Here is a 72,089-nt window from a genome sequence, read left to right on the forward strand (position 1 = left end):
ATTTTTAAATAAGCTGTTGTCATTACACCATTTTAAAGAGTGTATGATCAATGTTCTCCTGGTATGGATTTCTTGGGGACAACCTCAATCTGTTTCAGTGGGAGACCTTTAATTAGAGTATTTAATTAAGAGTTTCTTTCAGGAACTTTTCAAAGGACAACTTAATATTTGAGTAACTTCACCTTATTTATATCTCTAGAATTGAACAGTGAAGAAATCTTGACAGTTGTCACAAAGACTCAAAGAGACCAAACATTACAAAAATTATTTTCATTTATTCAAGACTTTCAAATAAAATATTCATTTAATATGATACTCACAGAGGCAATAAAATACATAATTTATTTGGCGTTTCAAAGTCATTTAAAAATAGAGAGCTGTCATTTTAAAAAGCTCCGCTATTTTTCTTCCCTCTAGCACATTAGGAAAAAAAAACACAACTCACAAGATACCACATCATGTAAGAAAGCCAAGTTCTGTCTCACTCACATATCTTGATCAACAGGGAGGAAAAACCTGCTTGCTGCAGCTGCTGGCATCCAGTCCCTTGAATTTGGGTGTGCTGAAATTATGATATGAATTCACGGTGTGTCTTTAGTGCACCTGCCTGTTGTCTATTTGACGAGGAAACTGTGGGAAGTACTTCACAGATAGACTGAAAGTCTTCCTTTTGCACTGTTGGAAGCGTATTCTCTGACACTCCCTAATAAGAAAATCTGTACCACCTGTCACCTATTATTTTTTAATAAAAGTCCCCAGTCCCTTTTAATATATCTGTTTCATGATAGAAAAGTATAGGGGCCTTATTCAATTGTAAATGTGAGCCTTGTATAAAAAGGTATAAATATTACAACATTGAAAGGCAGAATCTCCCAGCCCTCCACTGAAAGTGAAGAGTGGTGTTCATATTCCTGTAACACTGAGGTGTACCAGCAGGATCTGAACTCACATCATCCAAAGGCAGAGGGCCCTGTGGAGTCAAAACAAGTGAAGGAGAGCCTCTGAGGCAGCGAAAATGTCCAAATGGAAAGGTAACTAAACCACTATGAACTGAGTTAAGATTGCGCCTGCATCTTGCTGCAGAATGAGGGAAAGGAAATTAAATTAGACACTATAACTGAGAAGCCAACACTCAGCCAGTTATTTGTCTCTTGCCATAAAACCCTGCTGTCACTGATCAAATCCCCTTTGCTTCCTCTTGTTACACATACTAACAGCATTCAAGGAACTCACTCAGCAATGCCCTTCCTGCTTCCAGCCCTGAGCATGTTCTCCTCTTTCTCAAGTAATGTTTAATACTCACTCCCCCATGGCTGCCCAACTTCACTCTTCTTACTGCTACTTACTTCTGCACATCTCCTGGATGCCAGTCATGCATGTCAAGTAGGCTTCTGCTATTTGTGCTTTTCCATTTATTTCCTACTATGTCCCATTGAAGTGAATTCACCCAGTAGAGCAGTGGTCTTTCTTCCCATACTTGTACTGTCTTTGTGCCTCTTGCCACCTCCCCACTCCATGCTGTCTACTGTGGTGCTTTGTGTGACCCAAATGGCTGTCATATTAGCTGGTGTGGGCCTGACTTATGCAGGCAAACCTTGAAGAAGTCCCTCTCCAGGGCGTAAAGAGTGCTTTGCTAAATTCAAGCCATTTACTAAAACGTCTAGTGGGTGTCATTGGACTCCTGAGGCAGAGCGAACGGTGTACAATATTACTGATGAGTTATGGGCATGATTCTAATTTGGTTATTCTATTTAGTAACTCTTTTCTCTTAATTTTTCTTTTGGATTCTCACTTAGAGAAGGCTAATGTTTTTAAATACAGGAAGTCAGATATTTGCCCATGTTACACTGCAAAGTTATATAAATAAGTTGCAACATTTTCAAAATAATAATATGTCAGCAAAAGACATTCATTTCAATCTTTTTACAATCATAAATACTGGAAAAAATCTTGATCACTTTATAATAATAATTCATTGGATCTATTTTAACATACAAAAAGTCAGGTGCTCTTCTCTGGGTTATGAGATTCTGGGTAAGAATTCAGTTCAGGAGTTACGAGGTTCTCGGTGTTACATATGTCAGGTTTAGTTTGAGGTCTGAGGATATTTTGGGGGGGATATTTCAAAGACATAAAAATATTTATATACATATAAATATTTGTCACATTAAATATTTGGACCATCAGTCACTTGGTACCAAAACCAATATATGGATTCAATTGGAATTTAAGTTTTCACTTTAACTTTTTCCTGCCAAATATCCCATCAAAACAAACAATTAAATATTGTTACAGCTGAAGCTTGATCTTTAGAATTCTTCTTTTTTGTCCACTTGGTGTCTACTTTTCCTGTGGTTGAAATCCTTCATTCACCTTATAGAGTGATTACTCGGAGACTGTTTCATTGTCTTTGATCTGGAAATTCCTCGTTGTTTTTTCCATAACATTTCTTATATGCCACATACACTAGAAAACAACACATGGAAGGTTAAGCAAATTTTGTAACAATTAGCTGCAAACTTACTTTGGACAGTGACTATAAGCTATGGCTCAAAAAGCAGCCTGCACATCCTGCAGGCAGGAGACTACTTAGAACAATCACCAGTCCTAATTGCATGAGCACTCCTGGTAAGAGGAATGACTGCATTTCAGGAAGACCTACCATACAGCTGCACAGAAGACTTGCTCCCATGATTTCTGCAGGTGGTACTCGCCAACAGCCACAGCAGCAAGCATTTATTCTGTACCTGTCTCCCAGTGAATGTGTTAGTCCTCAATAAATATGGTGCCTGTGAAGGGTCAATGTTTAGGACCTTGGTCTAATGGCCTATGTGGGAGGACTTGAGCTGGAATAATACTCCATTTCTCCCAGGCCTCATTCATTCCTTCCCACCAGGAGGGGGGCCTGGTTAGTGATCAGCCTTCCTCTCTTCCAGGGAGCTGCTAGTCTCTGGTAGCAGCCATTTCTCAGTATGTTTTTGAGGTTAGATGGCCCTGCAAGGGGAGACTTGCAGTTCATGTGTATATATGTGAATTATGTGCACATGTGTGAGGCATTGGAAGGGAGCAGTATTAACCAGCCCGTTTGGTTGCAGTTTCGAGCTATATTTTCTTTTTATCTGTAATAAAAGTGCTTTTTTGTTATCTATATATTTGATTTTTTTTTCTTCTACCGCTTAATTCCAAAGTCCACAGGGAAAGAGAAGGTATTATTTACCCTCAAATTGCAATAACTCACACTTAAAATTGGTATAATAATGTTGACTACCTCATAGGGCAATTCTAATCATTAAATGGCATAAAATAGTAAAGTGCCTACTATGGGAAAATAGTAAGTGCTCAGTAAATGTTAACTATCATTATGATACACAGCTGAGAGAAGTAATCTCCTGCTTCCAAGATCTTACTATGTCAACATCAATATCTCCTTGGATTGGTCCCTGCACTTTTTGAAGCCACTGAGCTATTGAATTGCACTTATGATTAATTAAAATATCCCAACACTTTTATTATAAGCTCTTTTCAGCTGGGATTACCTCAATTTATACTTAGATCACTGATTTTGTTTAATCAAACTGTTTATTCCTTTTCTTTCTCCCCATCCTCCCTCCCTTCTTTCCTTCCTTCCTTTCTTCCTTTTTTCCTTCTTTCTTCCCTCCCCACTTTTTCTTGTTCCAAAAAATAGATTTCTAATCCTTTTACCAAAATATATTTCCAAGCATTGCATATACTTAGTAAAAATCCTTTCCTTGTTTTCAAAACCAATACATGGATTCAATTGGAATTTAAATTTTACTGCTAAAACTGCGGGAAAGTATAAGATAATACTAGTGCTCACTTTTCCATCATTCCTTCAGCTTATCTATTAATTCCTTTTGAGTTATTCAACTAGTAAAGGTATTTAATTGCTCTATCAACCAGAGTACTTTCTCTGGCTTGTCTACTGGACATCACTAGCTAATTATTTGGAAAAATCTCAAGGTGCACTAAATTGGGTATATCTGTATCATATAGGAAAACAGGGAATTAGGCCATGAGTGCCTGTCACCTGCATTAGTGATAAATCAGTGGAAGGTTTCCAATGGTTTCAGAGAGTCCTATAATAGAAAGCAAAACTCTGCTCCGAGAATGACATTCAAAACAGTAATACAGAAAATGATTCACACCCACAGGCAAGTTGAATACCTAATGAAGCTAAGTAAAAAAGGAAAACCAAACCCAAACAAAACTGTACCTTCAGGCATTCTATAACTTAATATTCACATCATTTGCATCATTCACCTTCACTATACAGTCCCTGCTAAATGTCATTAAGCTTAAAACAGCAGTTCATTTATTAAAAAAAAAGAGAGAATTTAAAAATAGAGGTTAAAATTCCAGTCAAAATGGCAGAGTAGGTAAATGCTGTGTTTGCTTCCTCCAAAGACCACATCAAAATTACACCTAAACTATAAAACAACCATCATTGAGAATAGCCTAAAGTCTAGTAGAGCAGAAGTCCTATAACTAAGGATATACAGAAAAAGCCATGTCAAGACTGGTAGGAGGGGCAGAGATGCGGAATGGGCTGGCACATGTGGTGCTTAAAAATTGGAAGGGGTATCTCAACTGCAGAGGAACCCTCGAGGAGTGAGGGCTCCCAGCCCCACACCAGGCTTCCCAACCCAAGCTTCCTGTGCTATGGAGAGAAGTCCCTACAACTTCTATGTATGAAACCAGTGAAGATTATGGATGGAGGATGGCTGGAGTCCAAGGCATTCCTCTTAAAGGGCCCACACATGGGACTCACTGATGGACTCACTCACTCTGAGTTCCAGTGCTGGGGCAGAAGCTTGAAAGGTGCTGGAAACATACAGGGAGGAACTGAATTTCTGGCTTTAGAGTGAAAGCTGGAGAAGCAGCTTTCTCCCAAACAGAGGAGCTAGCAGTTAGCAGAAGCCATTGTTCTTTTGTTGGGCCCTTCCCCCACCCAGCCTGCATGTGTAAGTGGGCACAGTTGCTGAGTCTGCATCAATCTGACTACCACCCTTAGCCTACCCTGATGATTCCCTGATACCTCACCCCACCCAACTTGTGGGCCACCCAAGCTGCTTCTAGTGGCATTTCCATACACTGTCTTGGCTCATGCTGTAAATTTTTTAAAAATCTCCCAAACAAACATCTAGTCTCAGTGTGCCCTGTAGCACTTGCTAAGCAGCCCTAAGTCTGGAAGTAGGTGCAGCCAGCCTCAGATTGCTGCTTAGCCTCTCGCAGGCACCTCCAAGCCTAGCACAGGTAGCAACTGTCTGCAGAACACTTTATAGCTTATACCAAGGGGCCCTGGGCAAGGAACAGGCAATGGCTGATCTTGGCCTGCACCAGAGTCCCTCCCAATAAGCTCCAGAGCCAACACACCTGGTGGCCAGCTTCAGAACACACTTAAGTACTGCCCAACTGTCTCCACAAATGACACACCAAAGGGCAGGCTCAGCAGGTACCAGGACCCTTTTAAAGCGAATCCTACTTCATAGGATCATCCCCTGCACAACAGCTCCTCCACTGTAGTCATGGTCAGTCCTCACAACTAATCAGACTGAGAGTCAATAGCTCCCATCAATGTGCCAACAGTAATCGAGGTTCAACTACAATAGGAGGGCACATATGACCCACAGAATGGACATACCTCGTGCACCCAGCTCCAAGGAGACTATGCCACTGGGCCCAACAGGACACCTATGGGCTACTGGGCCCATAAGGACACTCTACCAAGACTGGGAGACATAGTTGATCTACCTAATACATAGAAACAAACACAGTGGGGCAGCCAAAATGAGGAGACAAAGAAGCACGTTCCAAATAAAAAAACAGAAAAAAGCTCCAGAGAAAGAACTAACCAAAGTGGAGACAAGGGATCTACCTGATGCAGAGTTCAAAACACTGGTTATAAAGGATGCTCAATGATCTCAGAGAGAACTTCAAAAAACAGATAGGAAAATAAAAATGTAGATAGAAAACATAAAAAAGAACCAGTCAGTAATAAAGAATACAATAACTGAAATGAAGAATACATTAGAGAGAATCAACAGTAGATTAGACAAAGCAGAGAATCGAATGAGCAATTTAGAAGATAAGGTTGCAGAACATTCAATCAGAACAGCAAAAAGAGAAAAGAATAAAAAAAAATGAGGATAATTTAAGGGGCCTCTGGGACAACATCAAGTGTACCAACATTCACACTATAAGGGACCCAGAAGAAGAGAGAGAACAAGGAATTGAAAACCTACTTGAAGAAATAATGACAGAAAATTTCCCTAACTTGGTGAAGGAAATAAACATACAAACCAAGGAAGTGCAGAGTCCCAAACAAAATGAACCCAAAGAGGCCCACACCAAGACACATCTTAATTAAACTGCCAAAGGTTAAAGACAAAGAGAAAGTCTTAAAAGCAGCAAGAGGCAAGTCGTTAGTTACCTACAAGGGAGCTCCCATAACACTGTCATCTGATTTCTCAATAGAAACTTTTTGGACCGGAAGGGATTGGCATGGAATATTCAAAGTGATGAAAAGCAAGCATCTATAACCAAGATTATTTTACCCAACAAAGGTAGCATTTAGAATGGAAGGACATTCTAGATAAAAAGCTTCCCAGACAAGAAAAAGCTAAAGGAGTTGATCACCACTAAACCAGAATTACAAGAAAGGTTAGAGGGACTTCTTGAGGAAGAAGGAAAAGGAGGAGAAAAAAGAGGAGGAGGAAGAGGAGGAGGAGGAGGAGGAGGAGGAGGAGGAGAAGAAGGAGGAGAAGAAGGAGGAGGAGAAGAAGAAAAGATAAAAAATATGGATAATAAAATGACAATAGCTACATATCTATCAACAATCACTTTAAATGTAAATGAATTAAATGCTCCAATCAAAAGACATAGGGTGACTGAATGGATAAGAAAACAAAACCCTTACATATGCTGCGTACAAGAGACTCACTTCAGATGGAAAGACATACACAGGCTAAAAGTAAAGAGATGGAAAAAGATATTCATGAAAATGGAAATGAAAAATAAAAAACTTGGGTAGCAATACTTATACCAGACAAAATAGACTTTAAAACAAAGGCTGTAACAAGAGACAAAGAAGGACTCACTAATTTTGCTTCTGGGTATTTATCCACAGAAACCCAGAAACACTAATTCAGAAAGACATATGCATCCAGAAGCTGATTGCAGCATTATTTACAATAGCCAAGATATGGAAGCAACTTTAGTGTCCATCAATAAATCAATGGATAAAGAAGTGGTATATATATACAATGGAATATTATTCAGCCATAAAAAAGAATGAAATGTTGCCATCTCCAACAAGAATGGACCTAGAGGGTATTGTGGTGAGTGGAGTAAGTCGGATAGAGAAACACAAACACCATATGATTTCACTTATATGTAGAATCTAAAAAACAAAATAAATTAACAAACAAAAAAGAACAAACTCACAGATATAGAAAACACTTTGATAGCTGCCAGATGGGAGGGATGTTGGGGGACAGGGTGAAAGGGGAAGGAATTAAGAAGCACAAATTGGTAGTTACAAAATAGTTATGGGAATGTAAAGTACAGCATAGGGAATGTAGTCAATAATATTGTAATAACTATGTATGGTGTCAGATGGGTACTAGATTTATCAGGGTGATCACTTTGTAAATTATATAAATGTGTAATCACTGTTGTACACCTGAAATTAATATAATATTGTACGTCAACTGTAATTGAAAAATAAAAAATATATATATTAAAAACATAGCGGTCAACTATCATTAGTCCTTGGAAAACAAAATTTAGAGAAAAGTTTCAACTAATTGAAGGCCAGCAGATGGCAGGAGCTAATGGATCAAAGATACATGATACATCAGAGTAAAATTAAAGATCAGCTTAACTACCCCTAGTACTTGATATAAAGAACCTGTTTGCATCAACTGTTTCAAGTATATGGGTATTAAAATATATATGCATACACACACACACACACATATCTGTCTTCCAATATAACTTAGCTTGATAAATAGTCTTAGTATACATTTTTTTCTGATAAATTTCCTATATTTACAAAGCATATCAAAACGATGTTTTGAAAAAAAAATAATGACCAGTTCCTGGAAGCCGGTAGGAAGGCATACAAATAAAATGGTTCTAGCAGGTTAATGTGCTTCCCTAATTACTGAGGAAAAGAAAGTCAGTGGAATGAATCGATCTCCATTACTTTTCACTTAAAAGTAATCTTTACTAGAATGTTTTGGTAAAATTACAATCTTTTCATCAGTAGTTGGGAAGTCATGATAATATTATGGGTGACTTTTTCCACCCAGTTATTTCACTTTTAGAAAAAGGGCACTTAACCTAATTTATATAATTAATTGCCAGAAAAATGTATTTTAAAAAGCACCATATTAGCAACTCCAGTATTTCTCAAAGAAGAACATTATAATGAAATGTGATTAGCATTATTGCTTACTTCCTAAGAATATTGCTGCGAAGGCGAGCTGGAAAATGCTGTAGATGAGTGGGAAGGTAAACACCTGATTAAGTTGCTCTTGGGTGAAGGAGAGCTGGACTACGGTGGAACACAGTTGTGTGTTCTGCATCCCTGTTTCCAAAGCAACTGTTCGGCACCTAAAAGAAATGTTAAGAGAATATACATTTTTATTGTTTGTTTTGCTTTGCGATTGTATAAAATTCAAAGCTGATATGAGAACAAGTACATAAAAAGTGAATATATAAGTATATATTATATATATATACTATATAGTTTGCTTTTAATATATATATATTCAATATATAATTTTATTTATATTGAATAAGTATATAACGTATTTATATGTTATAATATAATATAAATAAATATTATCTCTCCATATATACACATAAATAAAATCTTACCCTTGTCATCTTTTATGATTGTTATGATAATGAGAAAATGAATATAAAACCCTATGAAAGTTGAAAAGACATATGCAAACAAATGACACTGTTATTGTTTTTTTTCTTTTCACATCAAAAAAATAGATTAGAACATCTTTTTATCCAGAGAAACAAAGAACACCAATTAGCTCATTTTGCCCCTGAACAGTGGGATATATCTACATCTACATGTGTAAATATATATACATAAAATATTTATATTTAATATATTATATAATAATGTTTATTAATAAGTTATGTATTTATTAAATATAAATAAAAGTATTAGGTTGGTGCAAAAGTAATTGTGGTTTAAAAGTTAAAAACAATTGCAAAAACTGCAATTACTTTTGCATCAACCTAATACATATTGAATAAATATATATACATAAAAACAGATATAGATATATATAAATAAAAATATGTATGTATCAAAGGAGGAAGCTCATTTATGTTAGTGGTCCATAAATGGCAAAGGGGGTTCATTTCAGAAACTCTTTTCAATTCTGTCCATGGGAACTATACAGAGCACAGAGGAAAGGCTGAGAAAACACTCAAGATAGAGTATTTGTTATAGTTGTTTTATTATTAAATTGGTTCTGTTTTACTGATTAAATCTCGATCAAAAATCTGCAAGGTAGGTGTTACCGCCTCCAATCTACAGATAAGAAATGTCAGAGCAAAAGTACCTGGTCCCACAGCTGGTGAGGGGCAGGTCAGAGTGCAAGTCCAGGTCAGCCTGACTCACACGTCCAACTCGTTCCACTGTCTAGGGCTGGTTATCTCTTTCCCAACTTCATACATGCAGGAGCTCCTACACCTGCTTTTCCCACTGTCTATTGATTCAGTTGGGTTAGTAGGAGAGGAAATGCTTTTACTCAGTGCCAAACCCATAAATGCTAACCCTGGTTCTAATATTTAGCAACCTTGAATGATAAGTTCCTCCTGTTGCTGCCTGGAGGAATCCTTGTGTATTACAAGGCCAGCGTAACTTCTCTTTTCTTTTTTTCTCAACCTAAGTGCTTTTGTTAAGTTACTTTGTTTGGAGACTAAGGATGCAAGACAATGGAAGAGCTCACTCTGCATTGTATAGAGAATGGTCCGGAAGAATTTGAGTAAAAGAGGGGCTGTCAGTATTTTCTTTCTGGGGAACTTGCATAATTTAGGAATGAATAAGTCTATTTAGAATTACATATTCAGAAATAGTTATCACAGCTGAAATAGTTTGAATTTATTACTGGTATCTACAGCTGTTATGGGATTGATTGTATCCTCCCAATAGCATATGCTGATGTCCTAATCCCCAGTACCTCAGAATGTGACCTTATTTGGAAGTAGGGTCATTGCAGATGTAATTAGTTAAGGTGATTAGGGTGTGTCCTAAACTACTATAACTGGTGTCCTTACAACAAAGGGAAATTTGGACAGAGAGAAACATAAGAGGAAGAGAACATGAAGAGAAATAGGGAGAAGACGGCCATCTACAAGCCAAGAGGAGAGGCCTTGGACAGATTCCCCTTCACATCCCTCAGAAGGAACCAATCCAGCCACACACTGATTTTGGACTTCCAGCCTCTAGAACTGTAAGACAATACATGTCCGTTGTTTAAGCCATCCCGTTTGTGAAAGCAGCCCTAGTAAACGAATACAACAGCTATTACAGGAGAAAATTCCCAGTCTGATTTACCAAAACACCATACCTGTGCCAGGGTTGACCAGCTATTCTAGCCAGAAAAAAACCTAGAGAGTAACCGGCCACAGGAAATATTGTTCCTACAATCCACAGTTTAGGAGCGATGATCCAGGCACTCTGGTACAGAATTCCTCCAACCACAGCTATGAGCACGATAAGGATTGCACCTGTGACGGACCCAATCTGGAAAAAGACACAAGCAGACCCAATCGTTGTCATAATGATGTTACACCTCTGTATTCCTTGTCTGATGGCTGTGGTCAGACTACCAGAAATGCTGTTGCTTGTCCCATGTTTTAATTTTTAAGAAAATAACAGAACAAACAGTATGCACACTCAATTAGCCTGAAGAATGTTCTAGCTTGCAAAGTATCCTTGACAGAGAGAAAGAAAATCCATTCAATAAAAACTAGAAGACCTGGCCTCCAGATTCCACTCCTGCTGCTCTCCTTCCTTTTGTAAATCACTTCTCTGTCTTAGTTTCTTCATCTGTAATTAAAAATAAAATCTTGCCCTAGTCACCTTTTATGATTGTTACGTTAAGGTGAAAATGGATAAAACTCTACAAAAGTCAAAAAAGACATATATATACAAATACCACTGTTCTTGTTTTCTCCCTTTCACATTAAAAAAAAAAAGTTTGGATTTTATAACTTATTTTTTTCATTCAGAGAAACAAAGAATACCACCTAGCTTATTTTGCTCCCTGATCAGTGGATTGTCTGTATCTCTATCTCATCATCTATCTTTATATCTATGTCTATATACCTGTATGATCCATATCTATATATCTATATCATCTTTATCCATATCATCTAGTTGGAATATAGTTGGTGAAAGGGAATGAATGGTTTCTAATTTTAAATAAATATATCATATATATTATACATCTAAATATATTTTCTACCAATTGCCAGGCACTGAATTGGCCATATGGATACAGAGATAAGAAAGATCTGATCTATTTTCTAAGGCAGCTGAGTAGATACACTATATAATACAAACCCACATAACAGAGGTAAGAGCAAAGTGCTGTGGGAGTAAAGAGTAGAGCAAAACCAAGAGGCGATTGAATTGGATATCCCAAAGGGTGGACAGAAATTTGCCCTGTGGATGGACAACGAAAAGCATTCTAGAAGAGTGAACTGCATGCATGTCTAATAACTATAGACCTTCTAGAACGAGGTTTATACTATAATGAGAAAATCAGTGTAGCAGCTAGAAAGATCTATCATTTTAACTCTCACTGTGGAGCATTTGTCTGTAGCCTATAAATTGGGACACTTACCTTAAGTATGATCTTGGCTTTCTGGGGCCATTTGTGATTAACAAACATTCCAATGGAAACAGGAACAACAAGAGCAACCAAAGATGTACCTAAAGATGACAGAAGAGTAGTTTGATCAACTGAACACATAGTACAAGGAAAAGAGACTTAAGTAATACATCAGTCTCCCTTCTTGAATACACAAAACAATAACAAAAAACAAACAAACAAACAAACAAACAAAAAACCTGTCCTTCTTTATCCACTTCAGTAAGTAATTTAATATTACTAGTGATAATTCATAATATTGAAGATATAAATCCTTTCCCTAAATTCTGGGTAAATTTTTTAGAGCTCCTTATACTGCTAACCCGTATCTTTTAGTTTTAATTTGTCAGAATCTTGCCTTATTTGGTGTTTGGACTTCTATGTCCTAGGAAAAATTCTTTTCAAAGTGTGTGTGTATGTGTGCGTGTGTTCTTAGGGAGTACATAGATAATATTTTATATCTGTCTGTTACTGCCTGGTAGTAGAAATAAAAGAAAAAGTTCAAACTTCTCCAGATTTTCTGTGGACTAATGACTTCTGGTTAGGACTGATTTTGGTTATTCAAATCTACAGCAGAGAGGTGAGAGAATAGGTTGAAAGGCACGCTTTACATTTTCCATGAGATAATATATTATCTCAAGTAATTATAATTCGTTGCAGGAACGTGCTCACACAGTCAGATAAAAAAGTCATACTTCGATTTCACTGTGTTAAATTCACTGCTGTTCTTGTGACATGTGGTTTGTTTCTCCGAATTGTTTAACACTAATTTTTCCAATAGCTGCTCTTATGTAATATAGCACCCACGACTTCTTGATATGAATTGATTGTACTCTGGTAGCTTAAATCTAGGAGCAAATACTGTGCTTGGAATGTATGTGGTTAGGTTTTGGTAATATATTTTTAATGTGTTGGATTTGTGAGAAGGCAGCTCACTCCCATGTTTGACCCCTCTTGCCTTATAAGAGGCTTTATGTTTGGGGGAGCAGCCCAAGGCTACTGAATATACAAGCAAGAAAGACCACCTGCCAAAATACATGGCAGATTTACATTTCCTCTCCTGACAAGATGTGGCCAGATAAAGATTTTCCAGGACTTGAAATTGACTGGAAAAGACACACCTTTGACCTTCTTCACACTCAGAGTATGTGGTTCCCACCTGGAGAGGTGGGTTATGCTAACTCTTTACTCCGCAGTGGGCCAGAGTTCCCGCTCTTCCCTTCTCCCAGGCTCTGCTTGTTTTCCTTATTTCCCATATTGCTGGGCTTTCTGTCCAACGCTTGACTATTTAGATGAGGCAGCATCTGCTTATAGTTACACCATTGGAACCATAACTTGGTCTTTAATCAAGTTTACACAGCAGGTGTAGGAGGAAAGAAAGGGAGAAAGAAAAAAAGAGAACGGAAGAGAATGGTGAATGGAGTCACGTGTTGGAAGTAGGAGCCAGATAGTCTCTGAGCTGAACCTTATTTGCAAACTGGGAACTGTGCAAGTCATTGAACCCCTCTCAGTCTCGATTTCTGTTTGTGAAATGAGAAAAATTGTGTCTATTTCACAGTGCTGTTGTGAGAATTCAGCGGTGAAGTAGGTGTACAGTTCGTGGTGCTGGATGCTTCCCAGTGTAGGGTAGAGAGGAGTAGGAATAACAACTTGCTGCACTGTGTTCCTGGTGGTACCAGCTGCACGAGCTGCCCCCTCCTCCATCCAGATGCCATCGTCTGAAGGGGCTCAGCGGGTGTTTATGGAGTGAGCACCATGCGGAACCTGTGCCTAACAGCCCTGTGCACAGAGCAGAGTGGGGAGCAGACCAGGTCATGCCGACAGATGCAACAGTGACCCTGGCCCTTAATCTCCTCATCTAAATAGCAGCAAAAACACTTTCTGAAGTAATTAAGTTGAAGTAGCAATAACATTTTCTGAAGCATTAGGAAAACCAGTAGCAAGAAGGTTAAGTTGGAAATAAGCCTGGGCTGAATGGTGAGTAAGCATAATTAATGTCTTTGTTTTTCAAACTCTTATTTAAAAAATTTTAAATCTTTCCCTTTTCTTTCTCTTCTATTTTCTTTCTTTCTTTCTTTTTTTTTTTTTTTGGTCTTTTACTTCTTCTTTGATGACCCTTACCTCCATTCTTAATTACTCTTTCTCACTTTCTCTTCCTTTCTAAATTTACTCACATTGAAGGATGTGATATAAGTCATTCACACCATAGTTAGAATTATTCATATAGCTATAGGGCATTTTCCAGAAGGGAATGTGAATCAAGAGACTATTTTAAGGCTTAAATTATTTTCTTAAATAGTGAGTAATACATAATTAAGTCTCCTTATTCCACAGACATTCCTTGAGAGGCCTACAATGTATACCACTCAAGCAAACTGCATTTTTTAACTCTAAGGAGGGTGTTCTCCGAGAGAACAGACTGAGAGCTCAGCAGCATGAGCATGGGCAGATGGTTGTGCAGGGTCATCCTAAAACCTGTTTGCAGCAGGAGACTATGTCTGATTTGGAGGAGTTCCTCAGGGGTCAGTAGAAGAGCAGGTGTGTCAAGGGAGACCACTTTGTTTATTATTATTTTGTCTCATGGTCATGGTAGGAGTGGTGAGAGAGAAAAGACTATCTGAAAATATTGCAGTACAGATCATCCCTACTTAGGGTTCCCAAATTTTGTTCTGAACAAGTTGTGTAGACCGTGAACCATGTTTTATCACAGAAACAATCTTTCTTAGAAATGGAGGGACTTTAGGTGCTGTCCAGTCCAGCTTCCCATGCCAGCAGGAATCCCTTCAACAGACATTCTGCTGAGTGACCATTTAGCCTTTGGTTGCATGCTTACTTCAATGGGACACCCACACCTCTTTGAGGGAGTCCATTGGGGAGATGTTTGTCTCCAAGATCAGCTGAAAATGGACTATTTAGCATGTAATGTACCTGGTGACTGGTAATGATGTGCTATCCTACATCTTGTCTCTCATGGCGATAGTTCTGTGGAAAATGCGTGACTTGGGTAGACCAGCAGCCGTCTTATCCTTCCCTTGAGACCACGCTACACCAACAACTTAGTCTTCCACCATTGCTTACTTTCCCAGAAACAGGAAAAAAGCTCCGTTGTGATGGTGGTGACTATCTGGGAGTTGAAATGAGTGAAGATAGACCATAACTAGCAAATTTGACCTCTGGGCCATGACACACAGACCATGTCCGTAAAGCAGCTTCTGAAACAAAATGTGGCTGCCTGTCGAGTGTTATCGTGTAGTTTCCTATTGCCACACTCTGCATTGCCTCCTGGGTGCCCTATTTTTAAATCATTAGGGGAATGTTTTTGTATTTCTTCAAGTTGAGTGTCTGGGAGCAAAGTTGTGTTGCCATGAACTAGTTGCCCTGTGGGTTAAGGAAAGGCTGGAGCCTCTGGTGCCGCAGACACTTCAGCCTCTGCAGGTCCAGATGGCTGTGCAGGGGAACCCCTTAAGCTGGGTCCACTCCCTGGTGATTTCAGTGGAGGAAAGAACAGGTTCTCCCATAGTTTCAAGGTTTGGAATTTAAATTCTGCCAACTCTAATTCAGATGCAGGGGTGACTTGTAATGAAAACCTAATTAGGCACAAACTGCTGCTGGTGCAAGAGGCAAATACTAGCTAGGTCTGAGCCTGGCCGGAGAACCTAGCTGGGGATAAGCAGAGAGTAGGAGAATAATATTCAGAAATCTTGCAGAGGAATGACTTACCTATGTTATCATAGGGAATTATGATCGTCCCAGAGTCGACCCACGCTTTGGTATAGATTAAGAGGCACAGCGGCATCATTCCCAGGGCCATCAGCGTGGAGCATGTGGTCATGCTGACGCTGAAAGGAAACAGGCAGGTTGATACGTCCACCTGAGTTTTCTAGGGGAGAGGTTGTTTCATTTTTCAATTCATTAGACAGTCCTACAAAAGACTGTCTCAACCAGCAGCACCCATCCGGTCTGATGGACAGAAATATATGTGTACCCCAATTTGTGCAGGGTCCAACCTCGGGTAAAACGGTGAGATATGTGTTTGGTGTCTTCCTACTTTGTTTTGTGCCATCCCTCCCTCCCCATTGGTTCTCAAGAATCAAAGAAGATATTTGGTGACCATTTACACTCATTACTAAACAAGGTTCGAGGTGTTTAGACATGCTAGCCTTTGAACCTCCAATCAAAGAACAAGAAACACATTTATATCAGAAAAGACATCGAGGGCTTCACCATGTCTGTCTGTGCTGGGACGAGATGGGCCTCCCTGGGCCCTTGAAAGAGAATGCATGACCAAAAGAGGAAACTTCAGTGTTTTTCCTTAAAGCATTTGCCCAAATGCTCACAGCTTGAGAAAAGAAGAAGAAGCTGACTTAAAAAACAAACAAACAAATAAACAAAAGATGCAAGCAGGCAGGGTAGGCCCCGGTTCTATTTCTGCTGAAATTTACCAAATGTGTATTCAGAAGAACAAGGTCTGGTACATTCCTCCTGAGAGTATCTGAGTTTTAGCAGTGGATCTGGGTAAGGAAGTGGACTTTGGCTTTTGACATGGAGACATTAATATGGAATGATACTATTTTCAGCACTGTCACAGTAGATGGAAAAGAGGTTTTGGGTAGTGGGTCTTCCTGTTCCTATTAAGTGTCCTGTATACAGGAGCACATTCTCTGCCCAGGGAGCAGAGCCTTAAATGGCTGGGCCAGACAATAAAGCCAGACACTGCCTGGATGGAAATCAAGCATGTCCACTTACTATGTGACTTTGGGTCATTTACTTGTCTTTTCTTTGCCCATTTCCTTATCTGTAATATGAAATCATAACCATTACTACCTTACAGGCTGTGAGAACAGACTGAGCCAGTGAGTCCAGGACTTAGAACAATGCAAGGTGCTCATTAAAAGGTAGTTACTGTTATTATATATTCAGCCATAGTGTGTGCTGTATTCCAGCATAATTCCAAATTAGGAAACTAGAAAAATTTTTCTGAAAGACTTTTTCTCCAATAGCTGTTGCACTGAGATTATCAGAGTAGTAATTTCTTAAAGGTATTATATGGCGACTGCGAGGAAGATACTAAATTATTTATATCACCTGTCTCTCCCCCTCCCTCCCCAGCCTCCCCCCAAGAACAACAGATGCAACCATTCTATATAATGCTAAGGAAAACAGCTGCATGTGAGGAATTTCATTTCAATGTATCTAACTTAGCACAGTTTTGGCAAAGTGAAGAGTGGGGACAATGTTTATCAGGGGACTTAACTTCCCTAAAAATCATTTTAAAACAAAACAAAACAGGAATGACCTCACTTTAAAAGTATTTAAAGGATTTAGAAAAAAATACTTGTCTTTGTAGAGCTAAAATACTGTAACAATCATCAATGCTAGAGTTGTATGTAAACCATTTTCAAGAAGTTCAATCGATTATGGTGACAGGCTAACTTAATTTAGGTACAAAATAGGATGCAAAGGCAGAGTCCTACAGCACAATAAGTTAATTTGTTATAAATTGTGCTTTGTCCTACTTAAAATTGAAGTACTCCGGAGTATCCATGATTCCCCCCTCCCTACCTACCTCCTGTTCTATGCCATTCTCTTTTTTATATTTTATTTTAAAAAATAAATTAGAATGGATTTAAAGTTATCCCATCATTAAATTACTTTTATTCCAGTGCATTCTATATGCTTCCTAGAGTGGAGAGGGCGAAAAGGTGGTGGTGGAGAGGGCCAGTACTCATTACCTGGATCATAGTGAAGAGAAGCCTGGGATTTTTGTCTTTAAAAGGATGAGAACAACTTTTAGAAGGAAGTCTGTTTCTCTCCGTGTTTTTCTTTCAAATTTTCTTGTGAAAGGAAATTCTGAGCTATTGCTAAGACAATTTCTGAAGTTGCAGCATGGTAGTGAGATTCTCAAGAGCAATTTCTTAAGGGCCGCAGGAGGGAAAAGATAGAGATTGGAGAAGGAAAAGGTTTAGCTTTAGTGGGACATCGTGAGAGTGAAGTGCTGCCAAAAGACGAGAGGAGAGGTGGTTGGAAGTCAATGCCATTTGAACTAATACGAGAACAACAACAAACCACTCAAAATGAGGTGAAAAACAGCTCACAGATAAATTATTTTAAGAAGCAATGTACAGCAATAAATTAGTAAAAGAAACAATCGTTTTGCATGAAAGAAATTTGAAGATCTATAAAAAGCACAGTTGTCAACAGTAGGAACACTACCATAAATGAATATTGGAGTGAGAGAAAATGTAAGAAAAGAAAGAAATCTCTTGTCTTTAATTCTTGGCTTTGGCTCTCTTCACCACCTGGGAGAATTATTTTTCTTTCTGGAAATAAAAGCAATAACTGAGAATTCAGTGACTGTGGATGAATTTGGTAAAGTCAGTGGTAAGAAATGCAAAAGATTGTAATCATATTAGAAGTGAAACACCAAGTTTGAAAGACCAAAGAGAATGTATATAGGTGATGCTAGAAAGTGGAGATGTGATCAATCATAGAAATAATGTTGAGCAAAGGGTAAGTCTGGACAGGGATAAGGGGCTAGGTCTGGATTGAAATGCCAGCTCTGTGACCTTGCTCAAGGTTGTGAGCCTGAATTTTATCACCTGTCACATGCAGAAGATACTAGTACTGACCTCAGAGGACTATTGGCTATCCAATACACCAGTGTGTGTAGAGTACTTACATTGTGCATGACTCATAAGAGTGCCTAACAAATATGAGCTAGAAAAATAAAAATAAATGCTACATGAGACAAACAAAGCTTGGTCACTCTGAGGAAAAATAAAGGAAAAGTCAAATAGTGTTGGGTTAGTTCTTAGGAGCTTGACATTTATGTGGTTGAAACGGGAGGGATTGCTTTGGATTTATGACACACCTGAGGGCCAGGGATCTCAAACAACTTAAAACAGTGAACACTGAGCTAGAAGATGAACAATATAATACTATTTGGCTACAGAACAAAGAATGTGGTAGGAAAATCTAGAAACGATTAAATTTAGAAAATAATAAAAGGGAGTATAGAAAGTGCATGGCAGTGCATAAATTGGGGGAAACTGAGAAAAGGATGTGAAAGGAAAGTGAGAAAATCCTGAGTAGTATGGCTGAGGCCATTGCTACGAAAGGAGAGATTTGAAAATGAGGAATCTCTGGGGATAGAGCACACACAAGAAGGTAGGATGTCTCTGTCCCCTGAACTACAAGCCTGGGCCCCAGCAGATATACCGGAAAATGTCACCTTCATTTCTCCCTGAAACCTTTTGTGCATATTGTGCCCACAGCACAACTAGCACACGTGAAAATGCCTGTGCAATGATCAGATCCCCACGACAGCTTTATAGGCTGGAGTGGTCAGAGGAGAAAGTGAAATATCATTGTGTTTTAATGAGCAAGGATTCAATGAGCAAGATCTGTTGTTTTGTGTGTGTGAATTATTTTGTTGTGTTTTTTTTCGGTTTTGTTTTTGTCAGTAGGGATTTCAAAATGCAATGGTTTCCCAGGTTGGGAAGAGATAACAGAGTGAAAGGAAGATGTTTTGGTTTCTTCTCCCAGGAACCAATGAAGTTAAAGCCAGGTGGGGTTGTTTTTCTGGCATTGTGTGGTATCCATTCAACCAGTATGGATACCTGTTGGTGTAAACAATTATATCTTCACTGCCATTGCTAAAGTTCAAGTAGAAATGGAGAAAGCAAAGTTCCAAGAGGACAGAATTGGAAATATAAATGGTAGATTAGATAGGATCGTATCTCAACAAATTATCAGGATACTTTAGCTATTCAGTGCTCACTTCAGAAGAATGGAAAGTGTTGGAAAACTGTTTCCCAAAGCTGAGGTATTACTCTCTTAATTTGCTCTAAAGAAATATTTGAACAATTTTTCTCCTAACATATGCAATGCATGTCATCATCTTTATGCAGTGACATAGTTTAACCTCCTTGCAATGATTTTGGATATCTGTGATAAACATTATTATTTGCTCTGCTGAAATATAGCAGGGGCTTCTGGGTGATTGTGTTTGTCCCTCAGATAAGCAATGCAGAGGTTGCTGTGCTTCGTGAGCGTTCTCTTTGCTCTGGAGGCATTTTGGTCTTCTCTTCTGAGGTCAGGCTTTTGGGGCCACTTGCTGCTATGGGACTCAGGCATGCCTCTCTAGCATCCCTGTCCACTTCTTATTTCTCATCCTCTGGGCCGGGAAATAGCACAACAGAGCTTTAGAATTAGGAGAGTAAGTAGGTCCTATGAAATTAAGTGGGATTTATTTTGGGTGTGCAAAGTCTTTTATTGGGTCTTGTTTGAGTTCTGAATAGGTGAAATTGATAGAGAGGTGACTATTACACTGGAGAGGTGTTGGTGTTATTTTTAAGACAAGGGGGATCTTTGGAATGCACACTTGCTAGAATGAAAATTAAACTTTTCAATGCCACTCCTTCCATTATAAGACTTATTCTGACTCGCTAAAGGATTCTTATAGACTGATTCAGCTGGATTTTTCCACCAAGGTTTCAAATTTTGACTTTGGTTCTTAATAGTATTATTTCCTACAGGAATTGTTAAAAATGTAGACAAGATTACATAATCATCTCCTGTTTCAAGAGAAATAAGATTTCCCTAAAACCACAGAAAAGTGTAACTTGGAGCTTTAAAATTAGGGTTTTTACAGTTTTAGTCCATAGAAAGGAATCTGTTTCAACAGCCAAACAAATCAACATCACACATACTTTTCTCTCTTACAAAATGATTCACGTGTGTGGCATTACATTGACGTACAAGACTCTTCCATTTTGTTAAAAAGTTACAAATACAGTTTACACTTGAAAAACTCTTAGGGTTAGGGGCACTGACCCTCCGGCACCGCAGAAAATCCACAAATAACTTTTGACTCCCACAAAACTTTACTGACAGACTATTATGGACCAGAAACCTTACTGATAACATAAACAGTCGATTAACACATATTTTTATGTTATATATATATATTATATACTGTTTTCTTATAATAAATTAAGTTAATGAAAAGAAAGTATTAAGAAAATCATAAAGAAGAGAAAATATATTTGCAGTATTTATTGAAAAAAATCCACGTATAAGTGAACCTGCACAGTTCAAACCGGTGTTGCTCAAGGGTCAACTGTATTATGTAAAAGCTGTTTAGCCAAAGCCCCATACGCCATTTAGTTCACGCTCATCAACTAGCTTTTAGAATTCTCACCTTTGTGTGCCTATGTCCAGATCAAACTAAGTTGAAGTCTAAAAAGACTTTATTGCTACATGGTGGTTCACAGATTAACTAAACCTGAACAGCGTTTGTCATCCTTTCTTCTTTACAGGACTTTCCTTAGGGGGGAAAAATCTATTGCAAGTAAGATATAGTATTTCCTTCTGTGAAAAATATGTACTTGGAAGGTATATAGTTTGTATGGTTTTTCTAAAGCTCCTGGAGAAATCAGCACCAGCTGAGACATGGTGGCTGCCCCCCAGTTGCTCACTAAGCACTGGGTCAGCCTGGAATAGTTTTACATTTTACAGTGGTTACATTTCTATACTTTGAGCTTCTCTCTTCTGAGTATAGTAGCTGGTGATTAACAGAGCTGATTGCCTAGTGTACAGTGTTTAATAAGCACACATTACATTAACACCTGGCTGGTTTGCAGAAATGCATACCTTTCACAGGAAATGAGGAATTGTGAGGTAAGGAAAAAGACATTTGTCTATTTGACTTGTAGCATTAAAATTCTCGGTCTTGTCATTTAATGCTTTGTCTTATTTCTATTGGTTTTTTTTTTTTCTGTTTTCTGGTGCTAGTTCAGACTGGCACAGGATGAACTGGGAAAACATTGCAATTTAGATTATTCTGTGGGAAGCAGAAAAACTATGTTCTGTTTATTTTATAGTAAGGTAAGCATAATTTTAAAAAAAGAAACTGCTGTAGTGTTTATTTTCTTTTACCTTGAAACAAATGTACAAATTCTTTCTTAGACATTATACCAAGAAAAAGCTTGTCCAAAGAACTAGCTGTGTTTGGTGGAGTTGACTATTGTTTCATTGATAGTTCTAATGTTTAATGAGCAATTTGATGTCATGATTGCAGACAGAGCTCCACATCACCACAAAGAAAGCTTTTTGTTTTTGTTTTTCTGATACCAACAAGGAAAACTTTCTCAACTGCAGCCTGTGGGACTTGGAAAAGATTTCTTTTTTTGAAAAACTTTGAATCTCTTCCCAAAGATAAACTGCAATTATCCAATGCCCCATTAACTGTGTTATATTAAAAAATACTAACACAAAATATACCCCCCAAATTCCAGTAGCTAAGCAGCTGTGCAGGAAGGCCGGTGCATGTGTTTATTCTCTTCTGTTTACTTCCTCCGTCGTACCCTCCTTTAGGGGCAGAACGGGTTGGTACTCACAATGCCACAGGCTTCTGAGACTAATTTAATGTGACAGCAGAATGTGCAGGTTTAGATATCTTACCTCAGGTCCATGTCGCCATCGACCCAGTAGGCCAGGATATTGGAGGCAGTTCCTCCAGGACAGCAGCCCATGATCAGCACCACTACGGCCTGGATGGGGAGGATGTTAAAGGCCACTGACAGGATGTATCCCACGAGAGGCATGATTCCAAACTGACAGAGGAAGCCAATGCATATGCCCCACGGCCGCTTTATGTGTCCCAGGAATTTCTCGATTTCCACATTGCATCCCATGGAGAACATCACTAAGGCCAACAGGATGGTCAAGACAGTACTCAGGACCACGCTTAAAATGTCATTGAAATTGCTGGCAGTTACCACACAGGAATCACCCTCGCAAATGGTCGCATTGGCCAAACAGACCGTTGAATTATTCATTGCTGGGGTTCAGGCTCGAATGGTCACAGAAATCCACAGAAGCACCAATCCTCTACTCCTCGCTAGGTAGATGATACCTGCTCCAACCGCGTCAAACTTTTAAACCCTTCTTAAACATGTGTCACTTGGTGTCTCTTTCAAAAGCCACCTCAGAGGCAATAAAAAACAATAAATGCTAGTATGTCAGTTTCGAGAGGTAACATTCCAACACAGCACAAATTATGAATCATAAAAATCCTGCCAAATTATTGGCCCAGACGGAGGAATTATAATTAATCATTTATTGGCATGGTAATGAACCGTGCCATATAAAAAGAGCTGTGTTAATGTTTAATGCTGGGAAGGTTTGTTAATTTCAGTTAAGTGACACTCAGAATATTACAGAACACTGGAGGGGTTAAGTTGTAGGAAAGCATGTTGTTCACTTATCTCCTTTAAATAAGGAGGGTTGGCTCCTGAAAAGTCGAGAACCCTGTCCCAAATTAAGTGGCAAAATGGTGTCAGACTCTGCATTGAAACCAAGACCTCTAATTTCCTCCCCCAGTAGTTTTCCTACTGTATCAATCTGCTCCTATCAGTCTGCAGTGTTCATAAAGTATATGTAAGTTTGAGAAACTTGTAGGGTCTTGATGCAAACCAACGGGAAGGTAAAATGCAGCCGCATAGAATGTTTTCTGTATTGTCTGGGGGGACGGGCGGCTGACCATGAGAGCCACCCTCAATTACTCACACGCCCAATTATGTAGGCGTCGTCATAGTAACAAAGTGCTTTATAGATAGTGACAATACAATTATTTAGAGGGATGAATCTCAGAGGATTAGGTCAAAGTGACAGGGGCAATTTGTGCTCGGAGTCAGAAATTGAAATTAGAATTTTTTGGAGTGGGGGAGGCAGTCAGAGGTTCCAAAGAAGCTTCATTTTTGTAAATGTCAAATAGGCGACCTCATTATGGGCAGAACACTGCACTCAGTGTATAGGGAAGATAAACAAGAGGGAGAGAAGAAATTGTTCCTGTTTTCAGGAGTTTATGATATAATCATTTAGTCAGGATGCAACATAAGGATAAAATTGGATATTTTGATCATAATTCACAGTTTATAAAAAACAATTGTATTATTCAATTTTATCATCTTCAATTAAGTAGGATTAACATCCGCATTTTACAGAAGAGGGCCGAGGAAATGAAGTGCTTTATTCAAGGTTACCCAGCTGATAACTAGAGATACTGAAACTCAGTTTGGCTTGGCAGAGATTTAGAGAAAAGCTTTAGAAAAGAGTTTCTCAAAACTCAGTGTGCCCTTGAATCCCCTGGGGCTCTTGTTAAAATGCAGATTCTGATTCTGGAAGTCTGGAGTGGGACCCAGATGTCTGCATTTCTGACAGACTCAGAGTTGAGGTTGATAATGCTAACCCAGGGGCTACACTTTGAGTATCAAGGCCTTAGAGTCCGTGCCAGGGTGACGACAACTACCCAAGCTGGTAAATATTGAATTTACTGGTCACAAGTGAAAGCATTTACAGAACAATTCAATACGGAAAATTAACCTTTGGCATAACATGAGCAAACACGAGCTGTGGGTAGGGGAGTGGGCCACCAAACTGAGGTGTGAATGGAGTCAAACATCCCAGTTGCTGGGGGCCTAGGGATGATGTCCCTTTAAGGAGGGATTGAGCCGCTGAGATAGTAGATGTGACAGTGAGTTCCACTCTCTGTTGGTGAACTCCGGTCCCAGGAGCGCTCCTCCCCAGCTGTCAGGCTCCACTGCCACCTTACCTTGTGAGGGTGGGCGCCCATTAGCTCTGCCTGGTTGCCGGCAGTTTCTGGAACATCCTCCTGTCTTTCCCATCATGCTTTCCACTCCCACAGCTATATGATTAGCTAGGTAATAATTCCCAGAAGGGCTCCCCTCCCACTCCTGGGGGTGGAATGACTTGGCCCTGCCCTGCTGGCCCCCTCTGAGCATCTCCTGGGACTGACCTCTGGCCTACTTCTTGGCACAGGTGCCAGCCTGCATTGGGCTGATGAGCTGAATGCGCCCCCTGCTGCTGCACCTTGGCACCTGTCAGTTCTGGCTCTTCTCCCAGAAGCCCAGGTGAGGCCCAGTGCAGAGCTGTAGAATGCTGAGCCTGACACATCTGCAGGGTTGATCAGCTTTCAAAGCAGCTGCCCTACTTTAATCTCAGACATGACTGAGAGTCTGAAAGTTAGTCCAGGACCTACTCACAAACAGACCAGGTCCTGTCTGCAAAGGGAAATAGGAGTGCTGTTGGTAGGAGGGAGTGATTTGGAATTTTCCCAGGGTGGGCGTCAGGTTCTGGCCAGGCTTGGGGTTGCCAGGTGAAATCTGTACTTAGCCTTTTGTCCACACTGCTGGAAGCAGAGAGGAGAAAGTGAAGAGAGTGGAAAACATGTTGAGAACAAAGCTCTTCTCAAATTTCAGACGACTTGCTAAGGAGATTTGAGGCTCCCAAGGGCAGAATGCTTTGCATATAGACAACTTGCAAATGAGCAGTCTGTTTGACTAGACAGAGTGCTACAGTTCTGGTTAAAAAAATGTGCCAATGCATTTCTAATTTTCACATTGTTTTTACATAAATTTGCACATTAGGCTCGAGAGGCCTTATATTCAAGTATTGGAGTGATTCACAATTAATTAGTACTCTTAACTTGAACTGCATTTAAATTCAGGCATCAGACCAGGATAAATGGAAAATATCTCAATATGTAAAAAAAAAAAAAATCCTCTTTAATTACAACACAGAATCGGGGAACAGATGCACACCTGAGTGGGCCATCAGGAGGTTAGGGCTTGATTTCCACTGTAATCTTTCTCAATTTTTTCTGCTCAGTTTCTTCATGCACTCGGCTCAGGTACACGGCGTCTTCAAGCAAATTCCAGCTCTTGATATCCTGGGTGGAGATACGGCTGGTTGTGGGTCAATTTGACCTCTCTGCTCGACCTCTCAGGCTTCCCTTTTCTTCCTATTTTATCACTTTGGTGAATAAGGATTTAATAGCTTTCCAAAGTGTTTGCCCTGAAGGTACCTGATAAAAGTGGAGCTTTCTATTTCCTATTGTGTTTCCTTGGGGATGGTTCTATTCAGATCAATAGTCATTTGGGATTTGAGTGATTCTGTTGAACAATTCTCTGAAAATCTCCCTCTCTCTTCTTCCCTATTCCTTCCTATGTACTGAACTTTTATGGAACCTGAAAGCCTCATAATTAGAGTTATTATTTGAAGTCTCAATTGGTCCTCTTTGAGGCAAAAATACTCTGGGGAGAATAGCCGAGGAACGGCTAGCTGTCCATTCATTTGAGTGGCATTAAAGGAAGAAGGAAGCTAAGTATTGGGGAGAGGAAAGTAGTGTGGAAAGGTTTAAAATGTATTGAATGTTAGAAGCATTGGACTAGGAATCACAAGACATGAGATCTAGGTCTGCCCATTTTGGAAATACTGTGCAATAGTTCTTGGAAATACTTAAGGCTCTTATGCATGAATGTGAAGCCTGGAAATCTGGAGGATGGTACAACCACTTTCATAAACTATTAAAGCTAAGTATATACATGCCTTCTGAACCAGTCATTCTAGTCATGAAACTGGAGGGCAACTGAGACTGGGGCTCAGGCTGCCTGCGCCACTCAGCCAATAGACCGACACAGGAGTTGAGCTATAGGATAAGCATTTATCGTCAGAGCACCAGTGATCTGGGAAGGCAGCAGGTTAACACCTTCAAAGGCAGACTTAACATTCTCAGACCGGCTCAGGGCATTTAAGGGAAAATCTGGACTTTCCTCCAGATGCTACGTGATGGTTATGGGGGTCTGCATGGAGCCTTCCCTCTGGCAACATAGTTCTCTGATGGCATCAGCGACCCAGGAACAATGATGAGAATAACTCGGAAACAGTGCTAGACCACAGAGATTGTGCTCAATAAGCCTACGGGTATTAATCATAAGTTTCAGGGAAATTTTCTAAAACAGGGAACTGGGATAGGGGACATCTCAAGCTCAAGTCACAGGGGGATGATCTATTGTTAAGCTATAGGAAGGTCAAGGAAAGGTGAGGCCTGAGGGCGATGCGAGACCTCAACTCTGAGGTCCCAACCAGGCCCTGCTTCAGTCATAGGTAAAGGTCCAAACAAATCCATAGATTGAGTTTCCCCAAAGACATGAGCTAGAACATTCATAGTAGCCCTACTCATAGCAGCGCTAAACTGGAAACTATCCAAATGTCCTTCAAGAGAAGAATGGGTAAATATATTGTGATCTATTCACACAATATAATTCTATCCATCAGTTAGGATAATGATCTACCATTGACAAAGCTAATGCTGAGTGAAAGAAGCCAGACACACAAGAGTACATACAAAAGGCCAAGCTAATCAATCTGTGGTATTGGAAGTCAGGATGGTCTCTATCCTTGGAGTGCGGGAGAGCAGAGACTGAAAGGGTCACAAGTATGCCATACTTCAACATAAAGCTGAAACAAACAAACAAACAAACAAAAAAATCCCCCCCACTTCTGTTCTAGTAAGAACAGGCTGGGAGAAGATATATGTCCTGGCCTAGAGAAGGCAAGAGACAGAAAGATAACACTAGACTTGAGAAGACATCATGGGGGAATAAAGCAGCGAGTAGAACTGGGGTGTGTGGAGGACAAGCTCCAGAAAGGAGGGTGGGAGATGGATATTTCACCTTTATTGTTTTAACAGGGGTTGGCTCCGTTAATCATCCTGTGATTTAGTAATTGACATTCTGTGGTTTAGTGATACTTTTTAAATGTCTAAAAATGTTAATCTCTGTGAACCTTTGTGGGGACAGAGTCCCAGGGAGCAGTTTCCAGACTCTGGGCCTCCCATACAAAGGTGCTGGTTTGGTTATTAGATGGCCATCAGTTGTAATCAGATGGCCATCCACTGTAGCTGGGTGGCCATAAGCTGTAACCAGTTAGCCATTAGTCACTAATATAACTTCTGTGGCTACGCTGGCGGGTTGGTTGATTGGCAAAGAAGCAGACGGCAGATTGCGGATTGTATAGCTCCTGCTTCCTGTGTCTCCAACCCAGCCGCCAGCAAGGGAACCCCCTATCCATGGCTCCGTGGGTGTTCCTTTTTGGCCTCACCGTATCCTGCATTCTGGTGGGGGAGTGGGACCAGAGACCCTGCATTACAACCTTTAATAAGGTACTCTTTTGTTAATTGATTCTAGATAAACCTTCAAGAAAATCCTCCTAATTTAGAAGGCAATGTTTGTGTCCGTTTGGTTCCATAGTTACCCATAAATTTAAAATGGAAAATTGATTCATGTATTTTACTACCGTCTCTGGCTGTCTGTTGTGAACTTGATAAAATTTTTGCTGTTTTTGAGTTTACACATAGAATCTTGATGAATAATAAATTTCTAGGAATCCTTTTTAACAATTCAACTATTTTTTTTTTGTATGTGATTGACTTAAATGCAAGCTATCATTCCAAGAGTTCTTGGGTGACCAATTGCAATGCAATTTGTGGTGGGAAGTTGTGCTATTTCAAATAGCCTATGTAATCCTTTACTGTGGTTAAATGCTTATTCCTGATCTAGGTAACTAAATCTATTTAAAAAAAAAAATCTATCTGAAAAAAAAAAAAAAAAAAAAAAAAAAATTTCTAGGAATCCTTGACATACCTTGTGGTAGATTGTATTATTGTTCTCAATTGAATTGCTTCCTAATCCCCTGTGAAGGGATTGTATAGCCACAGCTGTTGAAATTGCCCTGCAGTATTTCCTGTTGAAGAAGCATGCCTTCAGCTTGGGTGTCAAAGCCATGTGGATTGCTTTGGCCAAATAAATGTTAATGATGGTGATGATATGATACTTCTAAGCAGAAAGCTTTAGGAATCATTGTGTGTTTGCAGCACATTTCCCCCATTTTCCCTTTGCTATGGGAATGGCTAGTCCTAGGTAAGAACTCACCATTCGTCTTTTCTTGGAATGAGAAGACACATTGAGCTGAGTGACAGCTGACCACAGCCAGTATGAGCAAGAAATGAACCTTTGTGTCGTAAGCCACTGATATCTGGGGTGGTGGTGGTGGAGGGGCTTTTGTTACATAATACAACCTTGCAAAACCTGTAACTTATCTGCCATAGTTTTCAAGCCCATCAGATAAGTGTTTCTTATGAATTTATAGGAATTATCCCTGTTATGGGCTGAATCATGTCCCCTTCCAATTAATATGTTGGAATCTTAACCCCCATTACCTCAGAATGTAACCATATTTGAAGAGAAGGTCTTTAAAGAGGTGATTAAATTAACATGAAGTCATTTGGGTGGGTGTAAATCCAATTTCACTGATGCCCTTACAAGAAGGGGAAATTTAGACACAATGAGAGATACCAGGGGTTTCTCTGAGGACACAGAAAGAGAAAAGCCATCTGAGGACACAGAAGGAGGACAACCATCTACAGAACAAGGAGAGAAGCCTCAGAAGAAACCAAACCTACCAACACCTTGGACTTACAACCTCTAGAACTGTGAGAAAATAAGTTTCTGCTTTCTAAGTCACTCAGTCTGTGATACTTTGTTATGGCAGTTCTAGCAAACTAATACAACCCTTAATGAATCAAATGTTCTCAATATGGTACTAAATTTGAACAAGGCATTTCCTTTAAAAAAATTGGAGAACTTGGATTCCCACCTGAGTCTTTTCACTGTTCCTCAAATTCTCACTTTGAATCTTTAACCATGTGCTCACATCATCAAGAACTGGCTGAAACACAGATAAATCATTTCAAAGAATGGATCAAGACTTCAGCTCTTTATTTATTTACATAGAGCTTTATTCCATCAATAGATTAAGAAAAATTTGGCTGAAAGAGAGTGTCACTGGGATCTTAAATTATTAAACTATCATCTGCCAAGCTTTAGTAAGTAAAATTAGTAGAATAGTAAGATTATGACATTGTAAGATAGAATAATAGTCTATGACATTGTGAGAAAGGTATATCACCCCCATTTTACAGGTGAAGTAACTGAGGCTTGGAGGAATTGAAGTATATGCCCCAGATCACACAAGCCGTATGTGGAAGACCTGGGGATATTATCTCCATTTGGGGGGTGGTTTTTCTTTAGAGCCTTGGATCAATTTGGACACAGTGTTGGTATTAAATAAACACTAAGCGACTCATATCACATTGCGTTGTCATTTCCTATTGTCAGTGAGAGGAGGGGTGGTGCAGACATTTATTCTCATTCAGTGTGTGGACTGTCCCCACTCTGGTGCCCATACATACACAGACCATGTCCCCTTACAAAATTCTCATGACTTGGCAGCAAAAAAATACCTGAGACTTTGATAGCTGTATCACAGAAAACCTAGTATTGCCCTATGGCTTCAGGCTGATTGTATGTTAGTTCAGTAGCACCTCTACCATTCACCCTGACCAGCCCATTTAGCAGGAACTTTCTAAGAAACTCAACTCCCCTTCCTCACATCTGAAGTTTTGGCCAACATCTCAGCCAGATTGAGCACATGTTACTGCTAACTCTTCCCTCCTGTTGATTACTTCTCAAGGCACCCTACTACATGCCTTCACCTATTCCATCACCATGCATCCCAAATGCATCCTATAACTGCCTCATGACTCCCCCACTCCAGCCACCATTAGTACATATCACCTGAAGCCCATCCTCCTGACTTCCAGCCTTCCTCCCCATAGTCTGTCTTTAAAAGCTATCTTTAAAATAAAACAAAAGAAACAAAACAACCCAAACTAAAATCGTTAGATTATCCCAATCCCAACTTAAGTTCTCCAATATGTTTCCATTGATATTAGGGGTGTGAATTTCCTCACTTCATTTAAGTCTTCCTCAAATATAATTCTTCAGAGAAGCTTTTCCTGATGACTTTGTTTAAAAAAGTACCCCATGCCCCTGTATTGAATCCTATTAGTCTGCTGTTTTTTTAAAGCCCTTACTATTACTGGGAATCTATTGTATATTTATTTGTTTACTTTTTTATTATAAGTTTCCACCTATAGCATTTTGCACCTGCTACTATAGCCGAGTACCACAAACTGTTCCACACAGTTCTGGAGGTTGGAAGTCCAAGATCAAGGTGTCAGCAGGGCTGCTTCCTTCCAAAGGCTGTGAAGAAGAATCTGTTCCAAGCCTTTCCCGTCGCTTTTGGTGGTTTTCTGGGAATCTTTGGCCTTTGTTGGCTTGTAGAAGCATCACTCTAATCTCTCCCTTTAAGCTTACAAAACATTCTCCCTGTGTGCATGTCTGTCTCTGGGTCCATTTCCTCTTTTTATGAGGACACAGCCTCATTGGATTAGAGCTCACCCTAAAGACCTCACGTTAATTTGATCATCTGCAAAGATCTGTAAGGCCACATTCTGAGGTGCTAGGGGTTATAACCTCAACATATAAATTGGAGGGGGGGATACAATTCAGTTTATAGCACCACCCCTGTGAGTTTCTTCTGGGCAGCGTTCTCCCTTACTCATTACTAGAAAAGTGTCAGGTAAGGAGAACATTCTTTTTCTACACACATTCAATTAGACTTTTGCTTAGTCTTCTGTATCAAGGTGTGAAAACCCGTCATGGAGGTTTCCATGGTTGACACCCATAGGCAGTTTTCCTCCATCCTGATTGTATAAATCATCCTCGTCTGCCCTTCCTGCCAGTCTATCAGTGTTACTGTGAGATTGGGATTTACTGTCCTTGATTAGCACCTTTCCCCCACTGCTCTTTGGCCTCAACTTTATTGCCAGCCCCAACCTCATAAGTGCTTGAGTGTGGTTTCACTTTGGCTCCTCTCTACAACTGCCTGGATTCTTCTTGTCTCTCGTGGCCCTCAAGGAACTGGTTATGCCCACTATAGCCTGACATCTCACACATGGAGAGATGCCCCAAAAGGTGGTTTTATGGCTGACTGGACCTTTGGGGAGATCAAGGGCATGGCCATTGCACCAATTGTATGTCAATCATGTTACAACGCACATGGTCACAGTACTATGGAAAACAAAGTTCAGCGTAACAACCTCTTTAATAAAACACATACCCTCCAACACTGAAACAGTCGGGTTCTGGTAATAGACCTTTTCAAGTGGCAGGGACAGCTGATTAAGTGGATGAAGACTACACTGGAATGTGCCCTTTGGTTGTGTCTTCTTTTTCATATTTTCTTCCTTTGGTTCCCTTCCAAATACCATCATCTCTTTACCATCTCCATGTACTCTAGCCCCTTTCAAACTTCCAGTTTGGGGAAAAGCTAAGACAAAAAACGTGGATAGACCATCTTTCCTTGTTTTCCTCTGCACTTCTGAGATAGGTTTGGCTTTTCAAAAGGAACTTTATTAACTACAAGGAGAGAAAAAAACAAATGAAATACAGGAGACCCTAAAAATAGGCAAGTTGTCCAGGCTTTTAAGGATGTAAAAGGGGTGCCAAGGATGGGGAGAGATAGTGCCTGAGATAGGAAGGGAGGATGAGGACAGATTCTCAGATATTTGAGTGATGTGTGAAAGAATTTAGACTTCTTCCTACAGAGGGTTCTGATCACGGCAATGGAATTGAGGAGCATAAATGGATTTGAGACACTACTTAAGATTAGAAACAAAGAACAATTGATAACTAGTTGCCTTGTTAAGGCAGAAGGACTTTGATAAGCATCAAGTTGCAGTTTGATAAGCATGACTCATCTTTGATGAAGCACAAGAAAACAAAAGTTATTGGAATAAAAAGTAATTTTTTTTCTTTTTTGGAGGGTGCATGTTGAATATGACTTTTGGAACATTTAAGCAAAGATAACTTATTAAGCAGTAATTTATATTTTAAATTTAACTTCATAATTTTTACAACTGATAAATATTTATTATAAAGGGTTCAATTAATGTAAGCAGGTTAAAAGGAAGTAAAAAAAAAATGTCCAAATACCAGACCCCAGAAATAACCTTTGTTAATATTGAGTGTCCCTCTGCATGTGTTTCTATGCAGATAAACAGAGGGAAGGATAAGGTCTTTCTGTCTGCGTAGAAAAAGATAAGCTTACAAAAATGGCATCTTGTATGCATGCTCTTGTAAAAATTAGATGTATTAAAATTATTTCATATGAGTTCAATAGAAAAATATCAAATAAAGGAATTATAGAACTTCATATGAATATTGAGGGAGTATTTTGAAAGCATGGGATGTTGAATGCATTTAAAAACACATTAAATTTTATGCATTGTTGACTCCCTAGTATGAAAGATAGGAAAACCAGTATTCTCACATTTCTTCCCTGCCTGACTTCCAGCTTCCTAATTATATTAATTCATATATACTGAGTACCAACTATGAGCCAGGAACGATTGTAGATGTTTGGGATACCTCAGTGAATAAAATGACCACTAAACTGGATTTTTGCCCCCGTGGAACTTATAGTATATTCAGGGGGAGATAGAAAATAAATAATGAAGGTAAACATGATAATAATTTAGTAAATAAAAAATAAAATAGAGAAACAAAGGATAAGAAACAGTAGGAGTGCCATGTGTGGGATGAGAAAAGAAGGTTGTATTCTTAAATGATTCGTTGAGAAGGCAAGACTGCAGAAAAGAGGTGAGTGGAGTGAGATAACTATTTTAGGTGCTGGAAAACTAGATTAACTCCCTAAGGGCAAGCCTGGCAGTTCTAGGACCAGTGAGGAAGGCAACACTGCTACAAGGGAGTGAGTGAAGAGGAGAGTAATAGAAGAGGACAGAAGTTTACAGGATGGAAGAGTTGATCAAGGAGAGCTCTATAAGCCATTTTAAGGACTTTGCCTTATACTTTTTCTGACTATATGGGTCACATATTCTTTTTCTCATTTCAGTCATTGTAATATTTACATTCTGTTTCATAATTATAATTTTCACAGATGTTTATCTTTTAAAATGGATTTAGTGCCTATTATCAATCATTCTATATTAGTGTTTTACTTTCTAATGCTGTGTAACAAAATACCTCAAAGCTTAGTGATTTAAAACAATAACCATGCCATTATCTCTCATGATTCCATGGGTTGACCAGAACATCTAAGATGGCGCATTCACATGCTGGCAGTTGATGCTGGCTGTTGGCTGGAAGCTCAGCTGGGGCTACCAACTGGAGCAACTACACATTTCCTCTCCATGTGGCTAGCACCCCTTACAGAATGGCATTTAGAGCATCCCAAAAGTTGCCAGTCCCCTTAAAGTCTAGGTCTAGAACTGGCACAGTGCCATTTCTACTGTATATACTAGGAGGAGGGGAAGGATTGGTGAAAATGACAAAAAAATTGTAGCCAATTTTAATTCACCACAGGTAACTTGTCTCTTTTTGAGTTTTCCTTTCATTTAAAAAAAATTTTTGATTTTCTTTTTAATTGTATGTATTCCATTGACTAGTTTTATCTAGAAGGGCTCATGATGCTTACATTATCTCCTCTTTCCTGTTTGAGAATGTATATCTTTATTGCCTTTCTATTGGAATAACAGCTTGTCTATGTGAAATATTTTTGTTTTGCATTATTTCCTCAGACTTTTCTGGACATTATGTATTCTCTTCTGGCACTGATTATTGCTGTGGAGAAGACTGAGACTGGCTTATTTTTTTCCTACTTATAAATAATATATAATTTTTTCTGCCTGAATACTTTAAGAATTTCTTCTTTGCCTTTGAAGTTCAGAAATCTAATCAGAACATCTGGGTTGGTCATACTGTATCAATATATCTTAGAACATTATATAATGTTCATGTGTAGATTCAAATATTCCTTTTTCATCACTTTCTCTGTTTCATATTTTAGCTTTTATATTTAAGGAAAAACAAATTATTTAATTTGGATTAACTATGTTAGTACTCCATTTCTGTTATCTATTCTCTAATTAAACAAATATTTCCCCCTTCCTTTTAATTTATAGTGATTATTGCAACATCTGTTTGATTCCTTGTCCTTTCCAAATTATTTTTTACTGTGAAAATGATATATTTTTGTCCTCAAGTTATTTACTTAATTCTCCAATATCCACTTTCATCCAATTCTTTATTTTTAACATTTAATCTGTTAAATTTTGTTTTACTGAATTTATTTTTAGTTATTCTAAAGTAGGAAGTACTTACAAGCAATTTTTTTCTGTTCCTTGAGTTAGATTTTCTTCCAGAGTTGGTTCTTTATTATGTCTTACTTGCATTGTTCTTTTCCTTTCCTTCCCTTTCTTTTTTCCCTATACTTGCCTTTCTGTTCTTTCTTCCTTCCTTCAACCCTCTCACATTTTTCTATTTAATATGCAATTCTGTATTATTTTACTCATGTTTGAGTATGAATCTTTAGGAGTCTATATCTTGTATTTCCTCTTACATAATTTGATGATTTTTCTTTTATCTTTTGATACTTTATGTGGCATATTTTTCTTTAATTCTCTGATAGACAGTTTTAGAGTCAATATTGCATTCTGTTAATTTTTGTGTATGTGTGTTTGTGACCCTTAATGTGCATGAGAGCTTGGCTAAAGTTGTGTCTTAAAATATTTGGGTTCTGTTTACTTTTTAGATGTTGCTAATTATCCTTGGCAGACTTCATTCTACCTAAAGGAGAAGGTGTATTCTATCCTAGAACTTTGGATTATTTTCCAGTTCAGTATATACTGTAAAATATACACAGTGACACAGCCCCAAGTAATTCACATCCTCATTTACCTTTTTCCTTAATTAAAAAAAAAAGAAGATAAAAAATGTAAGGAAATCATTTCACCTTGCTTGGTTCCATATTTTGGAATATTAGTGACCAATTTTAGGGTATTTCTTCCTTGTTATGGGAGAATGGATGGTGTTTGCAGAATAGTTCTAGAAGCTCTGCTATAATAGAATCTAGAATCTTCTTTTCCTTACCTTAGATACTACCTATTGAAATTCTTAGCTTTATGCTGTGTATCTCAACTTGTTTGTTTCTAAATGATTTTTTTTTTTTTTGGGAGTAAGTGTGCTGGACTTGATTATTTTTTTTTGAGGCAAAATATTACACCTTGAAATCTGTTTCCAGACCTCATTACTTTTTCTCTTGACTATGGGTCACATTTTTTTGTTTCTTCACATGTCTAGATTTTGTTTTCTTAAGAGTGTACTGAGCATTGTGCATTATGTGTTCCAGAGACACTAGTTATGGAATCTTCCTCTGAAGAGTGTTGTTTACTGACCCAGTGGGCAGTTAAACTACAGGTTTATTGCATTGAATTTGTATGGGCTTTTCACTTTGCAAGGATGAGTATCATGGTTTTACACTGAGTGTAGTCTTAAGGCTAGATTCTTAGTCCTGAGACATAGACTTCATTTCTGAGACATGGCCCTTCTTTGATTTTAATGGAAAGCTTGAGGTATTTACAAAACCCGTTTAATTTTGAGTAACTAAAATCCAAAGTTGTTTCATCTGTGATGGGCAGGCGCTGACATTTACCATCAGCTCTTTCAGATTTCTAACTTTCTTTCTGCTTTGCTCCTTGGAAGCCAAAGATTTGAGGGGGAATTATAAACAGAGTTGGGGGAATCTTCCTGGGATTTCTCCCTTAATTTTTAGTTTCTTTGGCAATCTTTTCTCTGAGATCACAAATTTGTGTGGCTTCTGCTTTAATTCCATCATACCATGCAGAATGGATTGATGGCTACCTTCAGGGAAAAAGCTTTGTAATCATATATCTTACCTACGGTGGCTCTCTTTTATCAAGGGTCAAATCTCTTTAGGTTTTTCCTGCCTTTGGTGACTATTCATTACCTTCTAATAGTTTTTTGTTAATACATTCCCTAGAATTTATAATTGATATTTTCAGGAGGATGAGTTTGCCATGAGCCACTCTGCTATTATGGGAACCAGAGGCTCTTAACAATATCCAGGGACATCTGGGGACATTCTTCCTCTGGTTCCTCCTATACAGTTTAGTGCCACTGCTGCAACCAAAACAAGCCTTTCTGCACTATTTTAAACAGTTCTCCAAAGATCAAACCCAATCCAGTTATCTTCACTTACTACCTATGGATAGCGAATGTGAGGGTCCCCTCCAGTAATTGTTTCTTGTTTTTATTTCAAGACTTCATTCCAGGAAGCCTGCCAATGATGCAAACACAATTTATATTTCAAAAGAATGGTCTTTTTCCTGTCTTCTTTGGAGAAAGGAATATAGATACTTTAAGAAAAAGACTACTCTTTGGGGATAATTGATATGAAATGTGCATAAATATGTTTATGTGTATGTTAATTTTTGAATGTAATTTATAGAATTAGATAAATGCCCACCCAAAATCTAAAATTAAAGTATCCCCTGTGAATTAAATTACTGAATAAACATGTCAAAGAAAGGGCAGGTTTGGATGTTTTCTAGGTAAAACTGAAAGACCAAGGCCTAGAAGCCCACTAAAAACCTGACTGGTGTATAAGTTAGGATTCTCCAAAGAAACAGAACCAGGAGAGAGAGATAGAGACAGAGACAGAGACAGAGACAGAGATAGAGATAGAGATGATAAATTATGAGAATTTGGCTCCTGTGATTATGGGAGCTGAGAAGTCCCAAGATCTGTCATCTGCAAACTGGAGACTCAGGAAGGCAAGAAGTGTAATTTAGTCTGAGTGCAAAGGCCTGAAAACCAGGGGATTCTATGGTATAAATACCAGTTTCATGGCAGGAGAAGTTGAGATGAGATGACTCAGCTCAATTACTGAGACAGAAAAACGGATGAATTCCTTCCTCTGCCTTTTGTTCTATTCAGGCCCTCAACCAGTTGAATGATGCCCACACATTTTGGGGAGGACTGCCTACTGAGTCCACTGATTCAAATGCTAATTTCATCCAGAAACACCCAAAAGCAATGTTTAATCTGGATACCTGTGGCCCAGTTGTCCTCTGGGTTTTTGTTAATTGGCAGTTTTTTGTTTGTTCAACATCTTGGTTGTCAAGGGTAGGGAGTGGGGTGGGGAAGGGAAGGGTGCATGGGCCTACTTATGTGGATTTCTTGTCAATAAACATGCAGTTGTCCCTCCATATCCCTGGGTTTGTTGGGATTCCTCAGATATGGAGGACTGAGTATGTATACACATTGTTCTATACCATTTTATACAAGGAACTTGAGCATTTGTGGATTTTCATATCCAAAAGGGTCCTGGAACCAAATTCCTCATGGATACTATAACCACACATGAACTTCGTTTCTTTAGTATACATTTTGCTTTATCCAAGTTAGCTTTCATTTAGCCTGATAGAAATATAACTCACTTATGTTCTTTCCCTACCTGTGCATATACTGTATGCCACTCCTTTTAATCATTAAGCCCTTAGGACATTAGGTTCTGGTCAGCATCAAACTCACTTAAGAATAAAGCGTCAGATCTATCAACCATGGCCAGGACACAATAACCAAACCTCAAAATAGAATAAGGTTTTAGTAAAACAAAGAGAACACCTTGACCTCAGTTATGTTTCAGCTCCGGACTCCCGAAAGTGGAACAGCCCCACAGATCGCATCCACTGGAAACTGGACAGAACAACGCCATGACTGACACCAGGACCTGATACCATGATCAGCTGCTCCCTGACTAGCCCCGACCAATCAATAGAGGTGATGTGCCCAGCTCCCATAGTAACCATGATTAATGATTCTTCCCGTATATAATCCATCCACTAGAGTCCATCTGGGAATAAGGTTTTGAGAGCACTGGCTCATCTATGTCTCACACCTTGGCCCCGATTTCTTTAAATAAAACTTTACTTTCTTTGCCACAATCTCCTGTTCGTGTCTGTTTTTGGCTTGCATGTGTTCAGGCAAGTGGACACTTTAAGTCTGTGGTAACAATACCAAGGGAAACTGTAGTTAAGTTTTGGGGGAGTCAAAAGTTTTACGTGGATTTTTTGACTGCACAGAGGTGGCTGTCTCTAACTCCCACATTGTTCAATGGTCAACTGTATTTACTGCCACCTCCAAAAATTCCTTGGGGAGTCATACATACAAAACATAAGGATGTACAAAATTATATTGCATTTCTTTAACATTTTGTTCCACATCCTTAATCTAAAACAACTCAGTGTGTCTCTTCAGACTTGTTCCTAGATGCACCTAATTTAATCTTTGTTCTCTGTTTCTTTAAAAATCCACAGAAGGAAGAACCCAATGGAAAAGCACACAGAGACCCCATCTTGCAGGACGTCATAAAAATGGCAACATGAGGTGAGCCTCTTGAAATCTTCCCTGGAATTTACAACAAATTGAACAACTATAACTCCACAAAGTACTCCCTGTGCAGCAGACAGGCAAGACTAAGAGGCACACTACTGAAATCATCTAAAGGTGGGCAAATTGTACGAGCAGGGGAGGAGGGAAGGGAGAAGTGTGGAGACCGAGCTGCACCGGCCAAGGATGCAGCCCTAACTCGGTGCTCTGAGCTTACTGCATTCCGGAACTACTGCAGCTGTGGGAGGGGGAAGAACTCGGACTTCTAGGGCTCCATTTATGGCCCACAGGGCTAAGGGGACAGCATATAACACAGCTGAACCCAACGGTCACGGCAGAGACCTCGGAGCAAAGACTGAAGGAAGAAGGCTGAAAATGGTAGTTTAAGCACTCACTGCAGAGCAGAGAACAGAAGCCTTAGGCACTAAACCTAGCCGCCCCCTCCCTACCCTTTCAGAGCTAACCCCACCCCCACCCTCCCAGTGCTAGAAACAGAACAGTAGCAGTGTCAGATCAAAAGAGCAGAATATTTGCAGTTCTGAGAAGTGTAGTCCGCAGACACTGACTCACAGCCCAACTAGTTCGGGCAAAGGGGAGGGAGCCTTGGAAACAGGACTGGCTGTGGTGGTGGTCACTGCCATTGCTCTGGGCCACCTCTCACAACCACACCCGCCCTTGTCCCCACCTATCTGGGAAGATCCCTGCAGGAGTAAACAAAGCTGCTGAAAAACATGGACTCTGAATCTGGTGCAGGAAGAGCTTTGGAACTTCAGAAGCTCTCCATATCCCCCCACAGAGGCAGCACCCTATGATGCTGGTTAATTGTTCACAAAGGAGAAGCCCACCTTCCAGGGAATCCCCCCATTGTGTGAGAAGCTAGAATAGTGCAGAGAAAATAGAACACTACAGTGCTAGAGAGAATAAAAGGCTGCAGTCAGAGAGAAAATAAAACATTCTCTCTAACACCTATTGGAAAACAAATGAAAGACCTTTCTATCAACCTGTTGCAGAACCCACTCCTGTAGATCTATAGGAGGAGAAATAATAAATCATTAATAGCCTTGAATAACCAACATAACAAGACAGCTCATGGAGAAAATGAAAAGTCTCCAGAAAATGAACTCAAAGACATGGACACATGTGACTTAAATGACGGAGAATTCAAGCTTGCATTCTTAAAAAACTCAGTGAGATGCAAAAAAACACAGACAGGCAATTTAATGAACTCAGAAACACAATTAAAGAACAAAGTGAACATTTTACCAAAGAAATTGAAATTTTAAAAAAGAACCACATAGAATTTTGGAGATTAAGAACTCAATAAAAGAAATGAAGAATGAAATAGCAAGCTTAGGTAGTAGAGATGACCAGATGGAGGAAAGAATCAGTGACATTGAAGATAGAAATCTGGAAATGACACGGATGAAAGAAGAAAGAGATTTGAGACTTAAAAGAGATGAAAAAACTCTACAAGAACTTTCTGACTTCATCAGAAAGAGCAATATAAGAATAATGGTCATACCAGAAGGGGAAGACAGAAGAGAACAGAGAATATATTCAAACAAATAGTCGATGAGTGTTTACCAAACATGTGGAAAGAACTGGATCCTCAAGTCCAAGAAGCAAATAGAACACCTAATTACCTCAATCCCAACAGGCTTCTCCAAGGCACATTGTATTGAAGTTGTCAAAAATTAATGACAAAGAAAGAATCCTCAAGGCAGCCAAGGAAAAGAAGATGGTAACCTACAAAGAAAAGCCCATTAGATTATCATCAGATTTTTCAGCAGAAACTCTACAAGCCAGGAGGGAGTGGAATCAAATATTCAAACTATTGAAAGAGAGAAATTATGAGCCAAGAATAATATATCCAGCAAAGATATCCTTTAGATATGAAGGAGGAATAAAGACCTTTTCAGCCATAAAGAAGCCATAAAGAATTTTCTAACACACGACCTGTACTGCAAGAAATACTGAAGGAAGCTATTCGACCAGCATAAATAGGGATAATTCGTGACAACCGAAACATAAAAGGGGGGAGAGTAAAGGCCTGAACCAGCATATGGGAATGGAGAAAGTAAGCATGCTGAAGAAAATGGAATACTCTAAATATGAAACTTTCTTTTACATAAACTTAATGGTAACCACTTAAAAAAAAAAAAAAAAGGAAAACTAGATGTGAAATATATAATGTAATGAAAGAAGAAACATCAGGAAAATCATAGAATATAACCACACAGAAAAAGTAGACAACAACAGAAAGGCAAAGCAACAGTGGAGACACAGTCGTAACAGAAAAACCAAAGATAGAATGATAGGAAATCCTCACATATCAATAATCACCCTAAGTATAAATGAACTGAACTCATCAATAAAAAGGCACAGAGTAGCAGATTGGAAAAAAACAAACAAAAAAAAACCTAAACCCAATCCTATGTTGCCTCCAAGAGACACATCTCAGCTACAAGGACAAACAGACTCAAAGTGAAAGGGTGGAAATTGACACTCCAAGCAAATGGAATCCAGAGAAAATCAGGCGTAGCTATACTGATATACTGATGAAACAGACTTCAGGATAAAAAAGGTAACAAGAGACAATGATGGACATTTCATAATGATAAAAGCAACTATACAACAAGAAGACATGACAGTCATCAATATTTATGCCCCCAATCAGGAAGCACCTAAATATACCAAGCAACTACTAACAGAACTAAAGGGAGAAATTGACCAAAACACAATTACAGCAGAGGACCTAAATACATCATTGACAGCTATGGATAGATCATCCAAACAGAAAATAAATAAGGAAATAGCAGCCCTAAATGACACATTAGATGAAATGGACATAATTGACATTCACAGAGCACTTCATCCTAGAACATCAGACTATACATTTTTTTCTAGTGTACATGGAACATTCTCAAGGATAGACCATATATTGGGACATAAAACTAGCCTCAACAAATTTAAGAGGATTGAAATCATACCAAGCATATTCTCTGATCACAAGGCTTTGAAATTGGATATCAACTGCAAAAAGAAAGCAGGAAAAAGCACAAATATGTGGAGATTAAACAACATACTTTTAAAGAACAACCAGGTCAAAGAAGAAATAAGAGGAGAGATCAAAAGATACATAGAAACAAATGAGAATGAAAATACATCCTACCAAAATTTTGGGGATGCAGCAAAAGCTGTTTTAAGAGGGAAATTTATATCATTACAGGCCTATCTCAAGAAACAAGAAAAATCCCAGACAAATAACCTCATGTTACACCTTAAAGAACTAGGAAAAGAAGAACAAATGAAACCCAACGTCAGCAGAAGAAAGGAAATAATAAAAATCAGAGCAGAACTAAATGAAATAGAGAACAAAAAGACAATAGAAAAAAATTAATGTGACCAAGAGCTGGTTCTTTGAAAAGATTAATAAAATTGACAAACCCTTAGCTGGACTCACTAAGATAAAAAGAGAAAAGACACTAATAAACAAAATCAGAAATGAAAGAGAAGTTATCACGGAAGCCACAGAAATTCAAAGGATCATCCAAGAATACTATGAAGGACTATATGCCACCAAATTCAATAACCTAGAAGAAATGAACAAGTTCTTAGAAACATATAGCCTTCCTAGGCTGAATCACGAAGAACTGGAAAATCTAAATAGATTGATCACTGGTACAGAAATTCAATCAGTCATCTGAAACCTTCCCAAAAGCAAAAGTCCGGGACCAGATGGCTTCACTAGTGAATTCTACCAAACCTTCAAAGAGGATCTAATACATGTTCTACTCAAACTCTACAAAAAATTTGAAGAAGAGACAGTACTCCCTAACTCATTTTATGAGGCCAACATTATCCTGATACCAAAACCTGGTAAGGACAACACAAAAAGAGAAAATTACAGACCAATATCTCTGATGAATACAGATGCAAATATCCTAAACAAAATTCTAGCAAATCGAGTGCAACAATGCATTAAAAAGATTATTCATCACGACCAAGTGGGGTTCATCCCAGGGGCACAATTATGGTTCAACATATTCAAATCCATCAATGTGATACACCACATAAAAAAACAAAGGACAAAAATCATGTGATTATATCAATTGATGCGGAAAAAGCATTTGACAAGGTACAACGTCCATTTATGATTAAAACACTTGATATAATAGGTGTAGAAGGAAAAATACCTTAACATAATAAAGCCCATATATGACAAGCCCTGGGCTAATATCTTAATTAATGGTGAAGAACTGAAGCCCGTTGCTCTATGTTCAGAAACACGATAGGCCTGTCCCCTATCACCTCTGCTTTTCAACACAGTGTTGGAAGTCCTCGCCAGAGCAATCAGCCAAGAGAAAGAAATAAAAGGCATCCAAATTGGGAATGAAGAAGTTAAATTGTCAATGTTTGCAGATGACATGATGCTGTATATAGAAAATCCTAAAGACTCCACCAAAAAGTTATTAGAAACAATAAACGAATACAGTAAAGTTGCTGGCTACAAAATTAACATACAAAACCCCATTGCATTTCTATATACTAACAATGAAATTTCAGAAAAAGAAATAAAAAAGAACAATTCCTTTTGCAATTGCAACAAAAAGAATAAAATACCTAGGAATAAACTTAACCAAGGATGTGAAAGACCTATATGCTGAAAATTATAAGACATTTTTAAAAGAAATTGAAGAAGACACAAAGAAATGAAAAGACATTCCGTGCTCATGGATTGGAAGAATCAGCATATTACCCAAAGCAATATACAGATTTAATGTAATCCTCATCAAAATCCCAATGGCATTTTAAAAGAAGAAATAGAACCACAAAAGACCCCAAATAGTCACAGCAATCCTAAGAAAAAAGAATAATGCTGTAGGTATCACACTCTCTGATTTTAGCTTGTACTACAGGGCAACAATAATCAAAACAGCATGGTTTTGGCAGAAAAACAGACACACAGACCAATGGAATAGAATTGAGAACCCAGAAATAAACCCATATAAATATGCACAGATAATTTTTGACAAAGAAGCAAAAAACATACAATGGAGAAAAGACAGCTTCTTCAATAAATGGTGCTGGGAGAATTGGAAAACCATGTGTAAAAGAATGAAACTGGACTGCTATCTGTCACCATGTACCAAAATTAATTCAAAATGGATCAAAGATCTAAGCATAAGACCTGAAACAATAAACTGCATAGAAGAAAACGTAAGTACTAAACTTATGGACCTTGGGTTCAAAGAGCATTTTATGAATTTGACTCCAAAGGCAAGGGAAGTAAAAGCTAAAATAAATGAATGGGACTATATCAAACTTAAAAGCTTCTGCACAGCAGAAGTAACCATCGACAAAATAAAGAGGCAACTAACTGAATGGGAGAATATTTTTGCAAACAATGCTTCTGATAAGAGGCTAATGTCCAAAATATACAAGGAACTCATACAACTCAATAACATCAACAAAAAGAACCCAGTTGAAAAATGGGCAGAGGACCTGAAGAGACACATCTCCAAAGAGGACGTATGAATGGCAAATAGACATGAAAAAATGCTGAACATCACTAATCATCAGAGAAATGCAAATATAAACCACAATGAGATAGCACCTCACCCCAGTTAGAATGGCTATCATCAACAAGACAAATAGTAACAAGTGTTGGAGAGGCTGTGGAGAAAAAGGAACCCTCATACACTGTTGGTGGGAATGAAGATTGGTGCAGCCGCTATGGAAGGCAGTGTGGAGGTTCCTCAAAAAATTAAGAATAGAATTACCATATGACCCAGCAATCCCAGTGATATATATATATATACAATGGAATACTATTCGGCGGTAAGAAAAGATGAAATAGTACCATTTGTGATAACATGGAAGGATGTTGAGATTATAATGTTAAGCGAAATAAGTCAGACAGAAAAAGTAGAGAATCGTATGATTTCACTAATATGTGGTATATAAAACTTAAAACAACAAAAGGACAAGACAAACAAATGAAGAAACAAAAACTCATAGACACAGACAATAGTTTAGGGGTTACCAGAGGGTAAGGGGAGAGGGGGGCTCTAAAAGAGGGTAAACGGGGTCTAATATATGGTGATGGAAAGAGAACTGACTCTGGTGGTGAACATACAACGTGAGATATAGATGATGTATTACACAATTGTACACCTGAAATCTATGTAACTTTACTAACAATTATCACCCCAATAAACTTTAATTTAAAAGACAAAAAAGAAAGCATACAGAAAGAAAGAATGTATTTCTAAGACTAGCTTTGAAAAAACAAGGTTAAAAGCCAGAGCCATAGACAAAAATTGGCCCAGGCCATGAATTCTACTTTCCCTTCCCATGGCCATCACCTTGGTTCCTGCTAAGCAATGCAATCCCTCTATAACTACTTTGTGTGTCATAGAAATCCAAATAGTGGCCAACTGCTGGAAATAAAGATGGAACTCTTACAGTAAAACCAAAAAAATTAATATCTCAAAAAATATTCTGCCACACATGCACCAAATATTCAAAAAATGCTTTTCTCAATAATTATCAAATTTTAAGATAATCCTCAGTGAAACAGATGGAATAAATTATAGTTAAATATTTAAACATTTATTGGGGCTGCAGCAATTTTCCAGACAGTCCAAAATCCAAAGTACTATTCCTCAAGATGTTGCAGAGAATTTGGGAATTCTTACCATATCTGAGAAGCTCTGCTCTTTCTGTTGTTGGGTTCTCAGTAACAGGGAAGGGTGTTCTGATTGATGACTTCCAAATCAATGAGAATTACTGTTTGTGGAAACAAGATACGCCATAGGAAAATCAAGCCCAGGTGTGAGTAAATTGTGGTGCCTCCACATCTTTTTATAGGAATTGACATCCATTGATTGTTGAAAGTATACCTTTTACCAGAACTTAAGAATGTTTTTAAACAAGGCTTTATCACACCATAACGTCAGCTTCAAGCACTCTGTAATTAGACTCGATTAACATGTCCCAAACGCCAGAGGGGTTGGCAATAGTGACAACACTTAGTGAAGTTAATGCATAAAAGTTAAAATGCTTGCTCTCTGTAGTATTAAATTGTACATCGTATTCTTCTTTATCAAATCCTGTAATGTCTCTTCTCAGGAACCTGAGAATTAAGGTTTCTTGTGGTGGGGCAGACATATCAACATATTTTAAAGACAAGTTTACTGGTAGATCATATAGTATGAAGGCAGGACAATCAACACAATAAAAGTGAGACGTTTCATAGTAAAAGTGAGCAGTGGAAACAGATTACAAACTCCTGGGTGATACTCTACAGTCACCCACACTTAAGCCAGAACTGTTTAGATTTGGGAGAAGATACTAAAGAGTCTATTAAAACTTGGGATGAGTAAACTAGATAACCTTTAATGTTCTTTCAACCTCAGAGATTCTATTGTTCCTCAAAATCTATTTATCTTTTATTGCTATGAACAAAGTTTTTTGTGACATGTTTCCTCAAAATATTCTCTGTTGATATTTTATAATTTTCTAAATGTTATACTATTATCAATTATATAGAAGTTCATATTAATTTATATATTGGACAATGTATCCAAAGTAAGAGAATTTTGTATATTTTTGAGATTTTGAAACTTGATTTATATAAGTATTAAAACTTGCTTATGATATCTTCCCATTCTGCACTATCTTTTGACTCTGAAAGTGAAAGACGCCAGAGGCTATGTTTTACAGTGAACAGACTTAAAAAATAAAGCATTAATGGAGTCTGAGCTTTGATATCAGTATGCCACCTAGGGACAGATAGCTCAGTCCAACAATTTTACTTATTTAACATTGTAATTTATTAGCCAAGATTACACCAAACTGATCTTCTCCTGATGTTCTGCATTACACTAAACACTGGGACCAGATCACAATAGCCTGCTATTCGTCGAGGGAGATGATTTCCTGAAGATGAAAATCTCTTCATGGGCACTGTCAGTTCTCCATCTCTTTCCACAGTAAAAAAAAAAAAAAAGAAAAAAAAAGTGTATATATGTGTGTGTGTGTGTGTGTGTGTGTGTGTGTTTCATGTAGTTCCTATTGTTGTTACAGGTAGCTGAAACTTAAAGCATGACAAATTCACTAGAAATCCAGCCATCAAGTAGTGGGAATAGGCAGTACCCTCTAGAGAAGGAGGGTTTGTAGTGCCTCCAAATTAATCTCTTATGTTTTAAGTATCCTCATTCTATGTGAATGGGAAAATGGATGTTTTTAACATTTATCAAGTAGCCTTTCACAGGTCACATTTTGGAAGTCACTCAGACTTGAGAGCATTCAGTATACTTAAGTTCGTATTTTTAAAAGACAGGTAATAAAGTTACAATACTCAGTACTAAGTACATCTCTCTGTGTCCTATTTGCTTTTCTCTAAATTTTCTACCAAATGCTTTAAGGATGTTTTTACTTATTTTCGCTATATGATAACTAACCTTAAGTTAATCAGTTACTTGTAAAAGATGTCATTCTGCTTTCTCAGATTAATCAGATCTGCTGTTTTCCAGGGATGTACAAAATGTTTGCCCTTGGATCCAGACTCTAGACTGGAGACAGACCAGAAGGATTTGAGCAGACAGTAATGTAGGGAAAGGTAATGAAAACATATACTTTCATTATGTGCAGTGGTGCAGTTTTAGCTCTCTTTTTCTCAAAGTTTCTTCCTTTGAGTTGTATTTGAGCCAACATGGTTCATCTGTGGATCATTAAAAACATAAAAATGATTGCTCTTAAAGAAAGAACATATGAAGTGTCTGCAGAAAATTTCTGAAGCTTATTTAATTTTAATTTTTAAAATCTCCTACATCATAGAGTGGCAGCATAGCACTCTGGAGCCAGACTATTGGGTTTGAATCTCAGCTCCACCTTTACTATTCATGTGATTTGGGGCAAGTTACTGAACCATTTTGTGTCTAGGTTTCATCTCTCATAAAAGGGGATATAAACAGTATTTAGTTCATTGAGACAGTGTGAGGATCAAATGACTGTAAAGCACACAGAGCCATGTCTGTCACACCGAGTACAATTGGAAAAGCACAATTTCTTACTTTGGTTAAAGTGAAACAAACCAAACCCAATCCTGTGGTTATCTTTCTAAAAACTCTGATAAAATTTTAGAAAGAGTGGAATGGAAAAAAGGGGCTTCATTACACTAAAACGAATGTAAGTACTCACTACATGCAAAGTACTATACCAGGGAGAAGCCAAGAAGTGAAACATACAGCTCCAAATGTTGATATAAGATATAGCTAGGTAGGAAATAAGAGGGATAGATACCCAACAATTCTACAAGGAGGCTCATCTGGGAATTTTCCATGGTGCATTGTACATATCTCATGGCACTTATTCCCCTGTACCATTATTGCCTGCCTTTAAGGCCATCTTCTGCCTTTCAGCTGGAGACTCTTATTTTATCCCCAGCGCCTAACATAGTTCCTGGAGGAAAATAGGTGTTCCATTCATATTTGTTGATTGAGGGGTGATAAATAAATGCATAAATCTTCTCAAAATAAGGTAGATATGGAAGTCTTCACCAAAGAAATGGGATTTGATCTGGGCTTGAATGATGGGATACTTTACATAACAGCAGAGTTGCCAAATAAAATACAAGAGGTCCAGTTTAATTTGAACAAATAATTTTTCAGTGTAAATATATACCATGCAATATTTGGGACATACTTACACTAAAAAATGATTCTTTGATTAAATTTGAATTTCAGGTAAATAATGAATCTTCTTTTACTACACAATTTCCCAATATTGCATGGAATATACTTATACTAAAAAATTATTTGTTATTTATCTGAAATTCAAACTTAGCTGATGCTTTGTATTTTTTTATTTGCGAAATCTGGCAATTCTAATAACAGGAATAGAGAATAGAAGGAATTTTAAGATAAGGAAATGGTAAGAAAAAAATATGGAGGCATTCAGCTTTTAAGAAAATTTGAGTCTTTGAGTAGGAATGTCTGCATGGAGAATTGTGATAGAGGATAATGCCTAAAATTGTCCTGCTTTTTCCTTGCTGATTTTGTTTAAAAATGTCTATGTCAGTTTCCAAACACCATTCACCCCATCTCGTTCTCTTCCCTCCAACATAGACATGCTGTATAAGATGAAGGACAAACAGTTTACAAGACACTTTGCCTTTTGGTCACTGAGCCTGCAAAGATACCTTGAATGTCACTAACTATACAATAGATAGGTACGTGGCTGTGTGTTCAGGAAAAAAAGTGAGTAAACATACATGTAAACTTTTCAAATAGCTTTATTGGAGCTCTTTAATGTAGAAACTGACCCTATAGTTTTCTTTAAATAGACTGAATCCTGGACTTTGACAGGTGCTGTGTAAGTTAGTTGAAAGTCTTCCCTTTGCTTTTTTTAATTTACTCATAAAAGACAGCTCGTGTTAACTCTCCCAATGTCAGCATTTTTTTTTCTTCTATTCCTTTCCTTTGATGTCTCTTTCTTTCTCTCCTTCTTTTGGTGGTTCAGTGATTCAATGCCTGTTAAAGAATCTGGACACAAAAAATATTGACAGTAAAAACTCAAAGACTCAATTTTTCATATTGTCTCTATTAAATGTCTTGTGTATATCATAATGTTCTGGGCAGTGATGGGCCTGATAAAAATATATTTAAACAAAAATAGTACATTCTTCCTGGTGCTTCTATTGAAAAATGAGATGAAACATTTGAGGTAGCTCTTGAATTAACATTCTTTTGCTTTGTGCTTAAAATATAGACCGCAAAGTCACTGTACCCAATTGTCCTCATTAACAGTTATTCTTCTCATCTTTCCTACCTTTCAACTTTTAGACCTTAAGGCATTTAAGAGGCATAGATTCAGAAAGAAGAAACCACAGAGACCAAGGAGCAAAACACAGGAAAGATAAAGAGATGCGATTTATTTTCTATCAGCATTCACAACTTTGTATTATTAAGCCCAATTTCATTTTTTTGCATTTATGAAGTGAATTGTTTGCAAAGAAAAAAGGGAGAGAATGCTAAATTTCCTGGGGATGAAAGGCTATTTAGAGATCAACCAGAGGATAATTGAAAATATGTTTTCAAAGCATAATAAAGTAACCTTCCTTTTGAAATTTCATTTTATTTCAGTGGAGCCATAGCCTGTGTGCTATACGGGTTATCTGAGAACATGAGGTGCTGTTGGACTTTCATCTGGAAATGAAAGAAATGAAGATTAAATGTAAGACTTCATTCTCCATGTTCTCTTTCTCTCTTTCTTCTTTTTTGGCTTTCAGTATACACACAGTCTATTGAGAATATTGTTCATTGCCGGTAACAGGAGCAAAGGGAAGACATAAATATTAAGTTGACATAGTCAATAATATTTGCAAAACATAACAAAATAAATATAAATACATATAAAGTAAAACAAAAGATATTTATCCACAACACAATCTTCAGTTCAACTTGCAAAATATTTGCTCAGTGCTTTCAGCAAGCCAAAGTCTGTTATAAGCCTGGCAGCGGATAAAATGATATAATCTTTACCGTCAGGTGACTATGGTTTGATGGTGACAAGGGAAAAAAATTCAATATGCGAATGACTATAATATAAAGCAGAATAGGATAAGGGCTCAAGGAGAGGTATGTCTGGGTTTGATGGAGAGGAGATTATATCTTGTTGTGAGAGTGAGAGGACACGGTCAGGGAGGAAGTAAAATTTGGTATGATAAAATTTGATATGGAAGTAAAACTTGAACAAGACTCGGAGAAAAGGGAAAAAAAACTTTGTGGTGGAAATAATATTGCAAGTCACTGAGAAAGATCACTTGGAAACATAAAGTATTCCAATCTTTCTGGAGTACATTCTGTGCATGTGCAATCCAAGGAGCTAGGGCAAGAACGGTAGACTGAGACAGACTGAACAAGCCCTGGAGGAGGCAATAGCCCTGGAGCACTGAGCGCATCAATTGTGCTGTAGCCTGCTGCTGGCTTTCAGGAAGCCTGGCTAGACTGAACGATTCAACTCATTGTTCTTTCTGGTTTAGGTGTGTCTCATTTCCCTTTCAAACACTTCCTCCATTCGGGACTTTCTGGGAAGCAAGAAGGCAGCACTGGAGGAGAGCATGTGCCAAGGTTGCCATCTAGTTGATGGCAATTTTTTTTCCACTTGAAAACAATGACAGCAGCATTTAAAAATATTATTTTTCACTCTTTAACCCACAAAGTGATGGAGGAATGACTGAGTTCATACATGCACCAAAGGTGCATCTATGATGATTTACCTAGTGCCTGCTCAGGATGCTCTCCCAGAATGTACTTGAGCAGGTACCTCCTATTGCACAGGTTCTTGCTCATCACTGTTTAGTTACCTTGGGTAAGGGTGTTATGAGGGAGGCACTGGAGAACAGGTATCACATGAAGTACCCAAGACAGAAGTGATTGGAGCCAGAGGACAAGCAGAAAACTATGCTGACTGGGAGTTTGAAGAGTGGAACCATGGAAGTCAAATGTCATCAGGCTCAGGTACCAGAAAAGAGGGAAAGTCTAAAAATTCAGGAGTCAACTAAGGATGGGAACATCATGACTAAAAATGATTTAATGAGATAAGAATATCTAGGACTGGGATACCTGGAGCATGGACCTATTGGGTGCTGGACCATTGTGTAGTAATAACAGCTAATACTCATATAACGTTCACTATATAATATTGAAGTTTCAAATGTTGCAAACTGCATGTTTTCTCTCTCCCTGAGTGGTGCTATTCAATCTGAAAATGGCATGGGTCTATTCCTGCCTCATTCTGCGTGTTTTTCAATGTATGAATACATTTAGTCCTTTCACCAACCCTGTGAGTGTTTATATCCTCATATGACCCCATTCTATTTACTTTTAGGCAGAAGCAGTTAAGTGACTTGCTCAAGTTCATATAGCCTGGGAGTAGTGAAGCTAGAATTTAGCTTACAAAGAAAATTAGTAAAAAAGACAATTATGAAGGTATGCATGTACATGTTAAAATTGTTGTAGGGAGTCTTTGGTGTAAATTTGTTTGGCCTTATTACTTTGTTGGCCTTGTGACTTTGATTGAAATCTTACATAGGATATACAATATTAAGATTTTTTTTCTTCTTCCCTTTTTCAAACTGCAAGACTTTGCCTGCAGCTCTGTAATGGGAAAAAATGCATTTGTTGCTACAACAAATGGGCTCTCAGCTTTTAGGCATTTGTTTAGAAGGACATTCAAGATGTAAGGCACATCAAGTGCGAGGGCCTTCCGCATCTGTCTGAATCAGCTCTGTAAGGGCAAAGCACTACTTAAAGAAATGGATGCTGAAGAGACCCTGTTGAATAAATGCACTTTGGGAGCTACAGCTGAACCATGGGAGGGAAGCTGCTCTTCCAGGAATATAAAGTGATCCTTCTTGCTCTGTGAGAAGTAATTGTAGAATAGTTTTCCTGGTTCTTTGAGAGAAAGCATAGGATTCCTTTATTGTAAGTCATATTAATACTTTGAGCTAACCTCCAGAGGGCCAGGATATTAAGGCAAAGTTCTCACCAGAATGTAGTCTTTCATAAACTAGGCAGTGGACAAGCACGTTGAATGCATGCTCATTTAACATTGACCTTTTATAGAACAGCTACTATTTGGTACAAATAAATGTTTTCAGAAGTTGTCAGGTAGAGCCTAGCTCTATGCCCTCTGTAGAAGCCCATTTACCCTCTTCCCTAGTTTATGAGGAGTTCTGAAAGGCAAACTGAGTCAATCTTTATAATGGTGAATCATCAGTCAAAATTTCCAGGAACAGCAAATTCGTGTTATTCTTTTACACCCTAAGAATTACAAACACCTTTCAAACTTGTGGCAATCTCTGACTGTACTCATAAAGCATTGCTGTCTTTTCTTCTTTGCTTTTGTCTCCCAGTTGAACTTTCCATATAACTTCTCTTATTGCTGCCATTTTCTTTTAGGAGTGAGCTCCATTTACTAAAATCCACAGTGGTACTTGCGTTAGTGGAGGCAGGGTGCAGGAAGTGAATGGTAAATGGAAATCTACACCTAGAAATGGAAGGATGTTTGGCTCAAAGGTGAGATTTATGTGAATTAAGTGAGCATGCTGGATTTGAAATGGTTCAAGAAATTTATTGTGAATAAAGCTGTTCTCAGAAGTCTAGACAGTGCAAGATGTGCTACCACTTTTTCTTCCCTTGTCCTTTGTTCTAAAATCCTTTTTAGTACAGTGCTTTAGCATCATGCACCTTAAATTTAAGTTGGTACATGAGTTGAAAACTATTGCTCTAGTGCAAAACACTATTTCTTGATCTGATGGCATATCACTTATAATTATAACTGTAAAGTACCCTCCCAAACCCCATCCTTATAATAGGACATACAATTGTTTCTTATTTATTTGGGGAATGAATATTTACTTCTGAGTATACCAATCTCTTTTCTTTAATTCTTCTAGTTGAACTTTTTTGACTCTGGTGTGCTTATTAGCACTTCATCTATAAACATAGGTAGTAGAAATGGAAGGAGATCAAACTTAAGTTATGTAAGTATGGTAGATGTTGTGGTAAAGAGAACGGGAGAGGTTTTAGGAAAATTGGATGGAGTTATTGGATCATTAATTTTAATTATGTTGTTACCTATTAGCATAAATAATTAAAAGTTGACTGTACATAGGAACTTTACAGGAGACATAAACATCTTTAGTGAGGGATTACTCACAAGGCGTACTTTTCCTGTATGCAAAGTATTAATTTTAACTAATAATACATTTGTAGTTCTAGCTATGATCAGCGATTAAAGTGTATTTTCAGTTAAAAGGTTAATTCTTTCAACATTTGAAGGAATATATCTTGAAGTAGAAAGTGTACGACATAAGCCACTATCTAAAGGTAATAACCTAACCTCATTAAACCTGTAGTAGTGTGAAAGGAGATTCACTTCATATTACACCAAGGTCAAAGGCAAGGGCATATTCAAAGTAAGAGAAGAAGGCAATTAAGCAGAAATGCTCAACCTGACATATTATTATTTTTATTATTTTATACCAGTAAAACATCAGGTGAAAGAGACAAATTACTTATCACCATTTAGGAACAAAAGGAATAAAAAAGGAGGTTATATGATCTAGAGCCTACAAAATTATAGCTATAGTGATTCCAGAGCAACGTCTAGATGTGTTTTTGTTTTGATTTATACGGGTACATTTTTTGAACATCTACTATGCCAGGCACTACACAATGGTGATTTTCACCTGCTAAATGATTTGATTCTTCTAATAATCTTGTGATTACTGATAAATGAGAGCATTTATTTTTGTTAACATTCATTGGTAGCTGCAGTCAATATATATAGTAGATACAGTTAGTATTGATTGAATATTGGGATTGATAATATTATGCAGATATAGATCTGAAGAAACAAAGAACAAAGAAAGAATGGACTAAAATGACTTCAGGGTACTTTCCTTCACATCATTCTTAAATCTAAAAACGTGTCAATCATGTTTAATAGTGTAATACAGCAAGACGAATAGCTGGTGATGATCATTAATTTAATTCTCCTGTAGGATGATTAGAATCCCTCTATTTCATCTATAGACTCTATCTCTAGCAATCTAGCTTATAAATATATATTTTCAGCAACTAAGGAAACCAGGTGTGGTGATTTTAAAATCTGCCCACAAATTCTTTGAAACTCTACCCTTCAAAAGGTAGAGCATGATTTTGTTTTTGTTGAGTGTGGGCCAGACATACATAGTGAGGTGAAAATGACGCTGTGTGACTTCAAAGACTAGGCTATAAAAAGCATTTCATCTTCCTCATGCTCTTTCCTTGATTACTCACACTAGAGGAAGCCAATGCCATATTGCGAGGACACTTAAGCTGCCCTATGGAGAGATCCACATCATGAGGAAGTAAGGCCTTCTGCCAAGAGTCAATGAGAAACCGAGGCCTCTTGCCAACAGCCATGTGAGGGAGCCATCTTGAAAGCAGATCCTCCAGCCCCAGTGCAGCCTTCAGACGACTGCAGTGCTGGCTCATATATTGACTGCCACCTCAGGAGAGACCTTGAAACAAAACCACCTAGCTAAGCCACTTCTGAATTCCTTACCCACAGAAACTGTGAAATTAAAAAGAAAAAGTTTATTGTTTAAAGCCACTAAGTATTTGTGTGACACAACAATAACTAATTAATATACCAAAAGAGATGGTATTTGTGTCAGCACAAATTAACCTGTGTTATTGGAAGGCAACAAGTTCTTTTTACCCAAGAAAACAGAGCCTGAAGTCAAAACTCCATGCTTTTGTTGTGTCAGAGAATATAATATAAAGGAAGCAAGAGTGAGGGGAAAAGGAAAGAGAGGCAAGGAAGACAGGAAAACAATTCAAAGTGATGCTTAACAAAGCCTGCTACAGCTTCTGAAGATGACACAGTTGATTGCTCAGTTACAAGGGATGTCTCCAGAGAGGTGGAGTGGTGGTATGGAACCACTCTGTCTTGGAGCAGTCAAGTGAGGACAAAGGAGGAATTTATCCACTGGCTTCTTCTTGTCTGTCTTAGGTCTAAGTGTTCCTAATGGGGCATGAACTCTTCACATTCCTTCGTAGTATTATTTCGTTACTCTGGACAGCTAGACCCTCAACCTGGGTCTTACCAGGTTGGATCTGGTTGCTGGGACAGTTGTATTTCTTGCAGTGATGAATCAGATGGAAGCCATGACAAAGTCTGACTCTTACCCTCTGGAATGGCTGAGAAAATTGATGGTGTTAGGAGATGAGTATAAATGACTGCAGAAATGTGTGTCTTTGCTGGAGCCACCTGGCCAGGAGATGATGGGGCTGAGTGGATCTGGGATGATGCATAAACTGGTCTGGTATCCTATTCAAGGTATATCATATTTGTGTATGAAGATTAGTACATTGTCAGAGAACATAAGATTATCCTTGAAGGAGCAATATCTTGTAGTGAGTAGGAGTTCAGGATCGGATGTTTGAATCCCAGCTCCTACACTTACTAGTTATGTGACCTTGGGCATGTTACATAACCTTTATGGCCTCCGTTTTCTTATGTTTACAGTAGAGATAATAGTAATACCTACTACCTAGGGAAGTTTAAATAAATGAATGGATATGGGATACTTGCAATAGTGTCTGATACAAAGTAAGTGCTAGAAAACATTTATTGCCAATCTTACTGCCTAATAGGAGCTTATACATATGAAGAACAACACAGACAATAGTGTAAAACATGAAACTAACAAGTGAGTGGACAAAAACAGTTATAAAGAATAAAGGTCAAAGCCAGACTAAGAATTTTGCACATAAAATGCAAGATAGGTATGTAGCAGCAAAATACTACTGAGTGTTTGTGTTAATTTGTATTTTGGAATGCAAAAGTGGTGAATTCTCATCATTGTTTTTGTCTCCATTGATGGCTGATTAGTTGAGAGTATAGAAATAATAACACATTTATTAACTACCATCCATGTGTCAATGGTAGCTTAAGTACTTTCATATATTATCTGATTTTTATAGACTGGCCAAGAATGTTCACATCTTTTCTGCTCTCTTACTAATTTGGTTGGGCTTGGGATATAGTCTAGTTCAAAGTCTCAAAATAAAAAGTCAAGTAAAGAAATAAATGTGAATCATGGTAGATTTATCAGACTTAGACTTAGACTACATAGCTCTACATCAGAAGGAGGCAGAGACAATGATGAGAAAACAAAGTTGATAAAACAGAAATATAAGTCAGACTGCCAGTCACATCTGGGAAACTGGAGGCTGGACCCAGGAGTGAAAAAGAAATCACATATATCAATTCAGCAAATAATTCATGCCAGTGCTCATTATGTACCAGGATGTACCAGGTATATTGCTATATTCAGGTTCTACAATGCGAAAGATAAAAGTTCTTGACCTCAATGTGGTCTAATAGAGTATTGAAGATGAATTTTTAAAATTACTATTATTCAATGACAAATTGTATAATAAATGTCTATAGAAGTGCACAGGGACTTCCAACCGTGAGAAAATAACTTCTACGAGACTCACCTTGCTCTGTAGTCAGCTAAAATGCTGGTCAATATGTAGGAAATGCTATTTTCAGATATTTGACGATACAGTTGGCAGCACCGTCCTCTGATGTCTGAAGAAGGGAAACTACCCAGGTGAGTCCTATAGCTGCTTCATATTTCTGCCTGAAAGTGTTTTTTAGACTTTGGAGCAAGGAGAGGAAACACAAGCAGAGCATACTGGTTGCACTGAGCTGAGAAGACAGAAGAGGAGGAAGCTGGAATTTGCAAGGCAGAGTGCTGGAGAGAAGTGAATTAGCTGCAGAAATCTGCATGGTATGCCCTTAGTTTCTGGCTGATCACTAATCCTCATATGCACAGGATGAAACTCCACAAGGCTGGGCAAAGGATAACTACTCCCGGAGCTGACACAGCACTGGGAGACATCTAATTTTGGTAAATCAGACAGAGAGACCTTGTTGAATACCTACGGCAATTGGTTGAGACTTCAGAGGTCTAGCCTGAGCAGAGACTCCAAAAGTTCATGCCTCAGTAGTAAAGTTAAAATAGGCCCTGAATAAAAGCTACTCTAGACTTACTGGAAAGAAGCCTAAACCAAGTTGATATCTAACTTCAATACCTGCCAGAACAAACACGACACTCTTTAAGGAACATTGAAAAAAAAAAAGAATAACATAATATTCACACAACCCACCATCCAATGAAAAGTATTAGGCATAAACAGAAATGGAAAAAATGTGACCCAAAATTAGGGTAGAATTAAGTCAATTAAAATAGACCCAGAAATGACAGCAATGATGGAATTAACAGATAAGGACTTTAAAACTACTAGTATAAATATGCTCAAAGATAAAATAAAACATGACTATAATGAGAATAGAAATTAAAGATACAAAATGAACAAAATGTAATTATGAAGCTGAAAAACACATTATCTGAAATAAAAAATTAACTAGATGGTTTACCAGTTATTAAACACTGTAGAAATAAAGGTCAAAGAACTTGAAACAGCACTATGAATTATTCAAACTAAAGCTCAGAAGACAGTGAATTCAGTAGTTATTACTAGTATATGAAATACATATCAATATTACACATATTTTTGTAGGTGAGGGAGCCAAGGTATGGAAAGGTGACAAACTTGCTGAAAGGTCACATAGTACTAAGTGTCGGGGAAGGAGTGTATTGGGACATAGGGGTGAAAGAGAGAATGTTGAGAGCTTTAGGAGAAATTACAGAGAGAAAAGAGGAAACATAAGTATTACATGCCCTGGGTCTTGATGGACTATTTTGCCCACTAGGGAAGGGAGGGATGACCTTCAGGAATAAGGGGAGAGAGAGAGAGAGAGAGAGAGAGAGAAGAGAGAGAAGAGAGATATTAATGCAGGAGAGCTTTTTTCTCATATTTTACTTTCCCCACAGTTCATTGGTTGTTAGAAAACCATGTAGGTTTAGTAGAGAACTACCCAACTTTATTTCAGTTCAGAATGTGCCATTCCTCACATGAACCTTAAAATATTCTCTTTGGCTCCCAAAGGCCTTCAATGACAACAGCCAGTGCAGAGTGAGCAGGAAGTGTAGAAGAGCCTACCCTCTTCTTCTGCGCTCTCTGCTACAGGTGGTGGAGTGGTCTTTGGGTCATACTTTTGGCTCCATAATCCAAACCTCAGCTGTACATTTTGCACAGCAGAAAAATATTGAAGAATTACCATGCTTAGCATGGCTCCCCCGAACTCTGAAGAGGAGAAGTATATTTTATATGTATTTTTTTTCTCAATTCAGAATTTTTATTTTTCTCAGCTCAAAAATTATAAAATTTATAAATCAGAGATAATATCATAGTTTTGATCACATTATTCCAAATTGTTCAGAATACATAAAATCTATTGTCATTTGTTATGGAATGAATTTTGTCCCCCTCCAAATTCATATGTTGAAGCCTAATGTGACTACATTTGTAGATGGACATATAAAGAGGTAATTAAGGTTAAATGAGGTCATGGAATGGGGCCCTGATCTGACCAGATTAGTGTCCTTTTAAGAAGAGACACAGGAGATTCCCCTTCCCTCCATTTTGTATAAGGGGAAAATGAAGATCAGAGTGGTTCAGTAACCAGTTCTGAAGGACGAATACGTGGCAGGAGGAGGCCTGTTGGAATCCAAAGCCTGCACTTTGAGCCATCATACATTAAATGATAACTATGATTCCAAATTTTGGAAGCAACTTTTCATTGTCTGCAATATACTTGCAGCTGCCGCCTCAGGATATCTCTTTTATTATGCTCTGTGTTTGAATGTTTGGTGTAGCAGTTGGAGGCCTGCAGAGACTGATGCTGTTGATATATGTCATCTACCCTGAGTGCCAGTTGGCCAAGCTTTTTCTGATGTGAACAATGCACAGGCAGCCTCTGACAGTCTCATGACAGAGTGGTGAGTGGCGTGAGACAGCCATTTGTTTTGAAGCTGATTTTAATGCCACAAATGCTGTGTCATCTGTCTGAAAATCAGTGCTGCTTTGCTAACCAGACTGTTTCTTTAAGGGTGAGACACAAACCTACCACAGTAGTTACCTGTTAATTTTAGTGGTGACTTACTCGTCCTTAACAAGTGTTCTCTGGTCAGCACCGAAGATGGTATAGAACAAAATGAAACAAAGAACCACCAACCTGGAGAGAAAACGGAAGAATATGAAGAGATGAGGCAAGTGGCTTTTGAATGAAAGTATTTTCAAGAATAGCTAGGGCTCGTGACCTCCACGCTGCATGCAAACGTAGTGTGTGCTTACCTATGTACCTTTTTGTTTTTGATTCTTCAAGCTGTCTGTAACTCATAAAAGGGAAAGAACTGCTTCCGCAAGAACAGCCAAGGGACCTTTGCTTGTCGCATCTGAATTCAGATTTTATTTGCCAAACTGAAGTGGGCTGGCAGCAGTTACTAGTCCCAATGACAGGCATTTAAAGAGATGCAGGCTTGATTTCTATTGGAACCAGAAAAGGCTGAAATTTATGACTAGAATCAGTGACAAACGTGAGCCTGCATCGTTCCTGCCCTTGAATGGTTTATATTCTGTGGTGTCAGAGCTCTTATGGAACAAAATGTGAGACCTATTTCAAGACTCTACCTTTAATTTATACATATATTATATATATATACACGTATACATATATATGTATATATGTATATATATTTACATATATACACACACACACATATACTCATACACCTCACATATATGTATAACACACACATATACAGGTATATGTGTATACATATTTCCTAAGAATGTGCATGTGTGTGAGCATATATACACACACACACACACTCAAACATACACTTAGGAAATTGCAATTTTATGGAGTCTATTTTTCTTCTTCAATAGATTTCAAAACTGTGCCAAACTTTTCTGGGAACTCTACATCCCACCTTATGAAACTGATGGTTGGTTGAGTTGACTAGAGTGGCTTGGCAAAAGACAAAAATGTGAAATAACCAGTTCAAAGTCACCTCTCAGGTAAGTGAACTCTCAGGTTTGGGATAGAGCCTCAGCTGCCTCTGTCAGTGAAATTCTGTATTTACGAGTCAGGGTCAGCTCTCTTGGAGCTGAATGTTTCATGGGACAAAGGTAAAATGACACACAAAATGATGGCACTTCAGTTCTGCTGGCTCATGAGCACGTGTTGTGCATAGTATGAGAAGTTATTTCTCCTAAGGAGCATCTTTAACTTAAGCAATATGTCCTGAAGATGTCTTACAAGGGCAATGAAGATTTAGCCAGGGACTAAGTGGGAGGAAGTTATAATGTACAAGGTGAGTCTTTGGAGACTCTGAAAAACCCATTAACAGAGAAGTTATTAATGTCTTTTTTTTTTAAATGCAGCTATATGCAGAGGCAGACCCCAAAGAAACCAATCCACATTATAAAACATTTTACAGAAATCCAGTTTTAAAAATAGGAGACTGCTATAACTGAAGTCTTGAGACGGGAACTGAATATGTGCCTGGCCTCTTGGGCCAACAACAGATTTTCTAAGAATAAAGGGACATTTTCCTTAGCCTTTTCTTTAAGACAAAGAAAAAGAAAGAAATTTTCACTGTAAAATTTGACTATGTTTTTTATTTTTCTCATTCTCATATTTAATTTTCTTCTTTTCTCTCTTGTACTTCCCCTGCTCAACCCTAACATCTTTAGGCCTCTGTTAACTAGAATTTAATTTTAAAAATATCAAATTATTAAATCTTCATTAGGTGTGGATGTGATATATGGTTAAGTGAGTTCTAAGAATAGTAGAATATTCTTACACTGGTAGAATATAATTATAGATTATTCATCCTAGAACATGATGCCTCTGAACTATTGTATTGTCAGAGGGAATAAACTTAGATATTTTTCTCCCATAAAGGTGACAGATTTGCATTTATTTTCATTAGACTAAGAGTTTCCTGAAACAGAAACTGTGACTTATTCTTTTTTATATGCATTCCTCGTAGCATAGACTTAGTACACAGTAAATGATCAATAAATGCATGTCAGACGAATAAATTCTAAGTCCATTAAATTTTTAGTTCAACCACACACATAACTTCTTTCAATATGCCAAGCCCTCTGCCAATTGCTGGGTCTTTAGAGATGGATGAGATGTGGTTCTTACCTTCAATGACCTTCAGGTCTGGTGGGGTCTTGAGGAAGAGGGGGTCATTTCTGCCAGTGGTGTGGTCAGGGAGAAAGAGGAAATGCAAGCAGGTACTCACCAGATAGATAAAGGAGGAAGGGCATTCTAGAGAGAGGGAACAGCAGGATCAGTGATGGGGGGCGGTGAGACTACAGCCCCGTGTTTAGATGCTAAACTGCCAACAGTGCTCTTGACCATGGCAACAAAGCTGACAAAGACGAATGTTGGAGACTGTGGGTGTGTGGGGGTCACAGTGAAGGATCTGAGGATCCTCGAACCATGGCCCTGACACCGTAGTCTGTTCTGATGAGGTAATTTTTTTTAAATTAAATTTATTGGGGTGACAATTGTTAGTAAAATTACATAGATTTCAGGTGTACAATTCTGTATTACATCATCTATAAATCCCATTGTGTGTTCATCACCCAGTCAGTTCTCCTTCCATCACCATATATTCGATCCCCCTTACCCTCATCTCCCACCCCCCCACCTCCCATGGTATGACGAGGTAATTTAATGCTCTCACAGAATAGCTTTTGTAAAACATAATATGCACATAGACACTGAAGAAGTACGTGGAACAACTGAATCAACATTAAACACATGAAAATGTTTTGAATCCAATTCTCTTAATTCCCAGGGCACAGTGATACGTAGAAAGCAAAGTGATAAAACCAAACAAAAATCACCAAAAACAATTTTGAAAATCTTCACTTGAATTTGTTCAATGTTGGTCCAGCTGCGACTACATGCTTTGGTGCACCCATAACATCTCCAAAAGCAAACCCAGAGGGAAAGAGCTTCTGTTGGGGACGCTGAGTGACCCTGCAGATGATACCTTTGTGTAATGACTCATTGCCCACTCACCCTGCACAGTTTTCTGCCTGCTGGTTTTTAGAGGGAGTGATCAGGCAAAAGTTTTGTTGTACGGTCTTTGATAAATCACTAATTATTTTCACTTGTTAAACAGACTATTGGAATAACTGATCCTTTTAGCTCTCAAACTCTCAGTAGCAATTTCTTATTTGACTCTCATTTTTCATAAAAGCATAACCTTTACCTTTTATCTTTATCTAGCTGGTTAATTTGTCTTACATTCCAGTTTTTGTTTTCTTGCTCTCTCCTTTTTAGACATAGGAAAAAAAAAGAAACTTCCCTTTAGTTACAACTAGCTAAAACACAAATATGAGAGAATATTTCTAATAGTTTGAGCTGTGCTGGAGAGTTTAAAGAGAGTATTTCTAACTCAGTTGAATTTTAAACCTTACTAAGATGGGTTTTAAACTTTCATTGAGAATCTGATGAAAGCTGTTTCCACCTCCACTTACCCCCCATGATTTTGCATCTAATAACAGGAAACCATCTCCCAAAACCCACTTGGGGACCTCAGGTTAGGAACCCTTGGCGTGTCCAAGAATCAAAGGTGGACCACAGATGGGAGATTGTCCATACATATGCTGAGTTAATTTTAGGTACAATCTGCTTTTCTTTTTTCTCTTTTGCTTTTTCTAACTTCCCTCCACAACCTCCAGCCCTCACATGGGTGCAATTCAGTTTTGTCAAGTGGCTAGTTGGAAACAGCACATGTGCCGTCTTGTGTGCTCCTTGGAAAAGGGCCATAGCCCCTGCCTCAGGCCACTCAGCTAGAAAAGGCCTCCTGCAGATTTCAAGCTGCAGGGGAAATGCAAACCAGGTTGCGGGGCTCCAAGAGAGAAAGGAATCATAATAAAATATGGCCAGGAGTGCAGCTGTGGGTAGGTTGCCCCATTTAAAATACTTTTATTTTATGAGATATCCTACATTGCCTGCTCTATGTTTTATGGGAGGATAAGCCAGAAATCTCAGATTCTACCTACTGTGTGGAAAAGATGGGACAACTCAGGTGGATGTGTGTGGGTTGTTTTTAGCACAGTAAGAATTCTGCACACAGTAGTGAGTGTTCTGGGTAGATGAAGTTTGAGACCTGTGGACTTACATAGGGAGAGTTGAAAAGCAGTCTGTGTTGGAGCAATATGGCATGATGGAAATATGTGTGCCTGTTTGTAAGCGTACATGTGTGTGACTTATTCACAAGCTGGGTTCTTCTTGCTGCTAAGGAAACTCAGCCCTTTTGCCTCTTCATTTTTAAATCTTCAAGTAAAAAAAAATAAGAACTTAGACCTTAAAATAGCACCCAAGATTACTCAAACATCTGGTTCATCAGGATGCCTTTTAGGAGATAAAGATTTCTTTCTTACAAACTAAAAGGTTTCATTTTATAACTTCGACATGTCAGCTGTCAGCATTACTTACACTGTACCTCTTACTGCTCAAAATAATGCAAATAGGAAAACAAAGTCATTCCTATTGAAAGAACATCCTCGTAAATACTACATGGCATGATGGTTGGGGGTACTCATCGAAGGTTTCATAATATTACGATTGAGAGAAGATTCTTTTTCCACTCTTTCACCCTGATAGTTTGTATTTATTCTGCAAGTTTTACTTTTTGACTTTGAAATGAAACAAGCATTCCCACATGCAGAAGCATTAATATATTAGAAGGGAGGCTCCTAAGAGGCCAAGTGCATTCTGATTGTTTGGGTTATCAAGAAGCCCCTGTAATGATGGTCTGGGCTCTTGGCCACTGAGGAATTCAAGATGGTTCTTTGAGACTTCCTGCTGTGTCACCTGCAAGTTTGGATAGATGGATGATTGATTTGGTTGATCAAAGATTCTCATCTCAGTGACCCCCTTTCATCTCAAATTGTCACCACCTTTGCTATGAGTGTTGCCATACCAGCAATGTGATGGCAATTGCAGTTGAGTGGGACATGATATTATTATCTTCTTCTTCTGTGTTGTTCATTCTCCCAAGATGGCTTTGGGTAATACACTGCTGTTAGCTGAGCTAAGCAGTATATTAGTTTATTATTGCTGCTGTAACAAATGACCACACTTAGTGGGGTCAAACAAAAAACAAATCTAGAGTTAGGTAAGAAGACAGTTATTTGAAAGGATTATTGCAAGAGGGGCTATTGCAAGAGGGAAAACTCTGTCTGTGAGAGCTGCAAGTATCTCCAAGTTCAGGCAGAAAAAGACTTCTCTTTTATGTGAAGTGAGCAAGGCTAGAAAGAATCATATGCAGGAAGTGGGGTGAGTGAGAAGGGTGGCACAGTAGATCCCAGAATATTTCACCCTAAGGTCAGCCAATTCTTAGGACAGGACATTAAAGAGGGGCTATATGTTAGTTTTGGTTGAGGGTAGGTCAAAGTTTAGGGTCCTAGAGGAAGGAGAGAAACTTAACTGATGTTTGGTTAACGTAACTTTTGTTCCAATTGACAATGTGGACAAAACAGTTTATCAAGTCATTTATGAGACAAAGAATGGGGATTTAGAGGGTCTGTGCCTGGCTCAAGGGAGCATCCTTGAGTCTTACCTAAGTCATGTGCGGAAGAAGGATTCTTGGCATTGAGCCATTTCCCAGAGAACAAAAAAATGGAGCAATTTCATAACATCCTGCTTTTCAGGATCACAGGGCTCAGGTAAAATTAGAAATTATCAATGGCTTAAAATAACATAAATTTATTATTTTACACTTCTGGAAGTCAAAAGCCTCACATGGGTATCATTGGGTAAAATAATGGTATTATTGTTCCTTCTGAAATCTCCAGGGGAGGATTTGTTTTCTTGCATTTTTCAACTTTGCTGCTGCATTCCTTGGCTTGTGGCCCCTTCCAGTCTTCAAAGCCAGCAATGGCTGGTAGAGTTTTACTGACATCACATCACCCTGACACCGGCCCCCTGCCTCTCTGTTTCATCTGGATGATCTAGGATAATCCCCCTACGTTAAAGTCAGCTGATTAGTCACCTAAATTCCATATGCAATCCTAATCCCTCTTTGCCACATGACGCAACATCTTCTTAGGTTCTGGGAAGTAAGACTTGGACATCTTTGGGGCTATTATTTTGCCCAGCATTTTACATCTCTTGAATAATTCATAGAAGATACAATAAAGTCTATCTTACCAAATACTACTTTTTTGAGTACTCATCATTTTTTGACTTAAGGCAGCAGCTCTTAAACTTTTTCATGTTGGGTCCTTTCTACACTCTTAATATTTCTTAAGGACCCCACAGAACTTTAGTTTATGAGGGTTGTATTTATTGATATTCACTGCATTAGGAATTAAAATTGAGAAAAGTAAACACATCTATTTATTAGTTCATTTTAGATGTCCATAATAAACACATTCAATGTTAATATGAATAACATTTTGAATAAAAATAAACATATTTCATAAAACAAAATTTTAGTGAGAAAAGTGGCATTGCTTCACATATTTGCAAATCTCTTTAACATCTGGTTTGATAGAAAACAGCTGAGTCTTATATTTGATTTTGCATGCAATCTGTTGCAATATGCTGTTTTGGTTGAAGTATGTGAAAAACATCCAGCCACATACAGATATGTAGGTGGAAAATGGGGGTAGTGTTTCAAAAGCCTTTAGAGATAATTGTGGCTATAACTTCTTTGATATTACACCAAAATTTGACAAGTGGAACAAGTGGTAGTTTTGAAAAGGTTAATTACAATGTGGAATATGGAAATATATCAATGAGCTTTTTGTAGTCTATTACTGTAAAATCCAATGGTCTTATACTTTGAATAGATCTTTTACTCAGGCATGATTTTATGATACTGCTCTTTGATAATTTGGAAGATATGGATTCTCAGAGTTATGAATTCTGATTGTTGTCAACTTTTAAGTACAGTCTCAAAAAATCATAGTTTCATCAGAAAAAAGATTAAGTTTTGGGGAGCTCACACTGACAATAAAAGTTTTCTCAATTTCTATTTTTATCTTGAAAGATCAAATTTTTGTCACTGGCAATACATGTACCTTTTCCCGTGTTGACGTTTGTACTAATGGTACAAAAGCAGCAGCGAGGAAAACTGCAGATGTCTGATCATGAGTCATGGGAGTGACAACAAACTGGACTGACATGACATTTTCCACCACCACACAGAGTAAAAGCAAAGAAACCCAAACCAGTGCACTTGAATAGGTTCATGATGAAGCGATACAAATGCTTAATTTTATTAAATCCCATCCTTTACTACCTGTTTTTAAAAATATTAGTAATGAAATGGCAAGTATGTATATTGATTTCTGCTCTATACCAAAATATGACGTCATCTCTAATAAATGAACGTGTGCTGTTGTTTGAGTTGTGAGATTTTCTTTGTGGAGCAACATTTTTACTTGAAAGAATTGTGGACAGAAACTACAATTTCTCAGACTTGGGTATTTGGCAGCTATTTTCTTAAAAATAAATCAAATGAGCCTGTCATTTCAAGGAAAATAACCAACAGTGAAAAAGGCAAATGATATCTGAGCATTATTATGAAAATGGTTTGGCTGTATGGCCCGCTGAAAGTTCTTCGGAACTTCCAGGTTCTTGTGGAGTACTCTCTGAGAATCTTTATATTTTTATCTACAGAAGGAGATAAAGAATATTACTTTAAAGGCTTCCTGACATAATTTATGACCAGAGACTCTCAATCAACTTTTTAGCGGGCAGGGAAAACCTCCTTCGAGCCCTGTTTCCCTCACAGTGTGATGTCCGTCCATGCACAGGCAACCCGGCTTTGTTTGTCCAGTGGGTGCTTCAGGAGTTACTGGTGGTTTGGAGGCACTGTTGGAGGTGACTCACGGCTGGGGTCCTGGCCCTCAGATACCATAATTGCCTTGCTGATCTGTCCTGAGCCAACAGTGGTGAGGAGGCAGTCAGCTTCGGGGTCTGACTTGGTGACCAGTATTCATGACACCATGAATCTATGTGGGGCCTAAGGGTCATCTCCCTGGATGGAAAGGAGGAGGGTTGCTTAGCCACACTCCTCGGTGGAAGTGTGTTTGAAAACCTTGCTGGCAGTGGTGTAGTGCTGAAATGCCTTTGAAAGTTTGGATTTTTCTTAATAAAAATAACTCTTGGGCTGAGGGGACCTTTGCTTTTTGCACTTTCACTGATGTCCTCATAGCAGCCTGATAATGCTGCAGTGCACTGCGGCCATCACCAGGCTTAGCCACACCGCTGACCGGTCCCTACAGAAGTCAAATGCTGCCCACTTCAAACATTAATACAATGCAGCCTCAAGGGAGTTTATTTGTTCCAGCAGCCAGGTGTTTGTGCCTCAATACCTCTTCATGAACCGGAAAAATAGTATTTTCCTATTTGTCTCTCTCCAACTAATCTGAAATTCTTCAGGCATTATATGTAACCGCTGAGTCTTAATGCTTCCTTTCAAGCTTCAATCAGCCACACAAGGCAGATGTGCTTGTCTCCTGTGAGTTTCTCGTCATTTATAAGTGCTAGTTTGTAGTTTTAATATCATCTCAAATGTCAGGGCTCTGGCATAATTCTAATTTTAGTCCCTTTCAATCTTTCCTCCATTGTTTCTGGAAATGGCAAAAACACCCCCTTACTCAGTAAGAATATGCTCAGCATTTCATCACATGTGGCTTAGAGTTCTGAGTTCATCTGGCTCCTTGAAGACTTTAATTTTTTTCAACCTCAAGGGAAATTACATTATCAACAAGAGGTGTTGGGTTGTTTCTTAATGAGCAGAAGTTGGAAGTACAGGATATACTCTACTGTACAGGTTCTTCATGCTTTCCAATTCTTCAGCATTGTGGAGTCATGTAGTATTATTAAACTGTAATTAATGAGCTCTTTGGCTTATTGAATGTTGTAGTCTACCTGTAAGTTCGTTTAATCAAACAGTGCTTTCTTTCCTCCAATAGCACGAAGTCCAGGATGGGTTGGTGGTTCTGTAATGTCCCGTGTTTCAGCCCCCTCCCATCATTTGTCTTCCCACCCTTACCTTGGAGCTTTTGTCTTTCCACGCATCATCTCATGGTTACAAGGCTCCAGCTCCAGCTCCAGCTCTAGCTTTATATTCATGCTCCATGCTGGAGGAAGAGGAAGAGCCAGCAGCCTGCCTCCTTCAGAGGCTTTTGTCTGTTCTTATTTGGGAGAGGATTGCATCTCCAGGGGTTTCTGCCTGCATCGCATGGCCAAGAACTATCTCGTGACCCTGTTCCCCACTCCTGCACATGCTGCTAATGCAAGGGAGGCTGTGGTGCTGAGTATTTCTAGCAGGCTGTGTTGCTGCCCTGAATGCAACTGAAATTTTTTGGTAAGCAATAGGGGGAATAATTGGTATACAATCTGGCTAAGATACCTATCTTAATTCTCTTCTGAAGCTAATGACCAATCTTTCCTTCATCTGGTCCTGCCTTTGGGTAGTTTTGGTGTTCTGGTTTCTGATATGTGACTTCTGATAATGTGGCTCTCAAAGTTTTTCCAATTAACCTTATGCCATTCTTCACTCAGAGTCCTTAATAGGTTGCATATAACTTGGTAAAAAAGAAAACTTCACCAAGTATCTTGACTCCTTCTTCAAGGACGTGTGTTGCATTGCCCTAACTATATCTATGGGACTTCATTCTGGGAACCGAGACACACTCCAGGCTTGTCTCATATCAATAAGTCTCCTAGTTTTCTAGTCTGTGTTTCGTTATTGATGCTCCATATCTGGATTTTTATGAGGTTTATCCCCTTCGAATCTCAGCATTTCTACCACCCATTCTGAAGTCAGTTTTGTTCTTTAGACCATTGGAAAGCTACATATCCCATAGCCCATAAGTACCTCTTAGAAAGTCTCAAAAGATAGATATGAAAAAAGGGGGAAATTGTGTTTCATAATACAGCTGTTTTCTGTATTATGTCCATAAACCCTGAGTGCATTCTAACCACATTCCCTGAACTTAATGTATTTGAATTATTGGGGGACCAGGAGAGGCTCAAATTGACAATTTTCTCTCTCGTCATTGCTGCTTTTCTGGTATGATCTATGGCTAGGGGAGGACTCATGCAATTATTTGGACAGGAAATCTGAATTCATAATTTTCTTTCCAACTGGGATGAATGCTGGGTAGAAACTTAGGATTCTAGAGCTAGAAGGGGACCTGAACACTAGTGGTCAAATGCTTGTGTTTCACATATGGGGACACCTTGCTTCAGGAAAAGTAAATTACTAAAAATCATATTGATAATCAGGAGCAGATCTAGGCTTAGAATCTAAGTTTTTTAATGCCTGGTCATAGGGCTTTGCCCCTACATTAATTTTTAGGGGAAATACTTTATTCTTCTACTCTTGTCCTCTTCATTTAGGAAGGCTGGAACAACCAAAAAGCTTGACTAGCTGAAGGGACACCCAGCCACCTGTTACCAACAGATAGAACTGAAACAGTTTTTATGAAGACGTTAAAGGATCTCAACTGAATCTTCTTATATTTTCTATCATGTTGAGCACCTTGGTCTCTCCTCCTTCTGCACTTAAAAATTATTTTGTTACCACTCATTATATCATTTCACTTGGCTTATATAATTAACCTGGAAGAAAAAAAAGGTGTTGGATTTTAAAGGAGCATCAGAAATGTATTTAATTCACCTTGGTGATTTACTTTATTTAGTGCAAAAGTCTTTCATATATAGAAAGATCAATCACATCATATTTTCTTAATTGCACTTTACTCCTGAGGGCAATTAAAAGCATCAGCGCTGCACTGCTTACTGCTTATATTCTAAGGCTTCATGAGCAGTGGCTGTGGATGTAATCCCATGCTTTAGAAGGTGCTTTTAAAAGATACAGAGACCTGGGTTCCACTTCCCTTTTCTATCCCTTCCAGATTCTAGATTAATTGCTCTCAGGTGTGTGCTTGGCATTGGAATTATTAGCAGATAATAAAGCAAATAACAGCAATAATAAGACAAATTTCCCAGGTGATGTAAAGTGCAGTTAGAGAATAGATGAACATTTTTTATGTGTTTATCAAAACATTACTTAAATTTAAGTAATCAGTTTTCATGAACTTTAATATACATTTTATTTTTTTATGTGAAATGTTAAGCTTAGGTCTTGTAGTTTGATTTATCTGAATACATAGTGCATACTTATGATATCCATGATAAATTTAGATACAGCGCTCACTGATATTTCTTCTACAATCATGATTTTATTATAGCCTTATAGCCATTTTTTAGGGCAAAGTGATCAATCAGACCCTATTGAGGGAAAGCTGGGCTGAGCATAAGAAGAGATGGTCAGATTTCATGTGTCATTAAATTATTCAAATTATTATTTAATGAAAATAATTAGTTCTCTGACAGATAGTAATAATTTTTCCTCAATATCCATCCTCCCTCCTTCTTTAATCATAAACCTTTCAAAAGCTAGCTGGGCATATAATTTCCCAGGATAAAAAGGAAATTCCCCAGTCTTTTCACACCTGGTATGGCCATATAATTAAATTCTGGCCAAAGTGATGTGAGCAATATGGGTATTGGCATCATTAAGGAAGGGTCATTAAAGGGAGGGAGCATGCACTTCTGCCCTTTTCTTCTTCCCTTTTAGCTCTTTCCTCCTGGACATGTTGCCAGAGCTGGGGCAGCCATCTTGACCGTGTGGTGGGAGTGGTCAAGATGCTAGTGATCGTGGACCCGTCCTACTTTGCCTACGTAAGAGATAAAAAATATTGTTTCTTGCTTCAGCCACTGTTATTTTGTGTTTTCTGTCTCCCTAAGCCAAATTGAATTCATCGCCCATTTGGAATTATAGTTGGGTGTGTCAGTACTGATCAGAGGAGGGGCACACTGAACAGAAGGTATGTCTAAGTCCAGACATGTATTCCTAAAATGTCAGAGTCCTAAAGAAGCCTATTTGATGCTGTTGATACTTTTTCAGAGTCCCTATGTTTTAACCATACTCCAGTCTGTTTTAATTATATTTTGGCTTTTCTAGTTGTCTTAATATTTCCTTTTTCCATTTTGATGTTTTAGTCGAAGTTAGCAAAGCCAAGACACAGACGAGGTGTGAGAAAACCTGCTGCATCAAGTAAGTAAAATTACTTCTTGAAGGGCCTCAGATATCACTCCCTCAAGGCCCGCACCTGTCATATGGGTTTTGAGCACATTATGTCTCAAGAATAAAGTTATTAATAGAATGGATTAAAATTGAAGATCAACAGAAATTATTTTTGAAACTCTATCCAGCACGTGAGTCCCTAAATGGAAGTAAACTACTGAGATTTTGGTTTGTGATATCAGCAATTGCACAGCAGCTTTGATAAATTAAAAAAAAAAAAGAAGTGTATTGAAACTAAAAGTACATACATGGACTGATATCAAACCCAGTTAAAGGATGTTGAAATTATCCAAACAACTATGGCAGTAAAATAGCCAAATTACAGTGATCCTCAGATCAGAGTTAGTCACTCACTGTCATTGAACATATATCAAATGGCTGTGGTTTGAGGATGGGTGCACTAACAGCAGGAGAGAGAAGCGATCTTTAGTA

General features: G+C 38.3%; 1 protein-coding gene across 2 annotated transcripts; it reads right to left on the reverse strand.

Annotated features, from left to right (window-relative positions):
• Positions 1–255: 255 nt before the first annotated feature.
• On the reverse strand, positions 256–24,676 carry SLC10A2 (solute carrier family 10 member 2). 2 transcript variants are annotated; one of them, XM_019731027.2, is made up of 7 exons: positions 24,550–24,676; positions 22,398–22,922; positions 15,654–15,772; positions 11,907–11,995; positions 10,626–10,801; positions 8,544–8,637; positions 256–2,466 (listed from the first exon to the last, which is right to left on the reverse strand). In XM_019731027.2, exons 2-7 carry the CDS (start codon positions 22,772–22,774, stop codon positions 2,386–2,388), a joined length of 936 nt encoding a protein of 311 aa, XP_019586586.2. In that variant the 5' UTR covers positions 22,775–22,922; positions 24,550–24,676; the 3' UTR covers positions 256–2,385. The 2 variants fall into 2 exon arrangements, with proteins under 2 accessions (XP_019586586.2, XP_019586585.2); XM_019731026.2 differs by having other exon boundaries at positions 8,480–8,637; positions 24,550–24,674.
• Positions 24,677–72,089: the final 47,413 nt, after the last annotated feature.

The sequence above is a fragment of the Rhinolophus sinicus genome, linkage group LG04 (assembly GCF_036562045.2).
Source record: "Rhinolophus sinicus isolate RSC01 linkage group LG04, ASM3656204v1, whole genome shotgun sequence".
NCBI lineage: Eukaryota > Metazoa > Chordata > Mammalia > Chiroptera > Rhinolophidae > Rhinolophus > Rhinolophus sinicus.

Bases quoted from the DNA above. Each gene is read 5' to 3' on its own strand.
- SLC10A2 (XM_019731026.2), bottom strand. From the start codon at position 22,774: ATGAATAATTCAACGGTCTGTTTGGCCAATGCGACCATTTGCGAGGGT. The intron at 15,773-22,397 runs GTAAGATATCTA...GTTTCCTTTCAG, and splicing joins GATGGCGACATGGACCTGAG to CGTCAGCATGACCACATGCT. The intron at 8,638-10,625 runs GTATGGTGTTTT...CATTTCTTTTAG, and splicing joins GCTGGTCAACCCTGGCACAG to GTGCCGAACAGTTGCTTTGG.